At 34.2% G+C, this 72089-nt stretch overlaps 2 pseudogenes across 1 annotated transcript; both read right to left on the bottom strand.

The window, feature by feature from the left end:
• Nucleotides 1-19698: 19698 nt before the first annotated feature.
• On the bottom strand, nucleotides 19699-22448 carry LOC149577352 (uncharacterized; annotated as a pseudogene). The gene is made up of 5 exons (XR_016364867.1): nucleotides 22060-22448; nucleotides 21764-21949; nucleotides 21138-21378; nucleotides 20687-20745; nucleotides 19699-20583 (listed from the first exon to the last, which is right to left on the bottom strand). The product of XR_016364867.1 is annotated as an uncharacterized LOC149577352 (transcript).
• Nucleotides 22449-27916: 5468 nt separating this feature from the next.
• LOC149577351 (disease resistance protein L6-like) lies at nucleotides 27917-38320 on the bottom strand (annotated as a pseudogene).
• Between the last annotated feature and the right edge of the window lie 33769 nt (nucleotides 38321-72089).

The following is a 72089-nucleotide window of genomic DNA, read 5'->3' as shown; positions in this document are numbered from 1 at the left end:
TGGTGCATTAGGAACTTTGGTAGAAACTTTGGGAGCTGTACTCATAAGAGGTCGAGATGGGACAACATAAGGATCACTTGCATCTTTCTCTCTAGAATCTTGCCTTTGCTGCTGTGAAGTACTTGTTTGTTCATTTGCTGCTTGTGTATGAGGTGTAGCACTTGAAGCTGAGGCCTGCTTAGGAGAAGGAGGGGCAGCATGTTCCATAGCTCTCCTCTTACTTCTTGTGTTATGAGCAATGGAATCTTGGTTTACATTATAGTGCTCCTCCATCTGATGATTCATAAAAGAGCAATCATTTTGCCTTTGAATATATGAGGGCTCCTTGGGATGATCCTCCTTGTAAGATTGCTTTGCTGCAGGTTCTTGGTCAGTTAGGGCCAAATAAGATTCTACCTTTTGGCACAGGCAATAGGTATAAGAGTAGTTGCAGGAAGGACATAAATCTTGATCTTGGGCCAAGTTATTTTGAGGGACTATAGCTTTATTCTGATTTGAGCTTGAAGCAGAAGCATGACTATTTTGCCTACCCTGATCAAAAGAGTTATTCCACTGATTAGGAAGCCTACCACCATTTGGAGCCTGATATTGCAATTGGGGAGGCTTGCCACCTTGAGCTTGTTGCCTTTCTAAGGCCACCACCTTGTTACTCATTTTTTGTATCAAAGAAAAACTATCCTCTAATCTCTTCCCTCGGTCCTTCAACTCCCTCCCTTGCTCTTGCAATTTTTTATCCAGGGTCCTCTCTCTCTTATCTGTATTCAACACTAGACCTTGGAGCATCTCTTTGAGTTCATCTATCCTATTTGAGGATGTGGAAGCTTGGGGACTTGGAGTAAGGGCTTGTGACATAGAAGTTGTAGGAAGAGGGGCCATTGCCAGTTGATGACTTGAGATATCAGGAAAGAAGAGTATAGGAGGCCTCGGAGCTAGTTTGCCTCCTTGTATCAGGATGTTCTCAACTTTTATGGCTATCTCATAAGCATTGGGGAAGGCATCTCCTCCCATAGTTTGGATTGTAGTGGAAATATCATTGTTAAAAGCTCTAAGGTAATGCAAGAAGGCATTACCAGGGGTAGGCTTCACCGAAGTAGGTATCCTATCCCATGTCTTTTGAAATCTATAATTAAAATCAGTCATACATTCATGGGGGGCTCTTTTTATTGTAGTCAGCTGCCCTAAAAGTGACAAATGGTCACTTTTATCTTCAAAATGTTTGTATAATCCTGCTCCTAGTCCATCCCAATCAGTTATGGAACCATGAGCTAAGCCTCTATACCACTGTAATGCTTTTCCTTTAAAAGATGAGGATAGAAGTCTGACAGCAACATCATCCTCTATAATACCATGAATACTATAGACATTTGATACTTCTTGGATATGCTCTAAAGGGGAGATGGAAGTTTCACCAGTTAACCATCAACCTGATCGGGCTGGCAAGACACGTGTCGACAAGACGCTATGTCCCCATCGTATACATCGTGCAACTTCTTCATAGCAATATAGCACCATCTATTGATCTCTGCAGAACTGATGGTCACAAAAGACTCACGTCTCCTGTGACCCTTTCCCTTGTAAATCACTGGTCCCACAACACATGTGGCACTAGCGCGTACACTTGGCACTCTCAAATTGGTTTGATGAAGCACCAACCAGCATCGTGGTATCGCTTAATTCTCACTGCCTCGCCACATGTCAACCAAGCACTATGTCGCTAACATAAATCTCATGCAGCTTCCCCATAGCACGATGGCACTTGCCGTTGATCTCTGTAGATCTGACGGTCACAAAAGACTCACCATGTTTCGTACTTGCTTTTAACTTTCGAGCTCGCAAAATATGTTGTTGGTACACCTAGCATCACCCCAGTGACTGCACCCTAGTGAGACCTGGCCCCACTGACATGTGGCAAAAAGGTGCTATGTCGCCATGGTAAAGATCGCATAACTTCACCATAGTGAGATAGTGTCTTCCGTCAATCTGCCTTGATCTGATGGCCATGAAAGATCTGCCCCTAGCTATATTGATAAATGGGAATCGACCACGTGCCAACCGTCTGTATTTCTTGCACCTTCAAATTTGGACCCACGAGGACACGTGTTGACTAGGCACCAACTCGCTATTGTAAATATCGTGCAACTTCTCCATAGCCCAATGGCGCCCACCATAGATTAAACTCAATCTGACGATCAAAACCACATCCTACTCTACACATCCTTCCCTCTGAAAACTGTTGGGCCCATGAAATGCTATGCTCTAACATGTGCACCTGGCATCTCCCTATTGGCCATTTGAAGCATTGACCTGGCAGATCCGAGACTTGACTCCACGGAGTGGCCATGTGTCTCCATTTGATTGGCTGCCATGGCACCAAGCTTCCTATTGTGCATGAGAAGTAACTGTTGGGACCCACCGTGCCTGATCGCTCTTGCCATGATCTGATCTTCCGTTTGGGTGCTATGTCACCAATGAAAAACTCGTGAGTTTTTCGTTGGTGCCATGGCGCCTTGCCACTTTTTTGAACTTCCGACCTGTCAGAACATGTTCGTCTGATGCCGCAAACCTTGCTCGCCGAACGCTGAGATTCACCGTCGAAACACCTTCGGTCAGTCGGGCGCTATGTCGTTAATGGAGAACTTATGGGTTTTTCATTGGTGCCATAGTGCCTTGTCGGCCTTTGAAACTTTTCAGCCTGCGAAACTATGTTTGCCCGACCCACCGTAAAACCGATCGCTCACCGTAAGACATTTTCGTCGGGCGCTATGTCGCTATGAAGATTTTCCAGCCAACACGTGATAGTGACATAGCGCGCACGGCGCCGCAAATTTTTTTTGACCCACCCCATCCTCTACCTTACAAGCTGGACCCACTGGACATGCATCAACCAGGCACTATGTCACCATTGTAAACTTGCGCAGCTTCCCCATAGCGTGATGGCACCATCCGTTGATCTCTGCAGATCTGACGGTAGAGAACTTGTGGGCCACAAACATATCATAAGGTTTAAAACTTAGTATTTTTAAAAATATTTCCGCAAGTATTTGACTATGGATATTTCAAAGGCGAGAAGGGCAATATGAAATACAAATTTTTGTGAGAAGTTTAAAATACAACAGGTTGGTTTTTGACCATTTTTTGGTGATTTGAGATAGTGCGTACTCACTATCTCAAAACACATCACTCCCCATCCTCCCTACTCTCTCTCCCATCCCCTCCCTCTCTCTCTTCTGACTCTCTCCCATCCTTTACTCTCTCTCACTCTCCCTCTCCCACCACTACTCTCTCTACCTCTCTCACCCACTCTCCTCTCCCATCCCTGGCTCTTTAGATCTCTCACACACACTCTTATCCCCCCTATCTCTCTCCCTCTCCCTCTCCTACCACCTAATTTCTCTCCCCCATCCCCTACTCTCTCTCTTCTCTTCCATCCCCTACTTTGTCTCTCTTACGCACATTCCCATTCCCCCTCTCTCTCCCTCTCCCACCGCCTACTTTCTCTCCCCCATCATCATACTCTCTCTACCACCCCCTACTCTCTCACACACTCACACTACTACTACCTACTATCTCTCTCTCTCCCATCTTGTACAAGCTCTCTCTGCATCTCCCACTCTCTCTCCCACCGCCTACTTTCTCTCCCCCATCCCTTGCTCTCTCTCTCGTCTCCCATCCCCTACTCTCTCACACTCTCACACTCTCCCCCATCCCCTAATCTCTCTCTGTCCTCTCCCATCCCCTACTCTCTCACACTCTCACTCTCTCCCATCCCCTACTCTATCTCTCTTACACATACACCCCCATCCGTCCTCTCTCTTTCCCTCTCCCACCGCCTACTTTCTCTCCCCCATCGTCGTACTCTCTCTCTCTCTCTCTGCCACCCCCTACTCTCACACTCTCACACTCTCTCCCCATCCCTTGCTCTATCTCTCTTACACACACTCTCATCCCCCCTCTCTCTTTTCCTCTCTCACCACCTACTTTCTCTCCCCCATTGTTGTACTCTCTCTCTGCCACCCTCTACTTTCTCAAAACACATGACTCCCCATCCTCCCTACTCTGTATCCTCCCTACTCTCTCTCCCATCCCCTCCCTCTCTCTCTTCCTACCCTCTCCCATCCTTTAATCTCTCTCACTCTCACTCTCCCACCACCTACTCTCTCTACCTCTCACCCCCTCTCCTCTCCCATCCACGGCTCTTTAGATCTCTCACACACACTCTTATCCCCCCTATCTCTCTCCCTCTCCCTCTCCTACCACCTAATTTCTCTCTACCATCCCCTACTCTCTCTCTTCTCTTCCATCCCTTACTTTGTCTCTCTTACACACATTCCCATTCCCTCTCTCTCTCTCCCTCTCCCATTGCCTACTTTCTCTCCCCCATCGTCATACTCTCTCTATCACCCCCTACTCTCTCTCACTCACACAACTACTACCTACTATCTCTCTCTCTCAAGTTCTCTCTCTCCCTCTGTACTCTCTCTATCCCATCTTGTACAAGCACTCTCTGCCTCTCCCACTCTCTCTCCCACTGCCTACTTTCTCTCCCCCATCCCCTGCTCTCTCTCTCGTCTCTCATCTCCTACTCTCTCACACTCTCATACTCTCCCCCATCCCCTACTCTCTCTCTCTCTCTCTCTCTCTCTCTCTCTCTCTCTCCTCTCCCATCCCCTACTCTCTCACACTCTCACTCTCTCCCATTCCCTACTCTATCTCTCTTACACATACACCCCCATCCCCCCTCTCTCTTTCCCTCTCCCACTGCCTACTTTCTCTCCCCCATCGTCGTACTCTCTCTCTCTCTCTGCCACCCCCTACTCTCACACTCTCACACTCTCTCCCATCCCTTGCTCTATCTGTCTTACACACACACTCCCATCCCCCCTCTCTCTTTTCCTCTCCCACCGCCTACTTTCTCCCCCATTTTCGTACTCTCTCTCTCTGCCACCCCCTACTTTCACACTTTCACACTCTCTCCCATCCCCTACTCTCTCACTTTCATAGATACACACACTCTTATCCCCCCACTCTTCTTCTTCTCTCCCATCCCCTACTCTCTACATCTATCACACACACTCCCATCCCTCCTATTTCTCTCCCTCTCCCTCTCCCTCTCCCACTCCCTCTCCTACCACCTGCTATCTCTCTCTCTCTCTCAAGTGTTCTCTCTCTCTCTCTCTCTCTCTCTCTCTCTCTCTCTCTCTCTCTCTCTCTCTCTCTCTCTCTCCCATCCCCTACTACTTTCTCTCAAACTCTCACACTCTCTCCCATCCTTTACTCTATCTCTCTTATAAATAAATACACATTCCCATTCCCCCCACCTCTCTCTCTCTCTCTCTCTCTCTCTCACAGTCCTTGTCCCAATGCCTACTCTCTCCCATCCCCTACTCTATCTCTCTTAAATGCTTCCATTCCACCTCTCTCTCACTCCCACTCCCTCTCCCACCGCCTTCTCTCTCTCTCTCTCTCTCTCTCTCTCTCTCTCTCTCTCTCTCTCTCTCTCTCTCTCTCTCCCTCCCTCCCTCTCTCCCATCCCTCTACCATTGCCTACTGTCTCTATCTCTCTCTCCCCTCTGTCATTCTTGACTCTCTCTCTTTCACACACACACACCGATCCCCCCTCTCTCCTCTTCCATCCCCTACTTTTTCTCTCACTTGCTCTCCCTCTCTCGATCCCTCTCCCACTGCCTACTCTCTCTCTCTCTCTCTCTCTCTCTCTATCTCTTACCCACATTTCTATTCCCCCCTCTCTCCCCCTCTCCCACTCCCTCTCCCATCGCCTACTCTCTCTTCCATCCCCTACTCTCTCTTGAGTTACTTTGTCTTCCCCCTCTCCTATTCCATACTCTCTCTCTTTCACACACATGCACTCCCATCCTCCTCTCTCTCAAGTTCTTCCTCTCCCACTCCATCTCCCATCGCCTACTCTCTCTCTCCCCCATCCCCTACTCTTAATCTCTCTCTCCCAACTTGTACTCTCTCTCACACTTCCTCTCTCTCCCATCCCCTACTTTAAATCTCTTTCCCCCATCCCACACTCTCTCTTTCCATCCCTACTCTCTCTCACACTTCCTCTCTTTGCCTCCCCTACTCTCTCTCTCTCTCTCTCATCCTATACTCTCTTTTCCACCCCTACTCTTTCTCACTTTCTCTCTCCCATCCTGTACTCTCTCCCCTCTCCTATCCCCTACTTTCTCTCTATCTCTTTCATGCACACACATAGCCATTCTCCTATCCCCCCCACCTAGTTCTCTTTTGCAACTTAGATCTTAATAGTGTGTGTGCACTATAGTGCATGTGCCCTATAGTGCGCACACGCTATTTAGAACTGAGGTTTAAATAGCGCATGCACGCTATAAGGCACACACGCTATTTAAAACTTAATCAAACCCAACCCTAAGGCTTGGTTATGCCTTGGAGATCCAACCCAAAGGTTTGGATTTGATGAACAGGCCTAAGATGTGTTTTCCAGCAAACATACAAAAAATGATTATTTTTTCTTTTGTGCTCCCCTTCAAGATTTCTCATGGTTGGGTATCGATAAGATCAAGTTACATAGCATTATAGATCTCTATGTTAGCTATCTAACCATATAATTTATTTTTAATTTGAACTATTTCAAGCCTTTCATCTATAATTTCTTTTGAATGTATGTTCATTTTTTGTCAAAAACCACCATGTACTAATTGGGCTATAGATTTTAGCTTGTTCATCGAATTTTGTAACAACTTAGTTTTTTAGAAACTAGACTCCATTCTACACACTTTGAAAAAAAAAGTTTTTATTTTAGATTAGTTTTCAATTATTTCTAGGGGGAGCACACAGATATTTCACGTTTTTGGGATGTGTCTAGTTAAAAAATTCATTAAAAAGAAAATACACATTATAAATTACTCGAAAAATCTGGGATAAATTACATAGTGTTAAGTAACTTTTGACCAGAGTGATTAAATTTTTTGTTTTAAAAAGTTAAAATTTCAGGGGGGGCACACTTTGTACTGTGTTATGCTTTTTTGGAATAAACAGTACCACTTTTTGTGGCCCCCTTTTTTGAGGACCTAAAACTATACCATTTTGAAAAAAAATTAGTAGTTTAGAAACTAGATTCAAAGGACTACGACTTATTTTTTTGTCATATTTGAAAATTTTGAGCGTAACTATCTTCAAATTCTTGTTGAAGTTCAAAATTTGCAGATTTCAAGAAAAAGGTGTCCACTTATACCCCCCTTTTGGCACCACAACTTTGTGCACTTACCCCCATATAAAATCCTTACGTCAAATTGTGCGAATGAGTTTTTTGTATTTCATGCTTACATTTCTATAAAATTAATTTGACCTAGGAGAGTTGCATATTAAGTTAAGCTATTGGATGTTCTAATGAATGCATGCACAATATGATTTTATGGATATAGATCTATTAAGTACTAAGAAGATTTATTTGTACATTTGGACCTTGGATAATTGAGTCACCCTGCCTCTCAATTATTCTAAAATATTCCAATAGGAATTACCTGATCCACTAGATTGGGTGATCAAAAATTCATCATTTTCATCACTACCTCCTTCAAACAATTTCTTCTAGGTTTGATCAGTCTAGCTTCTCTCTTCTTCAACATTAATCATTGATTTCCATTATTCTCTTCATTACTGAATTCTAGCATTCAGTTCATATAGTCGCTTCTTAGGTGGCTGACCTTCTAACAATGAAAGCATATTAGAAGAAAGTTCTTCTAGTTTACTGACTTTCCTCTGAGATGTATTCTTGCACAATTTTTCGAAATGTTTCCATACTTTCCACATAATTTTTAAGTAACCAAAGTATTATAATATCAATTTATTGCATTACCTTATCGAGTTGCATTACCTTGACCTTTGGGTGTCCAAATGTGTTTTGCATTAGATCTACAATCTTTTTCCTTATGAATATTTTTTTGACATTTATAGTAATAACCTTCAAATCTAGGTGTATATGGTCTCTTATTGGTCTTTAATATACAATTGTGTGCTTGGTTTCCATGCTTGTTGTAATTAAAGCAATATCCATTGAATATTGTCTTAGGATTGGACTTACAATTTTTTCTTCTATAGATATTTCCTATATGACCTAGTTTTCCATAGTGATAACATGTAGACTTCTTCTTCTTTGGTTTTACATTCCTTTGTTCTCCATGCTTTGATGACACTTTATTCTTAGCAGGTGATATGAACTTGGCATATCCTAATCTAGTAGTATCATGAGGTCTTATTTGTGATCTTAACAGTTCATCAAGTTGTCTCATGGCCTCTCCAAATCTATTCATTCTTTCAATGAATTTTTTTTCATCTCTCAATTCACTTTTCAATTGATTATTTTGTAATCTTATGTCTACAATCTCTTCCACCTTTCTAGAAATTTAATTATAAACGTACTTAATAACTAGTTGACCATGTCAAATTGATTGTGTTTCGGCCTTTGTACTTGATTAATAATTTTTTCATGTCTTGTAGCTATTTGCCTCTTTTCTTCATCAACAATTACCTTATCTTCTTCATCTACTTTTTTGTTCAGTGACTTCACATAGCCTTATTGATTATATTTCATGTTCTCTATTTAACTCTGTTACTTCTTCATTTAGAATGATGTTCTTCTCTAGTAGAGTTGTTATCCCTACATTAGTTTCACTAGATATGCCTTCATCACATAAGCCCTCAATACTATTTTCCTGTTATTGTGCAGTATTTTGTTCCTTCCTTCTTTTTTCAAGGATTTCATCAATTCCTCCTTTGTAGCCTTAATGTGTTCCAATGCGATATGAAAATTAAGCTTGTAATTCTCAATCACCTTTCCCAGTTTGTAGGCTTCCATCTCCAAGATCTTTGACTCTCAAGTGGTTAGACTTATTGATTAGAGAACTCATATCTAATACCAATTGTTAGAAATCTAATAGAAGAGTAAGATGTTCAAGGAGGGGGGTGCTGTGAATCAGGATCTTGAAAACCTTTACCACATCAAATATAAACCATATAAAACTTCAAAATTGAGTAACATAGAAACTCTCCAAGGTGAAGGTAAAATTGTGGTGGGGATGGCACCAAAAAAACTTCACTAATGTAGGAATAAATTTTCTATTAGGTATACGATTTGATCAATTTTGATGATCTACCCTATGATAGATCTACTCTATCAAAATCTAATAAGACTAGTAATTCTTCATAAAGTCCACCAAGATAACTAAGAGGGGGGGAGGGGGCTGAATCACTTATCTAAATATTTTTATTTTTTATCAACCTTATTAATCCTTTACCATGTGAGAAATATAATTAGAAACTATAAGATGATACACATACAGTATAACACCAGATATGTTAACTAGGGAAAACCTTGACCAGAGGGAAAAACCTAGTGGGGATGGTACCCACAAAATGATGTGCTAATATAAAAGTTGTTTGTAAGAGGATGAACTCTGTTAGGAGCCAATGAAATACATTTGGTACATATCAGTCCCAGTTAGGAGATTTTGAGTCCCTGTTAGGAAATTCCAAGCTTGATAGGAGCTTTGCCAACCCTATGAGGAGTTGTAGAAGGTAGAAGGACCCAGTGTCCAAATAGCTTCAAGGGAAAGACCATCAAACTCTTTATCCAACATGCCTCTATATTATTCTTCAAAAAATAATAGAAATAAAATAACCTCATATCCTTCTCTATCCTCTCTATTTAATCAAACTTTTAATGATCTCAATACTAGATTGCGAACCTCATATCCAATAATTCCTTGCACTGCTTGCTTGCATTTACCAAATACTTCACATATGACACATGAACACATATTTTATTACATGTCACACTTCACCACAAGGAAAATAACCTTTTTTATATACCATATCCTCCAAATAATTCCTTGATACGGCCTTGAGACTTTCCCAATTAACTATAATATGACCTTATTAAGATATTAGAAAACATTACATCTTTTTGGAATTACAAATCACTATTGGATCATAATCTTTACAACTTTTTACACGTGTGATATTTGACCTTGTGCATTCACTGACGTCATCATTAGGTTGTCTTTTTTCACTTTCTAATTTTTCTCATTATGATTCTATCTCTTTTAAGAGATCCAATCCAAAAATTTAAAACCACTTATCAGGTACTTTGTCCGCACATTATCCTCTATAATTCTTAAATAACTTTCACATTCTTTAACTCTCTATATGCCCACTTGTCCACTTCATCAAGACACAATGCCAATTATGTTCTCAACTATGCATGACCTAATCATCAATATGCAATCCGTACAACCTCATTCTCTGATTGCTACTCTACCAATCTTCACAAAAAAATACTATGTTGACATCAATGAGAAGCACAGTTATGAATGCGACATGTCAATCATGGATCCATCTATCTAATGTTTAGGACACTTACCCAAAGGAATACCATCAACATTCATGCTAACAATCTCCCACTTTGACATTCATGAAAATATTCATAAAAATATATAAGTTCCAAGAATACCAAATCAAACATTTTTTTTGCTCTCTTCTTTTCAAATACTCTTTATCAATCAAATCTAAAACTTATAGGAATATTGTTATGTCTATGCTTCTTAATTCTTAGGATCACCATCAATTGCTGACATTTCTCCCCCATCAATATAACTCAATTTTTTTCCCCATTGACATAAATCTACTCATTTACAATTTTTACATATACATACATCTCCAACATACTACCACCAAATGTTTTTCATCTGATCATCTCCTTCGTTGACATCAATGAAAAGGGCTTCATTATGTCAATCATCTCCTTAAAGTCTTCAACTGGCTCAAGTGTCTAGAGACACTATTCTATACCAACTACCAAAAGTCTTTTATGACTCTTCTCATCACGGATACTCCCCCATATATGAAGCATCAACACTCAGTGCAAATAAACAATAGTTCTTTGACGCAATTGTTAGAAATGGAGAATTTTGAGAGTGGGGGAATGAACCAATATTCTACTTTCTTTAGCCGAAAACTAGATATTATTGATTAACTTATAACTTGCATATGAAAGTAAACTAATTATGTTGAACAATAAACATAACCATGCAATAAGACAACTCATAGCACCATATCTTTTATTTTGTAAAGTGTGTGAAAGCTTGAAGGTTGAATGGACTATTTTTTTAATTTGTAAAGGTATATAATAAAATATAAAATGTGAACATAAGTGTGCTTCTAAGGAAGACTATGTGAACTATATGTGATGCAAATTATGATGTATTATTAGAGGAATGTGGATATTGTGATGAGGAGAAAATGAAATATCAAATATTGAAAATATCAACAATAGTGAAAGAGATTTTGTATTTATCTCTTTGTACCAAGAAACTACATTGTATATTGCATGTTTTGATAGTGGGGTCTTCTTGCGTACATTTTGCATTCATGTATAGTAACTCCTAACAAGGCTAAGGCTTCTAACAAAGTCTAAGTCCTCTAATAGGACTGAGATACTATACAAATGTAATATACTTGTAGCAGGGTCAATATCTTTAACTAGATACTTTTCATTAATTAGTCATTTTGTGGGTACTATCCCCATTGGGGTTTTCCCTTGGCCAATGTTTCCCTAGTTAACAACATATGGTGTTATGAGTTCTCTTATTGCATGGTTATGTTTACCATTTGACATAATTAGTTTACTTTCATATGCAAGTTATAACGTAATTAATAATAACCAGTTTTGTACTAAAGTTTTTAGAACACTTATTCACCCCTCTTCTCCCCAAGTATTCCCTATTTGTAACAAATCTACCTTTACAAAATGATTTAAACATAAAAATTAAGTGAGCACTCTATTAGGATATTTATAATAGGCCTACTAGGACCACTCTGTTAAGAGATTCCCCTAATACATTTTTTAGATTGTAATAGTGTCTTGATCCTTCAGTTTTCACTAAGAATTTGGTAACAAATATTCTCTATCAAAACTATAATTTCCTCTTTCTGACTGATTTGCAAAATCTCCTTACTACATTTCCCAGTCATCTTAGTCCTTCACAACTTTTTAGTTCTCCTTTAGTTTTGCATTCACACATTCCTCTTACTCATAACAATAAATTTTTGCTTAAAAGCCTTCCTTTATAGACATCTAACAAAGCTTCTAGATCATAATCAATGATCCACATTCATTCTCTTTTGCCACTTAAGCTTTTCAATTTTTTGATGTGTCCATCACATTGCATAGGGATTAATGATGTGTAATTACATGTGTAATTATCTCCTTTAAATGTTCACCTTATACTTAGAAACATGATTTGTGCTTTAAAAAATGGTTTATGTAAGTGTTTGTGCCATTCCAAATTGTATAACTTGGCACATATACTTTCTTGATGCTTGACCATGCTTGATTCTTCATGACATCCCTCAGCATGAACTACGCTTGGCTTGAACCATGTTATCCTCTAAACTGATCAACTAATGTATCACTCAACAAAAATTGGAAGGCTCGACAACTTCTGATGTTCTTGGAAACTCTATCTTCCTCAATAGGTACTAAACTTATATAATTCTTCTTAATGTAGTTCAGCCATCATTTTGGCTTAGTTGTAGTGTTGATTGATCAACTTTACCTTGTAAATGATAAAGTTTTTTCTACTATTAAATAATACTATGATTGCCTTTAGGTTCAATAGTTTTATAGCTTACTACAAATCAGTAATTACTAAGATAACACTACATATAAATTGGAATTTTACTATGAGTTAGTAATGTAAGGAACAATGATTTGAAAGTATGGATTAAAGTATTTCACTGAATTTATTAATGTGTACATTAAGTGATTGCTGTTGATGTTTGTGATGTTTTATTGGTACTGAAATGTTTGAAAGAAACTGTATTATAACTAAACATAACTGATTCACCCCTCCTCTCAATTATTTAACATTTATCTACTAAACTTAAATATTTTGTTTGAATATTTTCAAAGTCTGTTGTAAGTTTTTGCAATATATATTTTTTAATCTTACACAAACTTTAATATGCAATGTATAATACATACCATTTTAAATATGAAACATATTTAACTCTCTCAAAAATAAACTCTTCCACACCTAGTTGAACATATTAACAAACTTTTGGAAACTCCTTTTCTTTTTCTACCTATTAAATATTTTCTTATAATTAAATATTTTCTTATTAGTTGATTAGATGTATGCACTTGTACCACTCTATCTAAAAACTCTTGAGACCAAAAATAAAATTTTCATCCTTAATTCATATCTATCATAATTCTTATCGTTAAAAAATATAAACTTGGAATGTAGAGAGTTGATATTAGATACCTTATGTGTACCTTGTAAGTTAGGTTTTGGTGGAAGAAAGAGAAGAAGAAAAGCGAAATGCTTGGGTGGTGACCCCACATTAGAGAGGAAGTTGAACAGTAGGGAAGTAGCATAGGAGCCAAAAATAGATGAGGGTAGAATTATGGGGGTACTTTTAATGTATATAAACAAGTTTTAAAATCTAATAGAATCAATAATTTTCCTTTGTGATCATGTTCATGTTCGTGTTAACTATTTGTGCTTGTTGAATTCTAAGTTATTTTGTAACATGTTGGTGTTTTGAAAATTAGATGGGTTTCAAATTATCCCAATGAGAACAAGACACATATAGGGGCAGCTAACTCCATCCTTAACATATCCTTTCTGAAACTGGGTCAACTATAAGGCTAGATCCTTCTTCCACTTCAACCTCTGCAAAACCTAGGCAGGTAGACCTTAGCTTCAATTTATATGGTACTAGTGCTAAACATATTCTTGAATCTATTAACAGTAGATGAAAAACCCTTGATCTCCTACATTTATGCAATAACAAAGATGTACGGTAGCAAATTGAGACTCTATGAAATTCACAAGTTGAGTGAGGATTAGACTTTGAATAACTTTCAACATAAAGGGAAATGATGATTTAATATGTTGATAACAGAAAGACCTAGGTATGAGCAACCGAACTGAATGATCCTACAACTGATCATTGCCTTATCTATTGGGAAATTACATGAATTACAACTATACATCTTTTGAAAATCTTTGACATAACTCCTAGATCAAGATCCCTGATCTATCTTTCACCTTGTGACTAGACATCTACATCAAAATGAATCTCATACTTGAACTATCCCATGATGAAGTCTGCAAACCCTATGATAAATATCAAGCAATTATATGGCTTTTTGTTGCATAAGAAAGATACTTCAAGCACATGCATTTTTAAACAAATGCAACCTAATTTATGATGTTTGTTCACAAATAAGAAGAAATTACAAACCCATGAGAAGGAGACAAGATTGAAAATGAATGTAAACCCTTTGCTGTGTTTTATTTATTTTCCTTGAAAACAAATACATGAAAGATGTAGAGAAATGACTCACAAATCATCTAAAAAATAAGAAATATTTATATAAAAATAATGCTACTCACAAGAGAAACTGTTGAAGGAAATGGTATCATAGTAGTGAGTAGTTTTTCTCAAAAATTGGAGCCAACCGGTTTCAGAGTGACAAACTGGGACCTCTACAAAGAATGAGAAAAAAAAAATGATATAGAGGAGAGTGAATCCCCAGATTTGTTGTGCATTTGACATGTGTCCACTTGGAAAACATCTCCTACAAGTTAAAACCTTCTCTCTAATCTCTCTTTGTAACTGCAGATCAAATCCTTAACCATTTTGGCTTTCAAAAGCACAAAATATCTTAGATATTTGATTGAAAAAACATAACTAATTTTGATGCCAAATTTGAAATAAAGGAAAAGGTAAAAAATCAATTAAAAATGACTTCTAGAAGCCAAGAAAAATTTTCAGAATTTATTTAGGCCTCAACAAACTTCAATATTTTCCCTTCAACTAATTTTAATGCTCCATGATTAAATTTGCTTGTTCTGTTGAGAATGCCCTAGAAAATTCAAATTTGCCTATAGACTGAACCTATAAATATTTGTGAAAAAACTAACCCCATATTTGGAAAATTCATCTCCTCTTGATTCCAACGGTATATTGGAGTGCATATTTTGAACAAAAGATGCCCCTTTAGCAGCCATTTGAAATTTTAGGCTCCAACTATGTGTTTCACAACATTTTTTCAAAAATTTTGACTTTTTCTAAAGTTAAAAACCATATAATAATTTAAACTTTATTTAAAAGTTTGATCTACATGTTTAGAAGAGGAAATATTAAAATAATAATTTTTTATGCCTTTTGAAATTTCCCACCATTTTTCCTCCAGGTCAAACTTGGTTGACCGCCTTCACCATGTGGCATGTTCTGATTGATCGAATGCTACACAGTTGTCTGACATTCACCACGTGGCCACCACATGTCTGCCACATGTCACTTGCTGGTTGGGTCACCATTTCGCATGTTGAGTCAGCCTCGTGCCACGTCATTGTGGCATAGCAACCATGTGACATGTGTCACCTACTTCCACCTCAGCACCTAGTCACCAGTCCACCTTAGCTCGCCACGTTAGCACCATGTCATTAGTCCATGTCACTCCTAGCTCAGTAGGTCACTATGCCTCTATGGTTATTGATCATGCATCTTTGTTTGGTGACATGGCAATCGTCGTCGAATCTACCACGTGGCATGATCTAGTGCTTTTTAAAATCTAAACCGCCACGTTAGTTTTTGCTTCACCACATGCTACCACTTGTCGGATTATAATTTGTCGTCATCACTACCATCGGGTCCCACAACTTTTCTCATTGAATTTTTAGTTTTTTGGGAGGTCACCATGTCACTTGCCGAAAAAACTCCCATTTTTTGATAGCAACATAGCAACATAGCAACCATTTTTTGAAAACTCCCATTTTCTAGTGCTTTCTCCATCGGTGCATTTGGTCAAAATTTTCTTAGCTTTGGTGCCAGGTAGTTGTCTATAGGCTCCACCACAAGCCACGGCTTCCCAAAAGAGGGCTATCTTTAAGAAATATTGTTATGTTTGCGCGTTTGTATATAAAGATGAAGAAACACTTCCACTTTGGCAATGTCGGATAAATGTATTACTGTTTTTGCTTTGCTCATCCCGTGCAATCGCTTTATTCTTCTGCGTGGTCTTCTTTCAAATTCTTCAAGCTACTCTCTTGGTCGCCCTCCATTTCTTCCTTCAACAGCTTCTCTCTTGGCATACACTTGTCGCTCCACTGTGAACCACCAGGGTCTCCTCTTTACGCAAATGACTTCTATCTTAATCCAGCGTGGGCATTCAGTTACTTCTTTTACAAGTTCTTTCTTTGTTAATGGTGCTCCTTTGTGTCATAGAACCGTTATTCTTTCCACTCAAAATAATGTCTCCTATCAACTACAATACATTTCAACAATTTCAATCTTCTTTATCTCTATAGTTTGCTATAAAAAAAGTCCAACAATCCTTACTCTAATTTGGTGTCCAATCATTGCTGGTTTGGTAAGAATGTATCCATGACTTATTTCAGCTTGATTGTGATTTTTTGAGGCCGTTTTGTAACGACCTTGGTTTGTGGGAAATAAAGTTAGTATATTCTAGGCTTTTGACCTACTCTTGGCTTACTCTGTTCAATTTTTACCTCCCTTGCGGGTACCTTTTTATTCAAAAGTGACTCTTCTTGAAAGAGGCATATACATGCCTTCTAAATTAGTCTACATAATCACCAAGCTATTGCCTCCTCATGGTGTGAATGTTTTTCTAGAGATTAAATGCGCTTTGGCATTTTCCTATGAGTGGGGATTGAAAAGAAAAAGAGGGATGGGCCACTCCCCACCAGCCACAGTTGGTCAATCTCTCCTGAACAATCACCTTTTCCCTGTGTCTGCACTCGCCCAATGTCACTGCTTTGAATGCATGATCCTACTATTGTAAAGGCCGAAGCAACCTTCCATAACGTACTGTTTTAGATGATATGGCTCTTTCATAAATTTTGCAGATGGAAATGTGACCAGTTTCAGATATGCAAAGAAAACTCCTTCCACTTATGAGCCACAGGGCAGAAAGATCCTCATGTCTTCATACAACTACAAATTCCATTTAAAAAGGCTTATGGATTCACGACATCACCTGTGCTGTGATTTTGAAGTGATCTAAGCACAAAGAAAGGCTTTCGATCCATGAGATTGATCTCCATCTACTTTGGGAAAGCAATCTTCACTTGAGATAAAAGGATTCATGCATCCTCGTTGCAAGTTTATTGCAGATACAAGCCCCATCTCAAAGAAAAGGAAAGAGCATACTTAAAACCATTTTCAAATTGAAAATGACTCCCTCAAGTTTGCAATTTTGAAAACATTACAAAATGCAAAGGCAAAGTTTTAATAGATTTGTCCTGTTAAACTCTATGTGCCTTGCAGCCACCTAGAAGATAATGATTCCACTCCTATCCAAAAAAATGTGTCCCAATATCTATTATAAAATCTAACTCTTTAGTGTTTATCGTTTGAATTATGTATTTCGAGATGGCATGTTCCAAACCTTGCAAAGGTGTAAATCCCCTTCACCAATGTACTAAATTCTAGGATCGAAAATTATATGCATAATGGACATTGCATGTTGACTTGAACATAATTTACAAACTGCCATCTGATGTTGAAGAATCTATCTATTAATGAAGATAATCCCCTTTACTTCTCAGTATATGCATATTCCCACAATCCTTTGATCTGGAAAATTTATGTGAGATAAAAAAGTGTCATTTTAGAAATCAAAATCATATCCTCATTAGGTATAACCACTAACTATAGTGTCTAATCAGTCCAATAGAGTTAGTCGGACTCTAAGGTGGGTTTGGCTAAAAATAATAATTTTCAAATGACTGACTTTTCAAATTGATTCAATGAGCATCCGACCTTAATTAAACTCAAATTTAACCCATAATGTATTACTGAAAAATCAATTGAACTCATTTTACCATTTATTTGTAAACTGTTAACTTGGTGTCAAGAGTTCCTATGACTGGCTTTAAAAAATGATGAAAACCCCTGACCAGGTTCTAAAATCAACAATATTGATTCTCTGTTTTGCATACTTTTACTCTGTCGAATCCCATCTCGTTACAAATCCTCAGTCAAAAGATATCGACTGTTAAAGTTACCCTTTCAGAACTACTTGCAATAAAAAATATTAGAAAGCAATAAAACACATTTTGATTTGGCTCTGAAAACTAGATAAACGGATACTTGAGGAAATGAAAATTGGAGCATTGGTTCATTATCATGAAGACAACATAAATATGGGACTGAGGCCCATTATGAATAACTGGGCACAAATGGCAGGCAGTCAAAATGGGCTACTCAAATTTGCAAACTAGAAACACTGGTAGAATTATTTTTTTCCCAAGCAGAATAGACCTGGAAAAATGTGCAAATAGATTTGTCAGAACTTGCAAATTGGCACACTTAAAGTATTTTCAGAAGAGAATACAATGATACAATCTATTCAATTTCACCTATTACGGATCTCAAGTTATAACATCTCGAACAGAGGTACCAACCAATCTACACTTTATGACACCAATAAAAAGTTATAAATTGCATTTGGAGTTGTATTTAAAAACTTATCAAACGAATTCATCATAAGCTCAAAATTGAAACATATCAAGTCCATGAGTACTAAAATGTAATGCAAAAGGAATTTTCTCATTTCAGTCAACTGAGTCAAAGTTATAACAAGTCAAACAGGGCTTCTCAGAATTATGAACAATTTACATCAGCATGACAACAATAAATGACCAACTTTGAGAGATTTAGAACCTAGTCAAACAGATTCAAAACAACACAAAATGTAAAACATAGGCTCTTTGTTATGGACAAATAATCCCAAAGTGGTGAATCATAAAACATTACTCAGTGTGACATATTCAATTGCAAACACAACCTTTTGTCATTGTTTGACATTTAGGCAAAAATGCAGAATTGGAAATTGCTCAAAACAAGACTTCACAAAAATGGCTTGGAATGGAAACTTATCTTTATGAAACACATAAACGCACTACATGCAAGATGTTAGAAATATTAAACATCTTATGGGCCTCAAAAGAACAGTTGGTTACACATGCATCAAAAAGCGCTGATAGAACTTGATTTTTCAATGTTACTCAAAATCGAAGCTTCAATTTCAAGTCCCAACGTAACATACATTTGTTTTTGTGTGTAGAGCATTTCTTCTGTCTTGTTTTTACTTGCATCTTACATGTATTAGCTGCGAACCCTCTGTCTGATAGGATACAAGAGGGGATCTGGACTGCAGTATGTATATTTGTTGGGGTCGTCCCAGGAAGGTCCCAAGTTCAATTGCTAGTTAGTGTGAGAAATGTTTAATCAAAGATGGTCTGGTCATTTAATATTGTATAAAAAATGGTTTTTGAAAACTGACACACCTCTAAACATAATTGTTAACCGTAAAACATCCCAGAGACATTGAGAAGTTGTAGATTTGATTCGCAATTAATCTGTGAAAAGATTATATAAAATATCATTCTGAGCGACAGGCTGCAGAGCTCAAAAGGAATGAAACTGAATACCAAATCTGCTTGCTGGTATGAAAGTAAACCTGATGTACATGACTCTTGGAATACAATGATATTTTAACGGTCATTGATTCAGATGAGTCTATTGTGAAATGCAATTATCTTTTAGCTGCCACTGTGGACAGTAAGCAATAAAGTTGAAGACGAGAAAATAAATAGATTTTCATCATATAAAATATTTTCATAAACTCTATAAATCATGTTTCTATATTCCATTAACAAATCAAATTAAAGGAAAGAGTAATGAGTAGTTATTCCAAATGCCCAAGCAATTCAACAGATTTGATAATATCATAAAGATTGAAACATTTGAATAGAGTCAACTCTGTAAGCCGGCTCAGATGATTCGGAGATGATGGTAAACATGTAAACAGTTGGCTTCCTACATAGAGTTGTTCAAGATTTTCTAGTTGATCTAGATGCTCAGGTAATTGATGGAGACTAGTATGAAGCAAATTTAAATACCTTAGAGACTTTTCAGCTGTCTTTCCTCTAGGCAAATCCTTCAATAAGAAGCAGCCTTGAAGATCCAGGTACTCGAGTGTGGAGATTTTCCCCAAATCTTGGATAACAAGGCTCCTGCAGTCTCTCAAGGCTAAATATTGGAGTTGCAACAACTCAGTAAAAGAACGTGGCTGAACTTCCAGGTCACTGCAGCCAGATAGATCTATACGTCTCAGGGTTCCTGCCTCCTCAAATTTAATGGGCAGTGACACCAAAACCTTGATATTTTTCAAAGCTAGCTTTCCTAAAATTTTCAGCTCTTTCCTAACCATTCTTGAAAACTCTTAAGGCCTGGATCTGAAGTTGATTTGTTTTTCACGTTTACCTTTTCCACTTGCTCTTTCAATGAATCTAAGCTTTCTAGTGGTTTAATAAATTTAATCTGCAAATTTGACTTTCCCACCCGCTTTTCAGACAAGTCTTATTGTGCCAATACTTCATTCAACCCACTGCTAGAAGGGTGATAACTTGTACCTGCGAAAGGCGCACTTCTACGGAAGATTATGGTGTCGGAGATTTCTGTACAGCTAACTGTCAATTCACGTAGCTGAGAAGGATCCTGCAGTGCAAGTTATCTGTTAATTGTCAGGAATAAGATCTTCAGTAGTGGACAAAGTGGGCTTTTCGATATTGGCTGGATGAGCATTGAGAATTGCATCTACCACAAAATCATCAGATAATCTGTGTAAGCCTTCAAAACTAACACCAGTAAGTTCCAACGCTCTTAGGGTTCGTTTGGTTTCTGGAAGATTTTTCAAAACCCGGATTTGAAAATTTGTGCGTTTGTTTCAAAATTTGCAAAATGGAATTAGCATACAAGACTTCCAATTTTGTCTCAAAACCAGGATTTCCAACTTCTTAAAAAAAAAGGAATTGAAAATCAAAACTTGGTTTTGTTTTTTAAGGAGTGTAAAAACAATAGATTGAACTATCTTTTGAAATTTGCCTTCAACTCCAAGCTTATGCATAAAAATGTGTCTTCACACGCATCTTCCGAGTGAAACAAACGGTTTCAAGAAAATTCAAAAAATCAGAATGAAGATATACAAAACCTGAATTTGGCTAAACCAAAGTTTGTACAAATCCGGGTTTCTTAAATTCCACGAACCAAACGGACCCTTAGTTTTCTAAGTGAAAGTCCCCTGAAATTGAAGTCGCTGGAGTTAAATTTACCCAGGCGAAGCCATATCAAATCTCCTGATAGGCCTTTGAATTGCTGTAGAAGCCCCGAATCTGGAAGAGCTACAACTTTTAATCCACACATATCTTGACTCTATTAAAAGAGGGGCAATTGAAGCTTCTTATGATCTTCTTCACCTCGAATTCCTCGTATAGACTAGGGCTTTGACTGCATCTTCCCACAATAAAAAGTATAAACAGGGTAAGTTGAAATTTGATTCATATTTTTATAACCTTGTGAATGAAGTGGTTTGTGGTCTACTAATGAAACTAAATAGCATGATAGCTTACAATGAGTGCATATTGCATAATCCTCTGAAAAGGAAAGAATGAGGAAGGATAATTCCCCAGACAAAATTACCAGCCTAGAGGCCTATCAAACAAGAAACATGAAACTTAAATCATGGTCAAAATCAATTCGACAGCGACCGTTGAACCTAGTCTCTTAACTGATGGAGATGAATTATTTCATGCACCGTGTCGGCAGAATGTTAAACCTGAGATTCAAAGAACAGAGAAACAGCACACACTACAGTAGGTCAATACAAATTTCAAAATACCTGTGTGGAGATCATTCTATCGTTTGAACAGCAAAGGCGAAGGGGAAACTGTTGTCTGCCGATTGGTATTGCCAAGTCCTTGACCAAGTCTTTCATTCTTATTCTCCAGCTTCCCTTTGATCTCCTCCAGCATTCTATGTAGAAAGGCTCACGAATATAATTTTGCATGAATAAATACTCTAGCATCTGGAAACAAATTCATGGTTAGCACTGGGAATTATAAATCAGTTAAGAAATTGTACTAAGGTTATTGTTATGAGGAAAGCCAACTTCAAGATTAAGTAATTCTTACACACCACGTAGATTCTGTAGAATATGAACACCCAGACAATCTTATTTATAACAGCAAAGAAGACAAACAAACAATAAACAGGCCTTCAAATACAATCTGTATTCAGAAACAGAGTACGCTCTGGTTTTGAACAGAATCAAATGAATAACTTTTTATTATAGATTACACAGATTTTCCAGAATTCATCATATTTAATACCACTACTGGTATATTTATTTAGCAAAGAACTAATTAAAACTACTTCCTAAACTCGAGTTCTATACGGCAGCTTCAGCATGATTGCATGTATTATTAAGCATCAAATTTAGAAATTTATATGAGTATTGATAAACTTCTTAAAAAAACTGCCGATAACCATGCAATATAATAAGACTTTTATGTTAACTGTTATGAGCTGAAAGATCAGTGGTGGAACTGGAGTTTGCCATTTCCGAACAGCATCAATCTTGGCATTAATCTTCATACTCCCTTTCGATGCTAAGAGGACTAACAATTCGATCTCTGAGTATCAAAAACTGATCTTTTGCAACTGCCTTTGTGAAGATGTCTGCGATTTGCTTCTTTGTACTGATGTACTTCAACTCAACTACTTTACTTTGTACCAAATCTCTGATAAAATGTTGTTTCAGATCAAAGTGTTTGGTCCTGTTGTGATGAACCGGATTCTTGGCCAATTTAATGGCACTTATGTTGTCACAAAAAATCACAGTAGGCTGAACCTGTATCTCTCCAATTTCTTCAAGAAGCTTTCTAAGCCATAAAGCTTTGTTAGATTATAGTAATTGATCAGGAAAGTACTGTACATACTTCATAAATAGTGAAAAAAAAAAAAAAAAATTTGGGCCATGGCTGACATGGTAGCCGACATATGGCCGACATGTTGTAACCCTAAAATGAATAAAATACTTGTAAAAAAGGGTTTAGGGTTAGGTATTTTTCATTATGTTGAAATGCGAAATTGCTTCTTGCGGCGGTATTGAGTTGTAAGAGATTACGGATTGTAATCAGTTGTAATCACTGGATTGTAATAAGATCGGACTTGCTATTTGGTGGATGTAGCCTAGGGATTGGGTGAACTACATTAAATCTTGGTGCCTTGTGTTCATTTCTATGTGATCTATTATTTTCTGTTACTGATTATATTTGCATATAGTTTTTATTTCTGTCTGTGGTTTATCCTAACAAGCTTGTGTGCCAGCTGAAGTGATCGCAACATATTTCGCTTCTATAGAAGAGAGAGCAACCATACTTTGCTTCTTTGAACTCCATATAATTAAACCAGAACTCAAAGAAAAACAATTACCAGATGTAGATTTTTGGTCATCCAAGCTACCTCCCCAATCTGAATCACTCAAAATTCTCTTGGCTGCCTTCATATGTTTCTTTGATGGATTTGTCATATACCTTGAAACCAATGAAACTGAATAAGCAATATCAGGCTTTGTGTGAGTTAAAAACATCAAACTCCCCACAATCCTCCTGTATAATGTCTCATCAACAATTTCAGCACCATCATCTCTACATAATGTAACTCCATGAGCAATTGGAGTGGAAAGAGGTTTACAATCAACCATATCAAATTTCTTCAACATATCTTTTGTATACTTTTCTTGACAAATAAATTTTTTATCTTTACCTTGATAAACCTCCATGCCAAGAAAGTACTTCATGAGACCTAAATCTTTCATCTCAAAGTCATTCATCATAGCAACTTTAAATTCATCTTTCATCTTTGAACTACTGCCCATATATAACAAATCATCAACATACAAACTCACAATGAGAATATCATTACCTTCTTGTTTGTAGTAAAGGGTAGGTTCACTCTTACTTCTTTGAAAGCCATTCTGCTGAAAATATTCATCAATTCTTGCATACCACGCACGTGGTGCTTGCTTGAGGCCATACAAAGTCTTCTTCAACTAGTAGACATAATCTTCTTTGCTTTGAATCTCAAAACCTTGTGGCTGTCCCACATATACCTCTTCTTCTAAGTACCCATTCAAGAAGGTACTTTTCACATCCATGTGATGAATACTCCATTTCTTTTGAGCTGCAAGAGAGAATAGCATCCTAATAGTTTCTTGTCTTGCTACTGATGCAAAAGTTTTTTCATAATCAATGTCATATCTTTGAGTGAAACCTTTAGCAACCAATCTTGCCTTGTGTCTTTCAACACTCCCATCACTATTATACTTGGTCTTATAGACCCATTTTGTGCCAATCTTCTTCTTCTTATGTGGAAGATCTACAAACTCTCATGTTTCATTCTTATCAATGGAATCCATCTCTTCATTCATTGCTTGCATCCAAACCTCATTAGCACATGCATCTTCAAAACATGATGGCTCAAAATCAACTTTAGAAAGTAATGCAAAATTTACTGTTTCACCTATTGGATCTTCTTCATGTGCTTGATTTTGACACCTCTTATAGATATCACTCAATCTTTTTATCTTCCTTGGAGGACTTGAGGATGGACTTGCTCTTGGAATTGGTGAGGGGTTTCTTGGTGGGCTTAGTGATCTTGAAATAGAACCATTAGTTGGCTGCTCATTATCATTATCAGCAATATCATCATCATCCTAATAGTTTCTTGTCTTGCTACTGGTGCAAAAGTTTCTTCATAATCAATGCCATACTTTTGAGTGAAACCTTTAGCAACCAATCTTGCCTTGTGTCTTTCAATACTCCCATCACTATTATACTTGGTCTTATAGACCCATTTTGTGCCAATCTTCTTCTTCTTATGTGGAAGATCTACAAGCTTTCATGTTTCATTCCTATCAATGGAATCCATCTCTTCATTCATTGCTTGGATCCAAACCTCATTAACACATGCATCTTCAAAACATGATGGCTCAAAATCAGCTTTAACGAGTAATGCAAAATTTACTATCTCACCTATTGGATCTTCTTCATGTGCTTGATTTTGACACCTCTCATAGATATCACTCAATCTTCTTACCTTCCTCGGAGGACTTGAGGATGGACTTGCTCTTGGGATTGGTGAGGGGTTTCTTGGTGGACTTGGCGATTTTGAAATAGAACCATTAGCTGGCTACTCATTATCATTATCAGCAATATCATCATCATCCAAAACTGATTTTGGCTTTCCAACATGTTTTTGATGACCATAAACTCCCCCTTCATCAAAAATCACATCTCTTGAAACAACAATCTTATTAGTAATAGGATTGAATGATCTATAAGCTTTGCTTTCCTCACTATAACCCGCAAAAATACATGATCAACTTTTAGCATCTAGCTTTTGCCTATTCTGATCAGGGATGCGAACATAAGCCAAACAACCAAAAAATTTAAAATGATTTACGTTAGGCTTTTTCTCATACCATGCTTCATATGGAGTCATCTTGTGTAGGGCACTTGTAGGACTCCTGTTGAGAATATATACGGCTGTAGCAACTAAATCAGCCCAATAAGAATTGTTCAAACCCTTGGTTTGTAACATGCTCCTTGCCATTTCTACCACAGTATGGTTCTTCCTTTCAACCACTCCATTCTGTTGGGGTGTGTATGCAGCTGTGAGTTGTCTTTTGATGCCATTCATCTCACAAAAATTATGAAAATTGTTTGAACAAAACTCTCCTCCTCGATTTGTTCTCAAACATCTGATTGTGTTCCCTTTCTCATTCTCTACATGAGCTTTAAACCTTTTGAACGTATCAAAGGCTTCATCCTTAATCTTCAAAAAACATACCCAACACATGCATGAGTAATCATCAATAAAAGTAATGAAATATGATGACTTACCCAAGCTTTGTGTTTGCATTGGACCACAAATATATGAATGAATAAGCTAAAGTGGGTATTGGGCCCTCCATGCATTGCCTTTTGGAAATTATTCCCTTGAATGTTTCCCTTTTGCACACCCTTCACAAATTTGTTTATGCTCTTCAACCTTAGGCAATCCAAGAACTAATGCATTTGATGTTAGATTCTTCAAACTATTGAAATTCAAATGGCCATACCTGAAATGCCACAACCAACTTTTATCCTCATAAGCCATATTAACAAGTTGATTATCATTTTGACCAAAATTCAAAGGAAACATCCTATTCTTTGTCATAGGAACAATTGCAATCACTTTTTTTTTTTAATTCTTATCATAGATAGTACAGTGTATGTTCTCAAATACCACTCTATAATTCTTCTCACATAGCTACCCAACACTCAATAAATTATGCTTCAACTTGGGAGTATAATAAATATCTTGAACACTTTTCAACCTTCTTTTGTCTGAACACTCAAGGCTCCTTTGGCCGCAACATCCACAGTATTATTATTACCAAGGGTAATATTGGATCTGCAACTATCATCAAGCTTTGAAAATATTTCTCTGTTACCAGACATATGGTTAGAGCATCTAGAATCCAAATACCAAACATCATTCACATTACTTTCACCTTTCCCATAACACAAAAATAAATTACCCGAGGAAGGATCCTCATCTTGTTGGGCATAATTTGCATTATTGTTACCAAATTTCAGTCTACACTCTCTCTCCAAATGTCCATACTTATTGCAATGATAGCATTGGATGTCCCTTTTATCAAATCTGCCTCTACCTCTTCCTCCTTGAGCACGTCCTCTTCCTCTAGATCCTCTTGAAAAATTCTGATTTCGGCCCCTTCCCGAGCCTTTGTTGTTGTTACTACTGCTGCTAGCACCATCATTCTTTAAAATTTGCAATTGGGAAGCAAAAGCCTTCTCATTAACACTGGTAGATGTGTCCCTTATTCTATCCTCATGTGATATAAGAGATCCAACCAATTCATCATACTCCATAGTAGCTAAATTTTTTCTTTTTTCTATGGAAATTACTACAATATTCCATCTTGGGGTTAGAGATCTCAATACCTTTTGTATTATTTGCTCTTGAGCAATAGATTCACCCAAAGTGGCCATTTTATGAGTCACATCTTTCACTCTTACACAGAAATCTCCCACACTCTCTGTCTTCTTCATCTTCAATTTCTCATATTCTCTTTTCAAGGATTGTAGCTTTACAACCTTGATTTGATCATTGACATGGTAAGCATCTTTTAGAGTCTTCTAGGCCTCTTTTGCTATCTGTGCATCAACAATTCAAGGAAACAGGCTCTTATCAAGAGCCATCTGAATGTGAAACAATGCCATTGCATTCTTCTTCTCAGCTTCTTTCTTCAATCTTCTGTCATTAGGTTGGAGAGTATTCCAATCTAGAGGCTCTTCATATCCGGATTCAACGATCTCCCAAAAATCTTTTCCAATCAAAAAAGTCTTCATCTTGATTGACCAATATTGGTAATCAACTCCATCAAACTCTGGGATTTGCAAATTGTTTTCCATGCTGCTGTCTTCCAAACATCTTTAGCTCTGATACCAAATGTAGAATATGAACACCCAGACAATCTTATTTATAATGGAAAAGAAGACAAACAAACAAATAAACATGCCTTCAAATACAATTTTTATTCAAAAACAAAGTATGCTCTGGTTTTGAACAGAATCAAATGAATAACTTTTTATTACATATTACATAGATTTTCCAGAACTCATCATATTTAATACCACTGTTGGTATATTTATTTAGAAAAGAACTAATTAAAACTACTTTCTAGAGTTCTATACGACAGCTTCAACATGATTGCATGCATTATTAAGCATCAAATTCAAAAATTTATATGACTACTAATAAACTTCTTTAAAAAACTGCCGATAACCATGCAATATAATAAGACTTTTATGTTAACTGTTATGAGCTGAAAGATCAGCGGTGGAACTGGAGTTTGCCATTTCCAAATAGCATAAAGCTTGGCATTAATCTTCAAATTCTATGTTGGATGTTAATGTTGAAGTCAACCTTTTCCATTTCCAAGCACGTCTTTCACTACCAACAAGAGATTCTCTATTTTCTCTGTATTATCTACGTCATCTAAAACAATGAGAAGTTTGAACCCTCGGAGACGAACCCTAAGCAAGCTCCTCCCTCGACTGGCATTCTCAATAAGCAATCTTTTCTGCAATGATGGTAAATTCTTCTTATTCACCTCAGACAAGAAACTGTTGACCATATGGTGGCAAATTTTGTTTAATAGGATGCAAATTGTTTTAGGTGGCAAATTTGACATTAAAAAGGTGGCAAGTTTGTAAATTGGATTATGTGGCACAAACACAATGCAAAGGCAAGAAAGGCAAGTTTGAAACACGTGGCACAAGGTATATCGAATATTGTTCTAACATTAAAGCAAAGGTAAAAGTGGTGGCATAGTGAATAAGACTTTAAATAGCATGAGCATGGGCTGTAGATGGCAATTAAGAAGGGTCTACATGTAATACGAATCTTACCAAGTGTAAGATTTTTGTGGCAGATTTGAAACAAGGTTTAAACTTGATTCAGGTTGTGGGCATTTGTTTGAATTTTACTCTACGAATGAAATTTGGAATGTCTTTTTGCCTTACTCTATGAAAATGAAAAGTTGCTCAAATGTTTTGCTTCTACAACAAATGACATTGAAAGTTCGGTTCACTGCTCTATAAAAGAATATGGAATGGAAACGACATTGAAAGCTTAGTTCACTACTTTGTAAAAGAATATGGAAAGGTTTTGTTTGTTGCCAAACATTGATGAATTTCTTATTCTGTTCTCGTATGGATTCTCACCTATTTTGATTTCTCTGTGCATGCATGGATGACTGAGAAAAATAAAGAAAGAAGGTTCTTCGAAACTGTGAAAAAAGGTTTCATTAAAAAATAAAGAAAAATGGAGGTAAAGTCAGTTATAGGTATGATCGTTTTAGTTTTCTCAAATTTTTTTGAAAAGGAAGAATAAGGTAAATAGAGGCTGAAAGTTTTTGCAGTTAGCTGGATTCTTTTTAAAAGGAATGAAAAGGGGGAATAAAAGTTTTTGAATGTTTCAATCAGTTTGAATGTTTCGTTTATCTTGAGGATATGAGATTTTCATGTATAAAATCAAAAGGGTTTTTCTTCTGCGAATCCTTATGACATTTTTTTAAAAATAGAAGGTTTTTTATGAACCATAATGATATTTCTTAAAAGGGTTTCTTATGAACCCTAATGACATTATTTGGAAATGAAGTTTCAAAAACTAAGAAGAAAGAAATGAAGATTCTCTGGTTCAATTTGTTGGATTTTGCTATTTATAAGGCATATGCTAGTATTCAAAAGACACATGAAGAATTATGTGGTTCAATTGTTAACAGATTGTTTTAAACCACATATAATAAATGTATTTTTTGAAATGGCCCTAACTAGTTCAATTTGTTTTTTCATAACTGATTTTGTACGAATCTCATCTCTATTTAAAGAGATTAATGTAAAAATCTGAATGTATGAGTGTGATTCAGTGAAGAAAAGGAGACATAAATATATTGAAAACTTGTAAAAGTTGCATTCTGAAAGCTATATCTTGCAGTTACCTAGATGTATAGGTGTAACATATATAGTTGTATGTGTATGTAAAGTTGTAAACAAAAGGCAAAAGATATAGAGGGTTAAAAACCCTAAGTAGTTGTTGTTGCTGATTGTAAGGAGTTGAAGCTCAATAAAAATACAGGTTCATGGAGTGTTTTTTTCTCCTTATGACAAAACCATAAGGATTTTCGAGGGTTTTCCACTTCGCACAAATTTGTGTCTCTATTTTGTGAGTTGATATTTCTTTCTATTCATGGTGAATGTTTACTATTATGAGCAAAGTTTGAATGCATTCAGTTTATGAGTTGTTTAATGCAAAAATCTATAACTAGTTTTTGAATTAAATCTATAAGTTCTAATTCACACCTTCCCCCCCCTCATAACTTCAATACTTCCAATAAGTGGTATCATAGCGTAGGATTCCTTTTAGGAATTGTTCTAGTGATTTTTTTTTAGAAGTTATGGCACAGGATGAAGGAGCTTCCCTTAACAGGGCTCCACTATTTGATGGTAATGATTATGTCTTTTGGAAAGTAATGATGGACACATTTATACATTCTTTAGATGTTAGAATGTGGGATGTTGTTATGACAAAATATGGTGTCCCACCAATAGTCCCTCCTGATGTCAATGATAAATTGTCATATGAACTGGATAAGAAGGTAAGATATGCCCTTCTATCTGGTCTCACCAAAGATGTGTTTGCAAAAGTTATCTACTGCAAATCAGCATATGAAATTTGGGTGAAACTTGAAACCATTTATCAAGGAGATGAAAAAGTTAAAGAGTCCAAACTGTTAACTCTCAAAACATAGTTTGATAATTTGAAAATGAATAAAGATGAAAATATTTCAGCATATTTCTTAAGAACTGATGAAATAGTCAATGCTAGAAGAGGTCTAGATGAACAAATTGAAGAACATGACATAGTTTCAAAAGTCATTAGGTCAGTTCTGCCTAAATTTGAAACTAAAATTTCTACTTTAGAAGAAAAGAAAAGTTTTTCTAATTGACTCTACATCAATTACAAAGAACCCTAACTACATATGAAATGAGAATTATCAATTAAGCTAGTTCTACATCAAAAGAGACAATCTTTAAGGTTGAAAAACAAGAAAAGAGTGATTCAAACTAAACATACGCTCTAGAAGCATTATTAGTTAGGAGAATGAGAAAGAAATACAAAGAAAAACCAAAATGTTTTAGTTGTGGTTAGTTAGGACATTTTTCTGCAAAATATCCAAATGTAAAACTAGAAGACTATGATGAGAAAACTAAAAAGTTTTCAAAAAGGAAACCTTGGAATCAAAACAAAAGATTCAAGGATTTCAAAAAGAAAATTCTTCTATCAAAAGAAGACTCAAATGAAGAGTCAAGTGATGTTGATGAAGAAGGGGAAAGGTTGTTCATGGCTGAAATAGTTAACACCCCCAAACCTGAATCTAGTGAATCCGAATCTTCATATGATTCAAATGAAGAAATTGATCTTGAAGAAGAACTTCTCAAATATTTGCAAGAACTTAAAAGATTAAAGAAGTTAATTCCAAATCATGAGAATGAAAATATAAAACTTCAAGAAGAGTTAAAAGAAGCAAATCAAATTATAGAAAATCAAAAATCTTATTTGAAGAAAAGGATAAAAAATTGAATGCTTTGCAATGTTCATCTGAGGAGTTTTCTAAATAGAAAAATAAATTCTTCTTCAAAGGTTATTGTTTTAACTATAATGTCTTTGGGCATAAGGCAATTTTTTGTAAAAATAGTACCAGTCATGGTAAGAAAAGAATCATAAGATGTTTCAGATATTTCCAGTACATTTTATAAATCTTTGCAAACTAAATTTAAGACCTAAATAGATTTGGAAACAAGTTAAGACATCTAGAAAATCTTTAATTATTGAAACATCCCTATTTTCTCAAAAGCCTACAACATGGGTTTTGGATAGTGCCTACTCACGTGATATGACTGGATGTAAATGTAAAAGTAAGTTCAAAACCCTAGAAGATTTTGATGGAGGGTTTGTTTGCTTTGGCAATAATTTAGGAGCCTATATAATAGGAAGAGGCTCAATAATTTTAAACAAAGATACATCAATTCATGATGTATACTTTGCAGAAGGTTTGAAACATAATCTTTTAAGTGTTAGTTAGATTTGTGATAATGGGTATTCTATTTCCTTTAATGCTAAAGGATGCATTATCAAAAATGGAAGGGATAAAGTCATTGGTAGTGGCTTAAGGACAAGTGGAAATCTTTATAACCTGATTGATTCTATTGTTCAAGAAGCATCTTTGATTAACACTTGTCTTATGAGTCAGGTAGAAGAAAATTGGTTGTGGCACAAAAGATTGAGAGATCTTGGCTTTGAAAATCTTGCTAGAATTAGTAAGAATAAAAAGGCTAGAGGATTACCACAAATTAGTAAACCAGTGAATATTTGTGAAGAATGTGTGAAAGGAAAACAAATAAGAGTATCTTTTAAAATAAAAGAATACTTATCAAAGAGACCATTTGAACTTGTGCATACTAATCTATGTGGACCAACTAAAACTACATTAAATGGTGAGAAATATTTTATGTAATTCATAGATGACTATTCAAGAATGGTGTGGGTAATATTTCTGAAACACAAATCAAAAGCCTTTGATCGTTTCAATTTTTTTAGAAAAATGGTAGAAAGGGAAACTGATTTGAAGTTAAAATGTTTAAGGTCCGATAGGGGAGGAGAATTTACTTCTCAAGAATTCATTGAGTATTGTGAGAAACATGGCACTAAAAGACAATACTCTACTACTAGAACACTATAGCAAAATAATGTTGTGGAAAGGAAAAATAGAACAATTAAAGAAATAGCTAGAACTATGCTAAATGAAGCAAAGCTACCTAAATTTTTTTGGAAAGAAGTCATTCATATAGCTATCTACATTCTAAACCGAGCATAAATAAGAGTTAGAACAGCTCATACTCCATATGAATTATGGAATGGGAAAATAGCTAATGCTAAAAATTTCAAAAATTTTGGCTATAAATACTTCATCAAAAAGAATGATGATTCTTTAGAAAATTTCAATTCAAGATCTAATGAAGGGATTTTTCTTGGATACTCTACACATAGAAAATCCTTTAAATGCTATGAAAAAGGTTGAATAATATAGTGGAAGCCATACATGTTGTGTTTGATGAAAATTCTATATGCTACAATAATAAAGAGGATCCTGAAGAAGCATCATCTCAAAAACCAAAAACTTTGCATGATGAGAACCTTGAAAATGTTGAGTCTAAAATTGCTGATGAAACTGAACAAGAAAACAATTCAAGTCCCAAAGTAACAAATACTGGTTCAAAAATAAAAACTTCATCTAGGATAATTGCTAAGAGACATCTTGAGTCTCAAGTTATTGGAGATGTAGAAAAAGGAATCTTGACTAGAAGAAAGGCCAAAATAGATGAACAAGAAAATATTGCTGAACATTTTTATTTAATATCAGATTTCAAACCCAAAACTGTTACTAAATCCTTATCAGACTCCTATTGGCAAAATACTATGCAAGAAGAAATAAATCAAATTGAGAAAAATAAAACCTAGGAACTTGTTCCTAGAACTGATAAGAAAAATGTCATAGGTGGAAAATGGTGTTTCATAACAAATTGAACAAAGATGGCAAAATAATAAGGAATAAAGCTAGATTTGTATGCAAAGGATATGCTCAGCAAGAAGGAATTGATTTTGGTAAAATATTTACACTAGTTGCAAGGATGGAATCAATTAGAATCTTTCTTGCATATGCCAATTATAAAAGGTTTACTATTTACCAAATGGATATTAAAACCACATTCTTGAATTTGTATCTTGAAGAGGAAGTCTGTATGGAATAGTGAGAGGGTTTTGAATCTTTTGACAAACCTGATTATGTTTTTTGACTCAAAAATGCATTATATGGTTTAAAGCAAGCTCCTAGAGTTTGGTATTCCATGTCAGATAAACATCTAATTCTAAAAGGATTTTCTCATGGAAAAGAAGATAACACTTTGTATATCAAAGTCATAAATGATGACATTTTGGTAGTAGAAATCTACATGGATGATATTATTTTTGCGTCTACTAATGATGAATCGGCAATTTTTTTTCAAGAATTATGGAATTTGAGTTTGAAATGTCTTTATTGGGTGTGCTCACATTTTTTCTTGGACTGCAAGTCTCACAGTTTGAACATGCCTTTTTCTTTCTCAAACAAAATATGCAAAGGAAATGTTGAGGAAGTTTAATATGGTTGATTGTAAACTAGTAAGCACTCCTATGGAGAGAGACTACAAACTAATGAAGAATGATGGCTCACCTTCTATAAATCAAACTATATATAGATCTATGATTGGAAGTTTATTATATCTTACAGTATCTAGACCTGACATAATGCAAGCAGTGTGCATGATTTCAAGATTCCAGTTTGATCCAAAATAGTCTCATCTCAATGCAGTAAATCAAATACTAAAGTGCATTCAAGGTACACTTGATTCTGGTTTATGGTATCTCAGAGTAATGACTTTACACTTTCTGGTTATACTAAAGTAGATTGGGGTGGATCTGATGACAAAAAGAGTACTAGTGGTGTAGCTTTCTTCCTTGGTGATTGCTTAGTTGCCTGGCATAGCAAAAAATAAGATTGTGTTACATTGTTTACCTATGAATCTGAGTATGTTGCTGCTACTCCTTGTTGCAGTTAGCTAATTTGGATGGATTATCAATTGTTTTATTTAGGTATTCAAGTCTCAAAACCTATTTCTATCATATGTAACAATATGAGTGCTATTCAATTGAGTAAAAATCTAGTAATGCACTCATGCACAAAACATGTGGCTATTAAACTTCACTTCTTGTGTGATAAAGTTCTTAATAATGAATTCAAACTGATCTACGTACCCACTCAAGGATAGGTAGTAGACATTTTTACTAAAGCTCTACCTAGGGAATCCTTTGAACAACTAAAAACTCAATTAGGAGTTTTCTCTCAATCAATGCTGATATAGAGTTTTTGCACATATATATTCTATGTTAGGTTTCTGCTTCTATTCATAGAAATTTTCTTATATGAAAAGCAGATGGTCAAATTTTTTGATGCAAAATTTTTGGGGGAGATATTAGAGTTATGTTTGGTAGTCAGCATTCACATGTAGTAGTAATTAGCATTATCAACACATTGTGATAGTGATTAGCATCTGTGTTCAAATTTTGTGGTTTTTGTAATAGTGATCAACACATTTTTTGTTCAGTGACAGTGATCTACTTGTAATACTTGTTCTTTCGTCAGCATATTTGTTCTATACATTATGTTGTATATATTAGATGGTATATGAAAAGAAGCTTGCATTTCTTATATTTCATCTTGTATATATTAGATGGTGAAAGTTTTTTCCTCAAAAAATGGGGGAGATTGTTGACCATATGGTGGCAAATTGTTTTTAAAAGGTGGCAAAGTGTTTTAAGTGGCAAGTTTGACATTGAAAAGGTGGCAAGTTTGTAAATTGGATTACATGGCACAAACACAAAGAAAAGGCAAGTTTGAAATAGGTGGCACAAGGAATATCAAATATTTTTCTGGCATTAAAGAAAACATAAAAGTGGTGGCATAGTAAATAAGACTTTAAACAACCTGAGCACCACCTGTACATGGCAATTAAGAAGGGTCTACATGTAATACGAATCTTGCCAAGTGTAAGCTTTTTGTGATGGATTTGAAACAAGGTTTAAACTTGATTCAGGTTGTGGGCATTTGTTTGAATTTTAGTCTACAAATGAAATTTGGAATGTCTTTTTGCCTTACTCTATGAAAATGAAAATTTGTTTGAATGTTTTGCTTCTGTGACAAATGACATTGAATGTTTGGTTCACTGCTATGTAAAAGAATATGGAATGGAAATGACATTGAAAGCTTGGTTCACTACTCTATAAAAGAATATGGAAAGGTTTTGTTCGCTATCAAATGTTGATGAATTTCTTATTCTTTTCTTGTATGGATTCTCACCTATTTTGATTTCTCTAAGTAAGCATGGACGAGCAAGAAAAATAAAGAAATGAGGTTCTTTGAAACTATGAAAAAGTGTTTCATTGAAAAATAAAGAAAAATGGAGGTAAAGCTAGTTATAGGTATGATCATTTCAATTTGCTCAAAATTTTTTGAAAAGGAAGAATAAGGTAAATAGAGCCTAAAATTTTTTGTAGTCAGCTATATTTTTTTAAAAGGAATGAAAAAGGGGAATAAAAGTTTTTGAATGTTTTAGTCAGTTTGAATGTTTCATTTATCTTGAGGATATGAGATTTTCATGTATAAAATCAAAATGGTTTTTATTCTACGAACCCTTATTACATTTTTAAAAAATAGAAGGTTTTTTATGAACCTTGATGATATTTTAAAAAAGGGTTTCTTATGAACCCTAATGGCATTATTTTGAAATGAAGTTTCAAAAAATAAGAAGAAAGAAATAAAGATTCTCTAGTTTGATTTGTTGGATTTTTTTGTTTATAAGGCATATGTTGCTATTCAAAAGTCACATGAAAAATTTGGTGGTTTAACTATTAACATATTGTTTTAAAGCACATATAATAAGGGCATTTTTTGGAACGATTCTAAATAGTTCAGTTTGTTTTTTCATAACTGATTCTATATGAATCTCATCTATATTTAAAGAGATTATTGTAAAAATCTAAATGTATGAGTGTGATTCAATGGAGAAAAGGAGACACAAATACATTGAAAACTTGTAAAAGTTACATTCTGAAAGCTATATCTTACATTTACCTACATGTATAGGTGTAGCATATATAGTTATATGTGTATGTAAAGTTGTAAACCAAAAGCAAAAGATATAGAGGGTGTAAAATCCTGAGCAATTGTTGCTACTGATTTAAGGAGTTGAAGCTCAATAAAATTACAGGTTCATGGAGTGGTTTTTTCTCCCTATGATGAAACTATAAATATTTTTAAGGGTTTTCCACTTGGCACAAATTTGTCTCTCTATTTTGTGAGTTGATATTTCTTTCTGTTCATGGTGAATGTTTACTATGATGAGAAAATTTTGAATGCATTCAGTTTATGAGTTGTTTAATGCAAAAATCTATAGCTAGTTTTTGAATTAATTCTTTAAGTTCTGATTCACCCTCATCTCTCAGAACTTCAATACTTCTAACAGAAACAACATCTTCCAAATTGGGAACATTTTGTGTTGTAATTAGAATTGACTTCCTCAATCATAGAGAAATCAAAACAAAAGTGTTTGGCAAGATTATTCCTGTACACACTTATTCTATCTCAAAATCAATCCAGGACATAATGATACATTTCTAACTACAAAATAGACTAGACTATGAGACTAGAAAAAAAGTATCTTTTTATTTCCATCTACATCATATCCAAGCAAAAAATTGATACTGATTCGTATGCAAAAATGGGGACCAAAAAGCCAGCCTGAGTGTCCACCTGAACATTCAAACAAAGTTGAATTTAATGAGTGGCCACTAGACAATAACTCCAAACCATTGGAAAAGGGTTGAAGTGATTGGGGATAGCTTTAGAAGCCATCTTCAATATTCTCTAGAAAGACACTCAAGCTATATGCCAATGAACAATGTACTGATGATCTACCAACAATATACAATTGATCTCACACATGAAAAACCTTCTAGAAAGAGGTTCAAATATCTAGAAAAAATTTGTGCAACCTATTTCAATAGTCTCCAAACAATTGTGTCAACATAAGCATGTGCATCAACTATTGTATTACTTTGATACACTGCAATCAACAACTATACAAAACCTTAAGATAAATTTGACATCAATGACAACAAGACATCTATGTGTGCAAAATAACCAAGAACCAACATCCCCAAGTCCCACAATCCCCACAACATAATCGAGTCCTACAATCCCTACAACAACAATATCACTCGATCTCATTTCATTCAAAACCTTATTCTAGAATTGCTCTACAGCTTGATGGAGCCCCACAGGGTGTATAGCTACATCTAGTGTTTCCATCATCACCTATTTCAATACATTGCCCACAATTCTATCTAAAAACTCACCAAGATAGATGAAATATAAAAAATAAATTGCTATAAACATTAGTTAACTATCAATACAGAAGAATGCAAAAAGTTGATTGCTATTGTTTTTGACTTTGACTGTATAACTTTTTTGCCAACAAATCACTTGATAACCATAAGAAATAAGAGAAATGGAAAATGTTTCAAATCACAGCATTCCCTTCATCAAAGAAGTAAGAGAAATGGGGAAAAAATAGACTAAAAGACAAATAAAATTAACAATCATCAGCATAAATTTGCAAGTGATAGAAAATGGGAATGCTTACTCTTTGACCTTGCTGAACAAAAGACCAAAAACACCTAATACTTTGTTTAGAGCACTCAACCATCTCTCCAATAGTGAAATTTCAATCCTACCCTTATCTTTGTGATTGCTAAAGGCTTTGGAATATGCTCCCTTTTGAATATAACGAAGGTTAGAAGGTTGGATGTCATAGAAGATTGGGATAAGTTTGGAACCATGGTAGTCCAACATCCACAAAACCTCATTCAAGCACCATAGAGATTCCATGTATTCTTAAGAGAAAATAGCAATATGAATGGTGGTATTACTAATGGCAGTTTCTATTATAGGGGTTAAAAAATTCCCTTGTTGTAGTTCGTCCTCATCAAGAAACACTCTTAGGAAAAACCTCTTAAGATTGCGGCAGATGAGGCTGCCCAATGTTTTTTTGACATTAGGTCTTTTTTTATTAATAGAAACATGATATCTTGGAAGCACTTCCTCCATAATGGAATGCAATCTTTCAAAGCTTAGACAATAGACTAGCTAAATGATTTGGCAAGTGAATCATTATAAAGAGGAGAAACATTAGGCTAGCATGAACCTCAAATTGATAGAGATCTAACTGTTGTCAAGAAGCGTTGTTTATGATTTGTGTCTGACTTGTTTGCAATGCAATAGTTTATGGCCATTTTTTTTATTATTGCTTTGACTTTTTGTTTCTAATGTAGTAGCTTAATGTCTACTTTGTAATAGTCTAACCTTCCATTTGTTTTGAAAGAGTTGATATTATATCTTATAACTAATTGTACTAATTTATCATTACATTTTTTAAAAAGACACAATGCATCTAGTCTAATTCCTATAGATAGTAGTTTAATAGTTTTGATTTGTGTTGAGGATGGTAGTTTTGATTTTTGTTGAGTTCAATAGAAAGAAATAATATTAATGTAAAGTGTTGTTTAACAATTAAAATAAATGTTAGAGATTTTTTTAGAAAAAATAAATATTTTTAGAAAGTCTCTAAAATAATTTGTTGCATTTTGTGTACAAAAAATTGCAAGCTCTATTGTAAAAAAAAAAAACCAATTAAATTGTCAATAAATATATTTTTGTTAATTATTTGAAATATAATATATATTAAAACTTTATAGTTTCAAAATGTAATTGAATAACAAATTGTTATGATTGCACTAACATATGAAAAAATTGCACTCCTTACTGTAGCTTATAATAGCCAATCAAAATGTCAATAAATATATTTTGTTGAATTATTTTTAATATAATAAATATTAAAACTTTATAGTTCAAAAAGTATTTGAATAATATATTGTTCTAATTGAAAAAACAAATTGAAAAGTTGAAGTGCATTGAATGCTATAGTTTCCTACCTACAACAAGAACTAATAATTCAAAAACCCCAATTGAGGTGGTAATTTATCCACAATGACTCCCTCTAATTTGGTGACAACCACTTTCATTAAAGCTTCTTCTAAAACACAATAATTCTTCATGTTGGGTGATTTCTTGTGTATTTTAAGTAAGAACTCTTGTAGAGTTAGACACCCTAGCTTACAAAGAAGGGCTGGGGATAATGAAAAGGGGTTACACTATAAATAGCAATAAAAATGGTTATAGTTCAATATATTTGTATGCAATAGGGATCAAATAGCATTTGCATGATCATTGTAACTTGTATTGTAGTTTTTGTCATTGTAGTGATAACAAAATCTCTATATTAAAACTTATCATATAATTATTAAATATATTTAGATTTTAAGAAACATTCAAAAAAAAATTTCAACTCATAAATTTATTTTAAGGTTTCAATTGATTATTTGAATATATATAAATATAATTGAAAATTTAAATCTTAAAAGTAACTTTAAATGATTACTTTTAAAAAAAACCAAAATATTACTTTTTGAATCCATTTTTTCAAAAAATAAATATATCAACTTATTAATTAATTTATTAAGTCCTTTAAAAAAAAAGTACTATATGCCATAAAGTAATTTGTAATTTCTGATTTTAGAGTATTTATTTTTCAACTATTCTGAATTAAAAGACCACTTGATCTTTTTCAAAAAATTATTTCACACTATGATTTGATTCATAATCCAGAAAACCCCACAAGGCTATAGATAAGGAAAATTGTCATACTTATGTTTATATTTTCAAACATTTGGACAACTTGCAAATAGTATGTATAAACCCTAGTAGTTTCTAGAGAATACTTCAGAAAAAAAATTATCTCTAGAGTGCATAGTTATAAAATACAGATTATATAATTTGAAAACTAGCATGAGTAGATAAAAAATAATCTTTCAAGGAGAGCTTTGCCAATGGCTTTTGGTCAATCTCAAAAAGATGAGGGAGCTGATTTTTTTGATGCGTAAATGGAAGGGAAAGAGAGAAAAAAAGCAACCCGTATCTCTAAAGAAAATAAAAACATAGTTCACAAACACCACATAAAATAGAAATTGCAACCATGAAAATTGAATTTCAAATATCCACAACAATCAAAATTTTCAATCACAATAATCACAATCATCTAATTTTAATTTTGAAGAAAGTATCTATAAATAGAAAGAAAAAATGCTTCAATAATTCTACAGAGACTTGGTAGGGGCCGGACTTAAAAATCCTACTTTAAAAGAAATAATCTCATCCACAAAATCTTGAAATCCTAATTGAAGCTCTAAAATGAAATCTCTAAGTGCTAACCTAATGTAATGTTTTCTTGCAGGGGAATAAGCTCCGTGATCTTTATCAAATGGTGTGAAGTGCAGTTTGAGTGAAGAAATTGTAGAAGATTGTGCCCTTGCGAAGTTGATCGAAAAATGCACCACCTTTTCATTTTCTTATTTTTTATTTTGTAAAGTATGGATAAGTATCCATGAAATTAATGAGGGCCAATGAGAAAATTACAATTATATACTATAATTGATTTTAAAAATTGAACCTTAAGAACTTTGAAATAAGGCATTAGTTTTTTCCATAAATAAATTAATAGGGGGGTTCTAACAAGAACATTATTTCTCTACCTTGTATAAGACGAGGACTAACAACTAAAATGAACCTACATGAAACTAGTGATCTCAAGGAAAACATCTTTAATTTTAACTTTATAAATAACTTTAGCATACCACAAAATCTATACTTGACATAGCATTTTCTTCTTCAAATAAAATATTCTAAAAATTGAAATAAAATATATTATTAAATATTATTACGAATTCATAGAAAATAAGCAAATAGTAAAAAATATAAAAATAAAAAATAAATCACTAAAGTTCAAAAGTAAACATCATTTCATTTACTTAAATCTATAGAACTCCACAATGTAGTAGTGACAGAGCATGGTGACCATCATATGTATGGAAATGAGGTGCATCCATGGTGCATAGGTCATGATAACCCATATGGTGAAAAGTTTGGCTATTTAGCTAGTGCTTGCATGCACCAGAAGATGGGACTAGCATACCAAGTACACAAGCGATAGATATCAATCAAATCAGGAGACTCGCCAATTTCACTATTATCATTTTACCTCTCAAATTTCTATTAACCATTGGGTCACGACATTTTATAAATCAAGACTAAGTTTAGAGATTTATCACTATGTTTTCTATTTTTTTTGGGAATCCATATTATTAGGATAAATAATAGATACTATAATATATACTATACTATATAGTACTCTATCAATTTTCAAACAGACCATATGTACTTTAAAAAAAATCAAATTTAATTATCATACATGATTATATATTTTTGAAGTATTAGATATTAGTCAAAAGGATGGGGGGCTAACCTCGAAGTACAAAAAGGATGAAGGATGATCCATCAGAGGATACCTCCCAATCATCTAACTAATACAAGTTTTATACTTCAAAAAAAAAAGTTCTAGAACATAATCATTGTTACCATCAATCCTATTACTAACCATCAAATAAATCATATACATGATTATATGTTACTTTGGGTTATGTGAATGATTTCTTTAGTAATAATGATTACTATACAAATTATCTATTTGGGAAAAAATCTATTTGTTAACATTAAATGATGTCTCCTACAAGTTTTTAAAGTCTATTTTCTAAGGTTTTAAAGATTTTTTTAAAAATGATGTTACATAGAGCAATTAGTCTTAAATCATCTATCTCTTCATAGTTATTTTTTCTTAGAGTCAATGTCAAGAAAGTGTTGTTAATCTCATATATAGTAGTACAGAGTTATGAGTACCTTTTATTGCCTCCTATTTGTTTACTCTTAAGTAATATTAAACAAAATTATATTAAAGCCTTTAGCCCTAGGGATTTATCCAAGTGCAATTGGAATACAACGTCTTTAATTTTTGTTAGTGATTTTTTTGATTTCCCTATTGGTTTCTTGTATGAGTTACTAGTTTAGCAATTTAGGATAGTAATGTTTCTTTACCTTTGACATTAGAGGCATCCAAATTATTTACCAAATTATAGTAAAAAATCATAAAGTCTTTTCTTAGTTCTTATGGATCTTCTACAATATTCCTAATGCATTCTTATCTTAATTATCATATCAATTGTTCTTTAATATTAAGTACTATTGCGAAAGAATTAATTTTTCTCTTCCTCAAGGAGTCATATTTTCCTTGACCTTTTTTTTCCTAAAAGGTATACTCTTTTTCTAAGAGATCTTCACATTTAGCCAATGACTCTTTTTGTTTGTACTGACTTTCTTCATTTATGTCATGCTTTATTACTTCTTTACTTACTTTTTAATGTCTCATTCAACATTTATTTTCTCATCAAATATCTTTTTTGACATGTTCCCTATTTTATCAAATTAGTATATTATTCTTAAGGAACTTAAGTTTAGAAGTAAATAAGAAATTTTTTTATTCTTTAAAAGTTTCCTCTCTACACTAATTTTTTTTAAAAAATTATAAAATAATATGTTGAAACCTCATATTTTAAAATTTAAAAAGGTTTTCGACTGGTTTGCTCAATTTAGAGTGATCAGATTCAACATTAGTTAAAATTTTAGATGCAAGTGTGTAGTTAAATGTACTTTTATACCTATTAAATAAAAATCTATACAATCTTTATGTTATTTGAATAAAACCAACCTTCTACCATTCCAACTGAATAATCCATTGCCTATATTTAATTCTATTATATTATTATTCATTGCCCATTGTAAAAATCTTCCACAGATTAAGAGATATAGTTGGAGCCTCCCTATTTTTTACTACAATCTAGGAACACGCTGAAATCTCCCCTTGAAATAAGTGGCCTTGGTTATTTTCATGAATGTATCTTTATAAATCTAACCATGCATCTTTTTAAATCTATTATGGGACCATAAATTTCTCTAGTCAAAAACTTCAAATGACTACTTATGCTCATAATAATACTAGCCATCCAATTTTATTTTGTGGATTTGGTTTTGTAATTTATGTTTTGATAGTCCCATGAAATGACAAGGCTGCCTAATCCACCATTGGACTATACTCAAATTGACTTCCATAGGCCCATAGTTTCTTATTCTCTTAGTTTAGTTTCTTGTAATAATATGATGTCTAAATTAAAAAGTTGTGAGCTATGTTTTAATAGTCTTTTTTTGTTAGTGATATTTATACTTCTAACATTACATGTAGTAATATTCATAAATCCATGGGAAGTTCATGTTGACAATGTTAGCATAACACATTCTCAAGCCTAGAAAGCATACATGAATTGATATGTGTTACTAAAGTTCTTGATAATTTTAGATGTACTCATAAATGTTTTTGGGTCATAAAATGCTCTAAGGGTTAGTGCAAGAAGTTGGGTCTCACTTTTGGCCAAAAAGTGGAAGTTTTTTTCCTATTTTTGAAATATTTTATTACTTGATGTCAAAATTTGAGGCATTTAGAGATTAAATATTAAAAAATTTCAGAAATAAAAATTGTATTACCTGGGATCTTCATTTTGAATATGTAATTTATTTGTATACCCGTATGATAGATTTTTTTTGGTATGGATATTTAAAAACCACTTTTTCAAGATGCCTGTTTCAAGACCATACCACGCTCGTGTACGGACACCATAATTTGACACAACTAATTGAATTTTTGCGAATCCTTTTAAACTAAGTTACCTAACACACCAAAGATTGATGAGAATATTTTTCTTGAATTTTTTAATGATTTTTTTAAATTAATTTTCAATTAATGATTAAGCTAATTTCTAAAATGCTCGTGTATATATGCCATAATTCAATCAAAATTTATTTATTTATAATTTTTTTTAACTTTAAAAGAATTCTATGAGGATTGATGACATCTAAATTAATTTTCAAAATATGAAAAATTAAAAAAGTCATTAAAGTTTTTGAATGTCACTATTTAACATTTAAGAGATACTTTTGAATAATAAATAATGGAAAAATAGCAAATGAACTCATACCACTATAAAATTTACATTTTTGAAACCAAAACAATAAGACCTATAATGGGTTTTTGTTTCATCAAAAAAGTCAATGGGGATGACCATATAAAAATTACAACAATCCCTAAAATTGTTGATTAAATGTCTTAGAAAAAAATGGTTCATGAAGGCATGGCTTGGTGGGACCAAGCCTACCCCAAGAAAATTAGCAGCCATTCCAAATTTCCACCTATGTCAACTAGAATTGGGCACCTAATTTGTAATTTACAAATTGGGTACTCGATTGTTTTAAAATTGGTTACCCAATCCTTATATACCCATTGGGCCCCAAAAGATGCCCCACAAATAACTTTTCAATATTTGCAATAATTGAATAATAGTTTCGATCTGCAATAGTGAATTATGTCATAGTTATTCTATTTTCTTGTCTTCTTCTGCAATTTGCAAGCTATTGATTTGAATTCAACACTAGTGCAAACATGGGATCAAAACAATGAAGAAAGAAGAAATTAAAATTTTTGACAAATGAGGAGATTGCAACAAATAAAGAGCGTAAAGAATAATGTCAATGAGAGAGAAGACAAAGAATTAGAGAATTGAGTAATATTTCAAAGGAGAAAGGCATTGAGGATACCACAATGGATGAAGAGGCTAAAGAAGAGAACCAATTACAAGAAGATTCATGTGCACATTCTAATAAAATATTCAATATAGGTATGTCTCCAAACTATCAATTTTTTTCTCATGATGAAATTGGTGATTTTTTAGAAGTAGGTTATGATTTAACGATTTAGATTTTCTTCATGAGAATAGATTGTCAAATGATCATGCTCAACAAACTCCAATAGAAATGCATGCCCTAAAATAGATACCAAGAAAAATTGAAAATGAGATTCAAATCCCAAATAACAAGAAAAGAAAATAACAATTGTATGAATGTAGACATATAAACACCAATTACTGAACAAACATGTCAGAATGATGCTAAATTTCTTGAGCATAATTTTTATTTTCCTAATGATGTGCTAGATAATCTTGAGGGATTGGTTTCATGGAGACAAATTAGGACACGTGCTAATAGATTATATAAACACTTTTTTTATAATAAGAAATCTGGATTTCAATGTCAGTTGATATTGCAACTAACTATAATGTCTAAAATGTGAAAAGTAATGAAAAGGTTAGGAATGTATACCAAACCCCAAGAATAAAAATGAGTCTTTAAAAAAAGTTGTATCCACTGTTGCTAGTGCCTTTCATGTTATCAGAAAGAAAATTCGCTCTAAAGATAAGAATACATCACGATAAGCAATAACAACACCTTTAGTTAACAAATCAACAACTGAAAAAAGATTGATTAGCAACATAAGTGGATACCTTAATGTAAATCATAAGACTTTAGAAAGAGCTATAAAGAGAAGGGTTAACTTTGAATGTGATCCAACAAATATTTTATGGACTTCTAGTGGTAGACTCCCGAGATGTGATATGAAACTTACTAGTGAAATAAAAAGTTTGGTTGAAAATTTTTGGCATGATAATACAAGAGTATCACCTAATTCAAGAGATGTTCTTAAATTGAGAGTTGGGTCAAAAATACATGATCCACATCCTGGACTCCTTTTGGACATGACTCAAACTAAATTGTTTAGAAAATTTGTAGATGGTAAGGTGTTTACTATTACCATTAGTCAATGATCTTTTGAAAAGTGTAAACCATGGTACGTAAGGATTAGCTTGAGGAAAGAATCACATGTTGTTACAAAACTCATATTTAATTTCATAACCATTATGATGTATTTTGATCTATATGTGGTACCATGCATAGTAAAGAAATGTTGTAGGAATGTGGTATAAAAATACCACTCGAAACTATAAAGGATTTCATATCAGGTTTGTTTTGTAAGATTCTTAATGATTAATACTTTCTTTTCAATGCATGTCTTTTTCTTACATGTGATATGTGTAGCAATCTTTCTTTGTTAGATGAATGTTTGCATGAAAAATCTTTGACTACTTTTGGACAATAATTAGTTGAGGTTAAAAGATTTAAAACTATTGAATATCCATTAAAAGATGGGAAGATTGAAAGAAGGTGTGATCTAGTTACAAATAAAGTTAGTTATCATGCATTTATGGATGAGCTTAAGAGTGTGATCATACCAAAATATGTTAAACATTCACAATATGCTAGATGGCTTGATGGACAATTTTGCATATGTAAGAATAATTTCCAATTGGTACTATACTTTCAGTTGTTGACTTTGTAGAGAACTACACACTTGCACCACAAGATGAGGTACAACCACAACATTAAAATTCAATGCAAGTAACAATTTATGTTCATATAGTTTATAGGCATGCACCTGATAACAAAAAGGAGGATTGAAAAATATTGAGAGAGTACCATTTTCATATGAGTGATACTAAACTCCACTCATCTGAGTTTTTTTCAATATTAATTCAAGGTCTTTTATGATAATTTAAAAAAGAGACAAATTCGAATGACACAACATTGGATATGGTCAGATAATTGTACAAGACAATTCAAGAATGCTAGAATGTTCTATTGGTTGAGTAGGACACATAGGCTGACTAACATCCAACATGTGTGGAGTTTTTTTGAGGTTGGACATGGTAAAGGAGAACATGATGGTGTTGGTGCATGCATGAGGAGAGCCCTTAGTAGACAGCAATTAAAATTTGAGGAAAAATTCAAATTCAAAAATGCACATAAGATTGTTAAATGGTGTAACAAATATTTATACACAGGATCAAGTGAGAACTCTACAATCAAATGTTTCTTCTACCTAGTTGAAAAGAAGAATATCCTTTCAAGATATGATTGTGATACAATTAGTGGGTTAGCTAAATGGCATTCATTTAGGAGTTCAAATTCTAACACTTGGACTATATGGACTAGGGAGCTTGCTTGTTTTTGTCAATTTTGTCTTGTAGGTGAATGGGAAGAATGCGAGAATATAGAATGGTTTGAAGATTGGTAACAAAAATCATTAGCACCTACTAACACACATTTTCAAGATGATATAGTAAATGAAGGCCAAAATGTTACTTTTGTATCAGAAGAGTATGATCATATTTTAGACCTCATAGAACCTAGTATGCACAATTTAATTAGATTTTGTGGTGATCATGCTTCAATTTATATTACTTATTTATGTACGTGTCATTAATATAATTAAAGTACATACATGTCCTTAACATATTATTTATATATGTACACATGTGATTAAAGTGTTTATGTACTTTATCTTATCTTATAGGACATGTTTATGTTGTTATTGCACCTAATGATAATGATGAATAGATTGAGTATTGGCTAGCTAGATATGTGGAACCTAAGAAAAAATTGATATGTCATCAAGTAGATGATGATGGTTTTGAGTATCTAATTGGGACTGTCATTGTAGTTGGCACCTAGCTACATAGATAACTAACAAGAAGAAATGGTTTATCAACATTTGAAGACTACTAATCTGAAAAGAAGTTTTTACACTATTCTCATTTGGCTGTGGAAATGAATATCAAATTAAAAAGATACAAAGGGAGACCTACCAATAAGGTATAATGGACGATTTCAATGGATGAGCACGAGACAATCATAGATGCATTGCAAAAGAGAGAGCATGTAGATGGTATAGTGGGATGACTACATTTAAATCAAACACATGAAAGCTTTTTCTTTATTGTGTTATTTTTATATATGTCCTTAGTATATTTAATGACATGTATGTATGTGTTGTCAATAGAAAATTAGAGAACTTATATATACCTCTTATTTAGGTCTCAATTACAATTTATGCAAATTTAAATGTTAAGGTGAATCGAACATCAACATCTTGTGCAATTACACATAATAAGCACATACAAATTACACATATTTAAATAGTTCAGATCAATTTATGCTTTTATTAACATGTTTTTTTGTTTTACAATTTTATTTTACAAGACCTCATTTGAAGAAATGTGTGGAAGCGGTTTTATATTTTTAGTTCACTTCTATAAATATGTCATTGACATTATCTTACATGTATTGTAGAACATGTTGTAAACATTTAAAAATAGGAGTTTACTATTAGAATTCTTTTAGAATAACTGAGAGGGGGCAGGGGGGTGAGACAGTTATTCAAGGTCCAATAATGTCCAATGCAAAATTTTTAAATAAAATGAGGGTGAATAAGAAGTACTAGCCTTTTTACTTTCTTGTCAAATCTTTAATGGCATATAATTGAAATTATCATGCATGCAATTAAACATTAAACAATCATGAAAAGTAAGCATGCATCACCTCATAACACAAAGGATTTTGGTGACCCAGAGACCCTCCAAGAATAAGAAGGTAAAATTGGGGTGGGGATGACACCCACAAAATTACTGTGCAATTGATTTCAACCACTTCTGATGGTTTACCCTATTAAAGGCCTGCCTCGTTAAAGGCTTTACACACTATCAGATGTGACCTTGTTAAAGGATTTCTACACCTTGTTAGGAGTGTGCCCTGTTAGAGAACTTAAGAACATTCAACTTAGAATGCCACCCTATTAAAGGATTTACATAGAGCTATTAGGCCCACCGAAGTCCTTGGGATTTATAGTCACCTTCTCAAAAGAATCTTTTATCCCTCTCTAAGGATCTCATATCCCTCTCCTAAGGATCTCTTATCCTTCTCTTGAGGATATTCTATCCTTTTCTTAAGGCTTATCCACCTAGCTGTTAAGCTAACCTATCAATGTAGGATTTCAATGTCTAATAAAATAGTAAGAAAGTATTAGAAAAGTTTGACCTGATAATTGCAACTCTAACCTTGCAGATTTTAGATCACTCTTCAGTTCTTTTCTTTGCTTGGCTTTTCTTCCTTGCACTGCTAACAGCTTGTCCACCCTTCAAGATCTATTTTCTTGAGTTCTTCCACTTGTTATGCCAATGCACTCTATGGTCATTTGATCAATTCAAAGTCTTGATGCTCTGTGCTTACTCCTCACTGTGTCCTCTTCTTGACACTTCACACTAGCCTTCTCTTGGCTTCTTCACATGACCTCACTTATGACCAACTCTCTCTCTCTCTATCTTGATCTCTGACTTGTAACTCCTTATAAAGAAGTTTTGTTCTTCATTTTCTGCTCAAGTCTTCCCGCTTATCAATTTGAATTGATTTTTGGAATTATTTTCCCTCCAAACTATTTCTTCTAGAAAATTCATTAGTATTCACCTTGAATTGGTATGCATGGTTTACATAAAATTTTGTGACATCTACTCATCATCCTTATCATCTAACTGATTCACAAAATTCAATGTAACAAACTTATCGTTACTAATCTGGCAATTCTTTTGACTTAACAAATAATGCAGCAACTTGGCATCATTGGTTTACTAATGCTCAGCATTAATTGGGTTACTCAACTTCTATTGCTATTTATTGATGCTCGACACTATCTCGTTTTGGATTGGTTGGCATCCTTTGTAGTTTTTGCTTTACTCGGCACCTGAAGCTTTCCTGTATTGCTCGACTTCTAATATTTTCTTGAATCACTCAGCTTCTATCTATTCTATAGTGCTCAGCTCCTATTGGATCCTAAGTTACTCGACACATGTTGAATTTTGTATAGCTTGACATATATAGTTTTCTAGATCACTTAAGCAATTGTCATTCTTGTAGTTAGCAAGTTTGACATCAATGACAAAATAATGATTGAAAGCATTCTTTACCAATTCTAACATTCTTCATTCAAAGATCTTTTCAATCATTTCCAACAATCTCCTTCTTTGGCATTGATGGCAAACCAAACTAATCAATTGATCAACTTAGTTACCACCAAAATTAGATACCAAATAGAAAACTTTTGTCATTACATATCTTCCTTTTTGTATCATTTCTCCCTCTTTTTTTGATACAAACTGAATCCTTTGTTTTGCTTCTCCCTCTTGACTGTTGCATCCTTACTCTATATTTTGGATCCTTCATAGCTACTTGCTGATCAGTTTCTTATCACTTCTGAATCTCACTCTTTAATCTCTCTTCTTCTTTTTTTGGTCTACTAATGATCTCATACATTCTCATACATCTCCCTCTTACCTTTTATTCATAACTTTCTCATAAATTTCCCTCTTTGGCATAAATGCCAAAGGTGTAGCATCTTCAACATGCTTGGTGTAGGCTTTGTATATTATGTCTTTTTCCTTTGTCACCATGCTTGTGAGTGATCTAGAATTTTTGTTCCTGTTGTCATCCTTTGCATCATTCTTTTGATATTTCAATGATCTACTCCTATTGATGTAGGGCAACTTCTTTGTTGCGTTAGACTGCTTGAGTTAGGGGCTTTACCCCCAACTTGCCTCTAAGATATTCATAAGCATCCTTGGGAAATGGTTTGGTGAAGACATCTGCAATTTGTTCTTTTGTGTGAATGTACTCTATCTTCACTTGTTTGTCTTCAACCAATTCTCTGACATAGCGATACTTGATTGCAATATGCTTGGTTTTTGCATGCATTACTGGATTCTTGGATATGTTTATAGCACTTGTATTATCACAATATAGTATCACAGGTTTGGTTACCTCTTCTTTCATTTCTTTCAATAGATGTTTGAGCCACATAATGTTTGTGCAGTTGATTATTGCTGCTAAATATTCTACTTCTGCAGTGGACTGAGATGTGCATGTTTGTTTCTTGCTAGTCCAAGTAACTAGCCTTTTACTTAAGAATAATTCTCCTCCACTTGTGCTTTTCCTGTCATCAATGTTGCCTCCCCAATCTGCATCTGTGTATGCATTGAGCTCAAACTTCTCATTCTTTTTGTAGTATAGGCCAAAATCATTAGTTCCTTTGAGATACCTCATTATCCTTTTTACTGCCATGAGATGATTTTTCTCTAGGATTAGCAGAGAATCTAACCACTATTCCAACTGCTAATGCTATGTTTGGTCTACTATGTACAACATATTTTAGTTTTCCAATCATGGATCTGTACATTGTTTGATTGACTTCAGCTGATTCATCATTTTTGGATAGCTTATGTCCTGTTGCCATTGGTGTGCTGACAGGTTTGAAGTCTTCCAATCCAAACATCTTGAGTATCTCTTTGATGTACTTTGATTGTGTCATGAATATACCATGTTTTAGTTGATGTACTTGCAATCCAACAAAGAACTTGATTTCTCCAAACATAAACATCTCAAACTCATGTTTCATTTTGTCAGCAAAACTTTTGCAAAGTGCTTCCTTTCCTCTAAAAGTTATGTCATCCACAAAGATTTTAGATACAAGGATATCCTTACCTTCTTTTGATTTGATGTACATGTTGTTGTTATCATCAGTTCTTTCAAATCCTACTTGCACTAGATACTTGTGAAGTCTCTCATACTAAGCTCTAGGGGCTTGCTTTAATCCATATAGAGCCTTATGCGATTTGAATACCTTGTTTTTGTTATTTTCATCAACAAATCCTTCTGGTTGCTCTATGTAGACTTCCTCTTCAAGTATACCATTCAGCAATGCAAACTAAACATCCATTTGATAGACTTTAAATCCTTTGAAGGTTGCATATGCCAGTAAGGACCTTACTCCCATTTTGGCAACTGGAGCAAAAGTTTCTCCATGGTCTAGTTCTTCTTCTTGTGCATACCCTTTACAGACTAGTCTTGCCTTGTTCCTTGTGATTTCACCATTCTCATCTAACTTGTTTCTAAACACCCACTTGGTTCCAATTATATTCTTGTCAGCTGGTCTTGATACTAAGGTCCATGTCTTGTCCTTTTCAATTTGTTCTAATTCTTCTTTCATAGCGTTGTACCAGTCATCATCTTTTATGGCTTCACTTGCTATTTTTGGTTCCATTTTGCTAAGCAGACATGTCTCACTTCTGAGTCTATTTCTTGTCATTGGTCCTACCTTTTTGTTTCCAATAATTTGATCTACAGGATGATGTCTTCTTACATACTTTTCCAATACTGGTTCTTTCCTTGTTTGCATGTTGTCTCTTTTAGAATCTAAATCTTCATGTGTATTTTTATCGAATATTTTTTCATTTCCTTCATATTGACAGTTCTCAAAATCTAAATAAACATTCTCTGTATTCTACAGCTCGGCTTCTGAATGTGTCTACTGCTGGGCATTCACTGTTTGTAACTTGGCAGATGCTAGATTTTGTTGTTGATTATCATTCTAAGTTGCAACTTCACCATTATTAGGTATACCTTCATAAAAGCATACAAAGGTCTTGTATTCTTTAGTTTTCTTGGTGTTCTCAACACTTTGAACTTCTGCAAGCTCATCAAATATCACATTTGTGCTTTTTACTACTTTGTTAGTGTCAACATTCAAGCACTTATAAGCTTTGCTTCTAGTAGAATAACCAAGAAATGTGCCTTCATCACTCTTTGCATCAAACTTTCCATTTCTAGATTCTTTATATATATTTATAGAATTTGCATCCAAATATTTTGAAATGCTTTACATTAGGAGAATGCCCATACCATAATTCAAAAGGTGTTGCATTTGTACCTTTCTTGACTTAAAGTATGTTGAGTGTGTAGACTGCAGTACTTACAACTTCTCTCCAATACTTGAGTGCAACATTTTTCTCCATCATTAAGGTCCTGGCACAGTCAATAACTGATCTATTCCTTCTTTCTGCTATACCATTTTGAGGTGGAGTCCTAGGTGTTGATGTCTACCTTTTGATTCCTCTTTCATTGTAGAATTCTTCAAATTCTCTTGATGTGAATTCACCTCCTCTATCAGATCTGAGACATTTTAGGCTCATCCTAATCTCTTTCTCAACTCTAGCCAAGTACCATCTAAACATTTGGAATGCATCTAATTTTTGTTTTAGGAACATGATTGTCATTATCCTTGAATATTAATCTACAAATAGCATTATGTATTTGTCACAGTTGTAGCTTTTCACTTCAATAGGACCACACAAGTTAGTATGAACTAGCTCTAATACTTCATTAGAAGTATAAACCTTGCTTTCGAAAGTTGACTTGGTTATCTTCCCTAGTTGAAATTGTTTGCACATGGTGTTATCAGGCTTCTTCAACTTTGGTAGACCTCTAAATTTCTTCATTTTCTTGATGCTTATTAGATTGTCAAAATTTACATGACATAGCCTCTTGTGCCATAACCATACATTATTAGTTTGAAAAATGAGACAAGAAGCATCTTCCATGTCTAGGTAGAACAAATTACTCCTAGTCTAGTCATATTTTCCTATTAGACTTCCTTGAGAATCATAGATCTTGGCAACTTCATTTTCAAATTCAACCTTGCATCCTATGTTGCCTAACTGTGAGACACTTAACAAGTTATAATTCAGGCCTTCAACATAGTATGCATTATCACAAGATATCTTTTCAATAAGCTTGATACTACCTTTCCCTTTGATCTGACATGGTGCATTGTTACCAAATCTAACAATATTTCCTTCATATTGAACAAATGTAATGAACTTACTTTTATCTCTAGTCATGTGATGAGAGCATCTGTTGTCTATGATCCATTTGTTATTCTTGTTCATGTAGGTTACCAAGGCAGTTGCTCCTTCTTCATCTAATTCATCTTTCATAGCCACATAGACTACTTCATCATCATTCTTGTTAGAGTCTTCTTCAACAATGTAGCACCTTTTGCCTTTACCTCTATAGTCCTTGTTGTCCTCTTTCTTGTTCTTGAGGTTGCCTCCATCCTTGTAATTTTTCTTTTGTGTGAATCTAGCTACAATGTGACCAACTTCATTACAATTGAAACAAATGATTGGTAGCTTACCTTTGAATTTTCCTCTTCCTCTGTGAAATCTTCTTGCTAGTAATGCCTCCAAATGGTCTACATCATCTTCATCAGTGTTGCTATCACTAGATACATACTTTCCTTTTTCACTCTTTTTCTTTGTTTACACCTCCTCATTTTCTTTTATTGTTGTCTTGGCTTTGAATGCAGATTAAAAAATTTCTGGCTTATAGTTGTCAAAGTTGGATAGCTCAAAGGTAGTGTGTATTCCAATTATTCCTTCAAATGACAATGTGTTTCCTGGTACACACCTTAGCTCTTGAATGACTGATACTCTTATAGCATAGATAGGAAGCAAAGTTCTCAAGTATTTGCCACATGTTGTCCTTCTAGGCTTCTTATGGCACTTACCAATTCTTTCATCCTTGCACTGTATTGAGCAACATTCTCTCCTTCTTCCATTTTCATGTCATCATACTTTCCTATTAGGCTCTCTCTTTTGGCTATCTTGACATCATCATCTCCTCCATAGATGTTTGACAATGTTTTCCACATCTGATGTGTAGTACCACATTCATTGATGTCATCATACTCGACCTAGCTTAGTGTTGAAGAAATTTCTAACATCACTTGATTGTGCTCCTTCTTCTTGTTCATGTCTTCTGTAGCGAGGGCTCCTGCAGGGTCTACATGATCAGTTGTGATTAAGGTTTGTGCATAGTCACCTATTAATCCAAGGTGCAACTTCATTAGACTTTGCCATGCAACAAAGCTGTCTTTGTTTAGCTTGGGAACTTCTCTCTTGGACATCTTGATCTTCCTGCTGCTAGTACATTGAAACAAATCAGCAGTGGGCTCTAATATCAATTGTTAGAATCCTTTTAGAATAACTAAAAAGGGGGAGTGAATCAGTTATTCAAGGTCTACTAATGTCCAATGCAAAATTTTTAAATGAAACGGGGGTGAATCAGAAGTACTAGCCTTTTTACTTTCTTGTTAAATAGAAAACCTATGCCTTCGACAAAAAAATTGTGCTGCTAGTGGGTCTTACACTACTACCTTAAGTACTGGTGCTAGGGTGAATAATAGTTGGGGTGCTTGCTTTTCTGCTTGCTTCTACTTGCTCGGAAGCTGCTCTTCATCTCTGCTACTAAAGAAAATCCTTAATGGCATATAATTGAAATTATCATGCATGCAATTAAACATTAAACAATCATGAAAAAGTAAACATGCATCTCCTCATAACACAAAGGATTTTGGTGACCCAGAAACCCTCCAGGAATAAGAAGGTAAAATTGGGGTGGGGATGACACCCACAAAATTATTGCGCAATTGATTTCAACAACTTTTGATGGTTTCCTTGTTAAAGGCTTTACACACCGTCAGATGTGACCTTGTTAAAGAATTTCTAAACCCTGTTAGGAGTGTTCCCTGTTAAAGGACTTAAGAACGTTCAACTTAGAATGCCACCCTGTTAAAGGATTTACATAGATTTGTTAGGCCCACCCAAGTCCATGGGATTTATAGTCACCTTCTCAAAAGAATCTTTTGTCCCTCTCTAAGGATCTCCTATCCTTCTCTTGAGGATCTCTTATCCTTCTCCTGGGAATCTTCTATCCTTTTCTTGAGGCTTATCCACCTAGTTGTTAAGCTAATCTATCAATGTAGGATTTTAATGTCTAATACAATGGTAAGAAAGTATTAGAAAGGTTTGACCTGATAAAGATTGCAACTCTATCCTTGTAGATTTTAGATCACTCTTTAGTTCTTTTCTTTGCTTGGCTTTTCTCCCTTCCAGTGTTGATAGCTTGTCCACCCTTCAAGATCTATCTCCTTGAGTTCTTCCACTCATTATGCCAATGCACTCTATTGTCATTTGATCAACTCAGAGTCTTGATTCTCTATGCTTACTCCTCACTATGTCCTCTTCTTGACACTTCACACTAACCTTCTCTTGGCTTCTTCATGACCACACTTATGACCAAATCACTCTCTCTATCTTGATCTCTGACCTGTAACTCCTTATAAAGAAGTTTTGTTCTTTATTTTCTACTCAATTCTTCTCGCTTATTAATTTGAATTGATTTTTGAAATTGTTTTCCCTACAAACTGTTTCTTCTAGAAAATCCATTAGTATTCACCTTGAATTGATTTGCATGGTTTACATAAAATTCTATGACATCTACTCATCATTCTTATCATCCAACTAATTCACAAAATTCAATGTAACAAACTTATCGTTACTGATCTGGCAATTCTTTTGACTTAACAAATAATGTAACAACTCGGCATCATTGGTTTACTGATGCTCGGCATTAACTGGGTTACTCAACTTCTATTGCTATTTACTGATGCTCAACACTATCTAGTTCTAGATTGCTCAGCATCCTCTATAGTTTTTACTTTACTCGGCACCTGAAGCTTTTCTGTATTGCTTAGCTTTTACTATTTTCTTGAATCACTCGGCTTTTATTTACTCCGTAGTGCTTGGCTCCTATTGGATCTTGAGTTACTTGACACATGTTGAATTCTATATAGCTCGACATATGAGCATCTCTGTTACTCATCATAGACAATTTTTTTGGATCACTTAAGCAATTATCATTCCTGTAGTTAGCAAGTTTTTCATCAATGAAAAAACAATGATTGAAAGCATTCTTTACCAATTCCATCATTCTTCATTCAAAGATCTTTTCAATCATTTCCAACATTTATTTCTATTTGGAAGTTAAAGGTGTGCACTTGATATTATAAATTAATTGTCAATTCAAGTAATGACCTCGTAATTGTTTCCATTACTTTTACATTCAAACATGTTTAAATTAATGTTTGTATATATAAATAGTTAAAATTATTGTTAAATTACCATATACTTAAAAAATGTGTCATAACATGAATAAAATATGTCACAATAAAGAAAATAGTTTGAATACTTATAGCATGATCTAACATAATAATATATACTACATACACTCACATGATAAGAAGTCGTAAAAAAATAGTGCATGGTCTTACATGTCAGAACATGATCTATGAAATCAAAAAATACATATAATACATTTAACTGTCCTAATAAAAAGTGTATCAAAATAAACAATGTGTCATAAAAAAACAATCTAAAGGTGCCAAAAAGACTTAATCTATTTGATCTATAGTCATCTTTAGTCCATGCGAAGAGGACTTAGATGGATCATCATGTGTAACATGAGTTGTCTCATCATGTGGGACACCCTGTGAGGCAAATGGATCATCCTATATTATATGAGGTGTCTCATCATTTACATGCTTAATTGAAATGAGTTTCAAAATATAGCTTGCAAATAAATTAAATAATCATTACATAATAAAAATAATACCACATGAGATAGATGTCCCTCTATAACAGGAGGAGGTGCACTATGAAAGTTACCAAATGTAGTAGTCGTGAGGTCTTTTAATTTGCAATACATACATTTTTAAAATTTGATAAAGAGCATAATGAACTATGTATATGTACATAAATCACAATACTGACCTCAAAGGATGATCTAGGTACCTCCATCTAGCTTAGTCTTGTGCTCTCAGCAACACTCATGGTGACATTGTCCTCAAATTATGGATATATAAATGTTGAGTCAAGGTTATATATACATGAATTACTAAAGTAGGTAAACTAAAAAGTACATAATTTGTACACTACATTTTTTATACTATATATATATATATCATACCTGATTAGTAGCCAATGTCACAGATGTGCTAAAAATGTGCTAGCATGATGATCAAAAGATGGACTCAAAAATAAACTATATCAAGGCCTATATGGATAAGTATGATCCATCCCCTATTTATAAAATTAAAACACATAAAATATATATACATGAGTCAAAATTGTTCAGATTATAAGTTAATAACAATGTACATGCATAAAAATAGTACAAATTATTTATCTTCAGTCAAAAGTTCATACCATATGTATTTGAGGTTGTACCTCAGTGTTGAAACGATCAGGACCTATATTGATGTTGAACTATGTAGCAGCCAACAATCCCTACAAAATTAGATAAAAAGAACATATGAGTACATGTTACTAAATTTGAGTTTGAATGTATAATTTTATAGTATAATTCAAAGTGCATATCATATGAGGGATGCCAATGTCTGTAGGTCTCAAAAAAAAAATATACTATCTCCTAGGAGAAACAATATCATTCATCCTCTGTTATTTCAAAATCAACATGTACATAAATATGGTTAATATAATTACACATGTAGAAAGTAAATACTTATGTACGTTATATTTAAATTTTAATTAAAATTTTACCTACTTCTCTTGACTATGTCCAGGCTCTCCCTGCATGAGGTCAAAAAATGATGACACATGATGTAAGAGTATCCAGAGGTATAAGGGCAATCCTATGTCACCAAAAAAATAAAAATACCTAGACATAGTTTCTGTTTCGTGTGTTTTCATTTTTGGATACCCATTTGGGTCAAATAAAGGTTCCAACTCTCAAAGTTCCACTATTAGTGTTCTAGGTTAGAGTTTTTAAGCACCTAGGGATACGTGTAAATGTCCAAAAAATAGGACTATGTAATTGAGCCATAATTATGGTTAGTTAGAATGTGTAAATTGGTGGGATGATTATAATTGTAATTTAGAACATTCCAAAAAAAGAATCAGGTCAAAAAGGTCCCATGATTTGAAAGTTATTGTAGTTTTTTTATTTTTGAAGGTCTCCTAAAAATGCTTCAAAGTCAAGTTAGGGGCATTAAATAACCTTGTAGAGATCCAAAAAATGGGGGATGAATAAGTTGGTCCATAGGGCTATAGAGAACTCTAAGAGCTTTTTAGAAATGTAAACTGTACACCAATCGGAGCTACGGTTCAAAAGTTATGCCTCTTGGAAGTTCGGCTACCACTTTTGGATTCTTCTAATTTTGTGCCGACTTTTAATGCAACTTTTGGAGCCTTCTATTTGGGCGGTGGATGCCAACGGGAACTTTCTAGAATATATTCCTAATATTTAACCCTTTGGGGTCTATTTAAGAACATTTCTAGCATTGTAAAAGGCAGTTCGGGGTGGAGTTTGAGAGGAGGTATTGGAAGGAGAAATTATCTCGAGATTTATACTATTGTAAGCCCGTAGGGCATGTTTTGAAGTATGTTTTCTCTGTACCGAGTGTAATAGCATATTTTCATAGCTAATAAATTTTTTCCTTTCCTGTTGTGTCCATTTTGTTATTGTGTTGACCACATCAAGTGGTATCAGAGCAAGGTTTTCTTGAGTGTGTAGATAGAGCACTGATTGTGAGGCATTTTTTACTAGGACTGTGTGGTTGTGGGTTTGAGTTAATAATATGCCTCCACAAAGAGAGAATGGTGGAAGGGCCAAAGCTATTAATCTTGAGGAGGTTAGAGCCCTCCAAAGGCAGAAGATGCCTCCACAAAGAGAGCATGGTGGAAGGGCCAAAGCTATTAATCCTAAGGAGGTTAGAGCCCTCCAAAGGTAGGAGGAGCTCTGTAGAGGAACAAATGTTGCCGTAGGCGATGAAAGTGAGGACAATAATGAAGAAGAAGAAATTGGATAGGAAGGGGAAGGGGAAGTTCTTAATCAGGAAGAGGAGAGGCTTTTCAAGGCCATTACTAAGTTTGGAAAAAGACTTACAATTGATGTGGGTGTATTTTCAGGAAAACTAAAACCAAATGAGTTGATCGACTGGATCAATGAACTGGAGGAGTAATTTGAGTATGAGGATATCAGAGACCTAGATAGGGTTAAGTTTGCAAAGGCCAAACTGAAAGGCCATGCCAAAATTTGGTGGCAAGACGTTCAATTAGAAATAAATAGGAGGGGAAAGGAGAAGATTACAAGGTGAGATCGCATGGTGGACAAACTAAAGAAGTAGTTCATTCCTATTGACTATGAGCTTGATTTGTTTAAGAAGATGCATGTGTTAAAGCAAGATGAAAAATCAGTCTAGGAATATACAGAGGAGTTTTACTAACTTCTTATTAGAGTAAGGCATGCAAAAGAAAAGAAGGAGAAGGTTGCTGATTATATCTCTGGGTTGCAACCTGGCATCTAGAAGGAATTAAGTCTGGTGAGAATGACCAACGTTGAGGAGGCATACCAGTTTTCCTTGCGAGATGAAGAGAAGCTAAATAAAAGGTTTGAAGCGAGATAAAGAGGGTGCGATCAAGGAGGAAGGCGTAGTGGTAGGTCATCTCGAGGCCAAATAGAGACCCAAAAGAAAAATGAAGATGTGGGTACTAGTCAGAGGAACGAGGGTTTCAACTGCTCCCATGATCAAGACTTTGGAGATCAGAGAGGAAGAGGTAGATGACGTGGACAAGGTTTAGGAAGAGGAAATTTTTGTGGTACCTATTTGCATTGCAATGAAGAAGGTCATCGTGCCTTTGAATGCCTTCACCGACAAGGAAGCACAGATAGGAGAGCTGAGGGTCAAGCTAGGGTTGTTCATGTGGATGAGGATGCACAGTCATCACATTCAGAGGATGCAAAAAGAGGAGAGACTTTAGTAAATGAAAGGGTCCTACTAAGTGGTGAGATTGAACTAGGACAAAGGAGGAGTCTATTTCATACCACGTGCAAGTGTGAGGATAAATGTTGCGATGTGATCATTGATGGTGGTAGCACTGACAACTTGGTGTCAGAGGAGATGGTCTCTAAGTTGAAGCTCAAGAGGGCAAAACACCCCTAGCCCTATCAGATCACTTGGGTGAAGGATGATCATAAGGTCCTGGTAAGTGAACAATGTTTAGTTAAGTTCAAAATTGGGAGTTACCATGATGAAGTTCTTTGTGATGTTATTCCAATTGATGTCTACCATCTATTGTTGGGAAGACCATGCAGTTTGATAGGCATACAATACATGATGGTCATGCAAACAAAGACTCTTTGACAAAGCATGGAGTTTGCCACAAACTAAAGCCCATGATAAAAGAAGGAGAAAAGGTATGCAATAGTGCTAGGATTTTTCTTGTTGATGGAAGAAATTTTTTAGATGGCATAAAACATTAGCGTATGTGTTATGCTTTGATTCCTAGAAAAGATAATGAAGGTTGTAGTGAAATACCACTTGAAGTTTCAGATTATTTAAGTGAGTTTGGAGATATCATCTCTAATAATGTTCTAGAAGCATTGCCACTAGTAAGGAAAATTAATCATCAGATAGATTTAATCCCTGGAGCTAGTTTGCCTAACAAGGCTGCTCACAAGATGAATCCTATTGAAACTGAGGAACTAAACAAATAGGTTCATGAGCTATTGAGGAAGAGTTTGATTTGAGAGAGCCTAAGTCCATGTGCAGTACCTGCAGTACTAGAACCAAAGAAGGATGGAGAGTGGAGAATGTGTATAGACTCTCAAGCTATAAACAGGATAACCATCAAGTATTGGTTTCCTTTGCCATGAATGGATGATCTTATGGACTGCTTGAGTCAAGCTCAGTACTTCACAAAGATAGATCTCAAGAATGGTTATCACTAGATATGGATATGAGAAGGAGATGAGTTGAAAACTTCCTTCAAGACCAAGGAGGGTCTTTATGAGTGGCTAGTCATGCCCTTTGGATTGACCAATGCCCCAAGCACCTTCATGCGGCTTATGAATGGGGTACTTAAGAAGTTCTTGGGAAAATTTGTTATTGTTTATTTGGATGATATTTTAATTGTTAGCAAGACTTTAGAAGAACATTTATTGCATATTCATAGTGTTCTTGAAAGGTTGAGGGAAGAGAAACTGTTAATTAATCTGAAGAAGTGTAGCTTTGCTAAAAAGGAGTTAGTCTACTTGGGGTTTGTTGTATCACCTTAAGGTCTCAAAATGGATCCAGAGAAGGTAAAAGCCATCTTGGAATGGCCTACTCCAAGGTCTGCTATTGAGATAAGATCATTTCATGGTCTAGTTAGTTTTTATAGGAAGTTCATTAGAATTTCAGTGGCATTTGTGCACCCCTAATTGACACAATAAGAGGGGATGGAAAAGAGTTCAAATGGATTGTAGTAGCTGTGAGAAGTTTTGAAATGCTAAAGAAGAAGGTGACATAACAACCTATGTTGGCACTTCCTAATTTTAGTAAGGTGTTCCAGGTGGATTGTGATGCTAGCAGTAGTGCTATTGGGGCTGTATTGAGCCAAGAAGGTAAGCCTATTGGATATTTTAGTAAAAAATTGAATGATGTGAAGAAGAAGTATTATGTTTATGATCAAGAGTTTTATGCAATAGTTCATGCCCTAAAGAAATGGAGATATGATTTATTGCCAAAGGAATTTATTTTGTATACTGATCACCAGTCATTGTAGTACCTAAATAGCCAAGGTAAATTGAACCCGAGGCATATAAAGTGGGTAGAGTTCTTGTAGAGCTATACATTTGTGTTCAAGCATAGAAGTGGAAAGTCTAATAGGGTTGCAGATGCATTGAGTAGGAGGTAGTTGTTGCTTACAGTAATGCAGATTGAAGTAGTTGGGTTTGATAAACTCAAGAATCTATACGCTAAGGATCCTAATTTTGATGAAGTGTGGAAAGCTTGTAAAGAGCCAGTTGTTGTAGACAAAACCAAGTGGCTAGAATATTTGATTCAGGATGGTATGTTGCTCGAGGGTAGTCAATTGTGCATTCCAAGGAGTTCCATGGGGGATAATCTGATTAAGGAGAAACACATTGGAGGGATGGTAGGACATTTTTGTCAAGATAAGACCATTTCCATTCTTAGAGACCATTACTTTTGGCCTCAATTGTCACAGGATGTGAAGAAGTTTGTACAGAGTTGCTAGGTTTGTCAAGCGGCCAAGGGATTTAGTCACAATACTAGACTATATCAGCCATTGCCTATTCTATCAAAGCCATGGGAAGACATAAGTATGGATTTTGTTCTTGGATTGCCAAGGACACAAAGGGGTAATGACTACATATTTTTGGTGGTTGATAAGTTTTCCAAAATGGCACATTTCATCCCATGCCACAAAACTCATGATGCTGTCCATATTGTAGACTTGTTTTTTAGAGAGGTGGTAAGACTACATGGTCTCCCAAGGAGTATAGTTTCTGATAGAGATACTAAATTTGTAGGGTATTTCTAGAGAACATTGTGGAAGAAGTTGAGAATGGCTTGAAGTTTAGTTCTACACATCACCCACAGATTGATGGACAGACTAAAGTGGTAAAAAGAAGCCTGGGCAATTTGCTAAGATGTTTAGTTGGGGATAAGCCAAGGAATGGGATTTGATTCTACCACAACCAGAATTTTCTTACAATAACTCTATAAAAAGGATTACTAGTAAATCACCATTCCAAATTGTATATGGATATAGACCAAGGACTACACCAGAATTAAGAAGGATGGAGTAAGGGGAGAGGACAAGTGCTGAAGTAGAAGAATTTTTTGAACATATCAAGCATCTACATGAGGAGGTCCAGGCACACATTACCAAGATGAACCAACAGTACAAAGCTAGGGCTGATCAAAGGAGAAGATATAAAGATTTCCATGTAGGGGATCTAGTCATGGTACACTTAAGAAAAGAAAGATTTCTAGTAGGTACTTACAACAAGCTGAAGATGAGGAAATTTGGCCCCTACAAAATTCTAAACAAACATGACTTAGGAAATGCATATGAGGTGGAGTTGCTAGACGGAATTCACATTTTTCCTATCTTCAATATTACAGACTTAACAAAGTATCATGATGATAGTGCAGATGAGGGTTTGATGCTGGAGCCATGTCCAATTCCTATTTCTAAGAAGGAGGAGATAGAAGAGATTTTGGATAGTCGTGTGGGCAGGAGTACTAGAAATAGAAGGTATGAAGAGTACTTGGTTAAGTGGAAAGGATAGCCAATAGAGGACTCAACTTGGATATCAATAGCTGAGGTTTTCCATTTGGGATTTCCTCTACCATCCCTTAAGTGACAGGGTCACTTTTCAATCTACCTTGGGTGTTTGATGCAGGAGCATCCAGAGGTATAAGGGTAATCCTATGTCACCAAAAAAAATAATACCTAGACATAGTTTTTGTTTCATCTGTTTTCATTTTTGGATACCCATTTGGGTCAAATATATGTTCCAACTCTCACAGTTCCACTATTAGTATTCTACGTTAGAGTTTTTAAGCACCTTGGGATATGTGTAAATGCCAAAAAAATAGGACTATGTAATTGAGCCATAATTATGTTTAGTTAGAAGGTGTAAATTGGTGGGATGATTATAATTGTAATTTAGAACATTCCAAAAAAAGAATCAGGTCAAAAAGGCCCCACAATTTAAAAGTTATTGCAATTTTATCATTTCTGGAGGTCTCTTAAGAATGCTTCAAAGTTAGGTTAGGGGCATTAAATGACCTTGTACAGGGCCAAAAAATGGGGCACTAGTGAATTTGGTCCATAGGGCTATAGAGCACTCTGAGAGCTTTTTGAAAATGTAAACAGTTCATTAATCAGAGCTACGGTTCAAAAGTTATGCCTCCCAGAAGTTCGGCTACCATTTCTAGATTCTTCTAATTTTGTCGCGACTTGTAATGCAACTTTTGGAGCCTTCTATTTGGGAAATGGATGCCAACAGGCACTTTCTAGAATGTATTTCTAGTCCTTAACCCTTTGGGGTCTATTTAAGAACATTTCTAGCATTGCAAGGGGCAGTTCAAAGTGGAGTTTGAGAGGAGGTACTAGAAGGAGAAAATATCTCTAGATTTAAACTATTATAAGCCCATGGGGCATGTTTTGAAGTCTATTTTCTCTGTACTGAGTGTAATAGCATATTTTCATAGTTAATAAAGTTTTCCCTTTTCTGTTGTGTCCATTCTGTTATTGTGCTTGACCCCATCAACACATCATTGTCATCACTACCATCATCATGGGCAGCATATGCATCATCATTAAAATCAGCATCCTCAGCATAATGGTCATCATGCACTGCATCAACATCGCTCTAAGGGCCTCTATATTATGCCTCCATAGCTAGTAAAAATGTGTCCAACTCAACAAATATGTCTTGACTACATCCATTGCTTTGCTAAATTGCCCGAAAAGTTACTGAAAGAGGTAAGAGAAAATGAAACTGCTCGATGATGGTGTGGCATTGGTACAACTGGCATGGGAAGAGGTACAAGAGGCTGAGGTCACCTATAGTTTCTTGTTCTATCACTTAGCTTTTCCCCAAGCCTATCTAGAGACATCCCTCCACCAACCCCCTAAAATAATTTCATATCAAAATAATTAGGTTTCAAACCCAATTCAAACTCAACCCATAGTTTCCTAAGGAAGTACATGGGCAACTCATGATTAGCGTGTGTTTAATGGTCAAATACCATCCACCTCTACTCTCAAAAGTGTGTGAATATATGTGGATGTGTGCACCATCTAATAGAAATACGAGGCTTCTTCTCATTAATCTCCTCACCCATCCTAGGGTTTACAAAATATCTTGTAAAATCTAATTTACGTGTTTTGAGGTTATGGACCTCTCTATATGATAATCCATCAGAATAGTAGGCACACATGTTTTTCCTCCATAATCTAAATGAATCAATATTGAAATCCAAATGTTGTATAGAGTGAACAATGCCTTGCATGCTATCTGCAAGGTGTAGTAGGTGAGGAGGGTGGTGAGCCTCATACCTAATAGCCTCAATATCTCACATGACATCATTAATATTATGCCTCATGCTCTCTCGTTGATCATCTATGGTAGGTGGTGGAGGAGGACTAGGTAGTCATGGAGGTAGGGGTGGAGGTGGAGGTGGAGATGGAGGAGGCAGTGGTAGGGGTAGGGGAGGGGGAAGGGGTGGCAGTGGGTCCATCAAATATAATCTACTTATATGTTTAAACAACATAAAAAATCACAAAATTACTATTTAATAATATAAATCTAAAATATCAATTATATAAGCGTAGATCTTGAAAACTATATCAATTAAATAAATCAAGTTAAACACTAAAATAAACTTTAATGTTAAGGCTAATTGAACATTATACCAAATTTAAGTCTAATCATAAAATAATACTCAAAAAAACTATATGAATAAATCAACTATAAATCTAGTTTTAACATTAGATATGAATTTGTTTTGTCTATGCAAGTTCAAGGGAACATGTTTTTGATATTAAGGAAAAGGATGTGAAACTGCTCAATAGTTTAACCAAATTGTTTTGTTAAATTATGATCTAGATCCTAAATGGAATTACTTTATGAAATATCGTAGTGATTTTTTTATTATTAATATTTGATATTGAATGTTAGATTAGTTATAGTCCTATTCTATTTAGTATTTAAAGTCTTGTTGAGATAAAAATGAGGATAATATAAGGATAAGATGAATTAAAAATGAGGATAATTAAGATTATGGAAGGAAAGTATGAAGAAATTGGTGGGGGGCTAAGAACAGAACTTCTATTGTGTTGATGGAAATAGATTATAAGGGCACATAAGTACCATAGTCTATGGGTGTAACAATTAAGGATGATTTAGACAAACCATGTGTGATTAAGGATAGAAAAAAGAAATCAAGGACTCACTTCTAGGTAATTTCATCAATAATGAGAAAAGAAGAAGAGAAGGAACCAAATAAAGTTAAGGATTACAAATGTTGTAGAAGATATTATGACTAAGAAAGAGAATAGAAAGGTAATTAATGAAGGGTAAGACTTCAATGATTTGCCTTAAAATCTTGTGAATGTGAGTGAACAATCTTTGCAATAAGAGAAGGTGATAGATAAAATGGAAAATATTATCTAGAATGACATTCCTTGTAGTGGTGAGAAATTAGGCATAAGTTTATTGTTGGCATGTGATTTTGGTAAGACATTAGCAAAATTTGGAAAGGAATAAGACTTAGAGACATATGGTGAGGATCAACTCATGAAACAATTACTAATCCTTTGTGAAGGAAAATGAGAGGTTAGAGAATAAAATAGAAGAATATTGTTGTAAAGTGTATTCCATGTGACCATATAGATTTTATGATTTCTAGAAACATATCTCTCGGGTATGATTAGTAGTCATGATGAGTCAAATAAGAATGGCATGTCTATCTCTAGGAAGGACTCACAATGTTTCTTGATCCTAATAAAGGGATCTTTAGTGATGTCCTAACCAATCATTTGGTTTCCCAAAGAAACCTTAGCAACTAGATTTAAAGCCACAAAACCCTCCTCCGACAAAAAATGCACTTTTGGTAAAACCTATACAAGTGCCAACACAACTAGTAACTAATCCCAATAGAAAACCCTTGAAGCATTAATTTTATTCTCTCATATCTAAATCAAAAAAAAAAAAAATACACCATAAGGATTAATGATATCAATCTTAGATCAGAAACTTCTCTTCCAACCTAACCATCTAATCCTATAACCATAGAGATACCTTTAGAGAAAATGGCCTAAGAGTCCTGAATCTATTGATCCACTTGTTAAAACAACTTCAATACAATGACACTTCAATCTAGTTCATATATTTGAAGTGGTTCCTATGAAAAATATACTTAGTTCTCCATCCAAGAATGAGAAAAAAAAAGATAGAGACAAATGACCCCATTGATGTATTAGGTGCTTAGTGGACCTCATAATTGTTTCTTAGAATAGGCCCATGATTTTGAGATTCAATTATCTTTTTTTAGTTCTCCTTATTTGACTCTTATGTGATGATGAATCAATTGTGTAATATTTTTTGGTGCTAACCAGGTGAGGTGTTGAGTACTCATATGTGTATCTCAAGATAGAAAGCTTCATGGTTTTTATTTGTGCATGCTATTTTTATTTAGACATAGATATCTCTATTTGATGTTCATGATGAACAGTGTAGAGTTTCATTTGGATTATGAGATAGAGATGTTTTTTTTTGTTGATGTGGTATTTCAAAATACTTATTTGTGTTTCTTAATTGTATCATGTTATTAATATGGGAAAACAATGAGATTTTTTATTGGATTCAAAAGGTCTCTTGGAGTGTGTTGATGTATTACTTCTTGACTCAATTAGTTGTCATGTTGCATTAGATCATGAGTGTGATTGATAGATTGTGGCATACTAGAGATTATATATGTGGGTCCTAAATATGTCTTAGTTAACATATCTTGGATAAAAATGATTATTGTGGTTCATTTTTGTAATTAATATGATGGTTAAGATCAACCTTTTTAATGTTAATTGCATGTATATAAAGATGAAATTATTTTTTAATGTTACAAGAAAATGGTGATGTTATGAGTGTATGAGATATAAAGGTGTGTAAGAATGTCATACTAAAGATTGATCTAAGAGGTATAACTAGAATATATTGAAATAAAGAGTTGATAGTTCTTATTTAGAGTTGTATTAACATATCATAGATGCTATCAGTCAGTCCATAAGTCAATGGATTTTTGTCCATAATGGATTTTTGTTTGTTCTAGGGTTGTTTCCCTCAAAATTGTTTCCCTTTTGTATATTCAAGTAGCTAGATCAATTTTTATGTATACTTATTTTGTGAGATTGGGGGATTGTATTCTCATTATGGATTATGTGTTCATATTAGGATCAAACAAAGTTTAGTAACATTACCTTTGTTGGCTTGAAATCTTAGTAATGAATGGGTTAAAAAGGTTATAAAATCTAATAGAATCATACATACTCATAGCTAGAGTTTTAATGAATATAGACTTCATCACAAGTTGAATGAGTAATGGACAATTATAAAATATACTTAATTTAATAGTTTGATAGAGGAAGTTTATAGTTGGTATAGTTTTAGTGTCTCAAAATGTATCAATGTACCAAGATCTAGTATTTAAATTAAGACAATTATATCTATTAAATAGTTCTACATTAATAAGTGAATTTTTATACACAATCCATTTCATTATTTAGAACTAATTATTAATAACATATATTCTCAAAATAATATTATTTATATGGTATTTCTTCAACCTAATTTAAAATCATTAAATATAGTTTTCAAACTTAGGATTAAGATTACTTTCCATTATACCTACTGTTATGGTTACTTGGCTAGGGATCAAGTGTTAGATTTAAGATTTGAAGTTACAATTAGAATTAGGATTTAACATTTAGGATTAAGTTTATTTACATGATTAGGGTTAGTCTTATAATTAAGTTTATTGAATTTAATTACATAATTTGGTTAAAATTTTAATCAATGTTAGGGTTAGGTTAGAATTATGGTGAGAGTGAGATTTTACATCAAGGTTAATGTACTATGTTTACGATTAGTGTGCAGTTTTATTTAAAAAGATATGGTTTTAAGGTAAGGGAGAAAATTATGTAATGCCCAGCCAAGGGATCCAAAGATCTAACCTAAAGTTTTACTAAGAAATAAAATGAACATTGATTTACATTAAAAACATAAGAGATTACATTTCTTAACAGTCCCAGACTTTGAGTCACATTTCATTTTTAAATAATTATACTAGAAGTAAAATAAATAACACCATCCACATGAAAGAATGACTACAAATTCAATCTATTTAAATAATATACATTTGTTCTGAATGCCAGTTGGCATTAATTCAAAATGCACAATCATCCGCCACATATGAAAGGTTGAAAGAATATACATTTATAAAATAGTTTACATCATCCCTTTTTGATCCAAGAAACAAAGTACAATACAATAAGTAAAATCATTAAATACTAAGTTTTGTGTTTGGATCCCTTGCCAGGGTGTTACATGATTAATACCTAGTTTTATGTTTAGGGTTTTATTGTATAGTGATGGTTAGGTCGAGGTTAAAGACTTACGGATATAGTTAGTTTTGCTTTCTTTGTCATATTGTTTACAAACTGATCTATAATTAATCACTATTTATTTGAAATAAATATAAAATATTGAATGTATTTACATGTTTAAACAATGAATTTACATCTATCTAATCATTCAACATTATAATTTACATATTAAATACATTTCAAAACATCCAAAATAATAGTTTTTAAATGAACATCTACTAAACTATTATTTAAATTAACAGATATAATGATCTAAAGATAATACTGTTAACAATGGAAATTTACAATTTTATGTATATTAAAACTAAAAATAATAATAAATTGAGCGTATATAAATCATTAACTGAAAATAATTAAATAAAATAGTACAAAAATTTAAAATACTTGGTATGTTAGAAAATAACAGTAGGGGGGTCAATAGATGTTGAAAATGAGCTCCTGTATTGCTCTAAAATTGGGCTCACATTTTGCAAAGTATAAAAATGACACAAAAAATGCCAATAAGGGGGGGATTTGTAATTTTTCAAATTAGGTACCCGATATTTTTAGAATAGGGAACCTAATTTGTTCAAAATTGGGTGCCCTATTCTAAAAAGGTTCAGGTACCCAAACCGCATTTTAAAAATTAGGTGCTCAATTTTTGAAACATGGATCAGGTGCCCAAAGTGGGATTTTAGAATTGGGTACCTAATTCTAGGAAAATTGGGTATCCATTTTTGAGAGGTCTAATTCCACGAAATTGACTTCTATGGAATTGCAACCCAACTTTGTGCTCTTACCCCTAAATATTAAATATACCCCTTGGATTAGGTGACATTTCACAACTTGAAAGCCTAAAACAATTGAGAAATTTTTTTTTTGCATTTTTTGTCCTTTTGGAATCTATGGTAATCTCATACTTCTCCCAACATGTGCCAAAAATCACCCATAGAAAATCCCAAAAAAATGTACCATTAAAGTATGACAGCTCTACCTTCATATATGGAAAAGGTTTCACATGATCATGACCGTGACACCATTTAGGTGATAAAAAAATAATGGATAACCAAAAAAATAAAACATGTCTTCCATAAGAGAACGTGGAATATATAATATTTATTTTATTGTAATATAATGAGATTTCTTTAATATTGAGATATATACTATTTAATATCTTTTTGATTAAGGATAAAATGGGTTTTTTGGTGACTCAAAACCCCATATAAACTTACAAAGGATTTAATAATAAAGCCTCAAAAAGATACAAAGTTGGACAAAATTAGCATCCCACTTACAAAAACCCAACTACATATAGCCCACAACAACATTTATAGCTAGTTTTCAAAGGACCCCAAATCTATATACAAGAGAGTGGTAGATTAAATCAATAGAAGATTGAAGACATAGTTTTCCTCAAGGAAGAGAAAACTTGTATCCAACTTAAAGGGATTTAAACTAAGGTTTTCCTTTATCTCTCTTCTTCTAGGAGCATAACTTTATGTTGAACTGAGGGGTAGGATTCTTATGGTATATTCTAATAACTCAATTCTACCCCTCCTCAACCAAATAATTATCCTCCTATGAATCTAGAAAAAGAAATCTAGTTGCAACATACCTAACAACAAAAAGCTGACTAGAAATAGACCAAGCAACAGAGAAAATAATTGTGTTAGAATCAACATTGGCATAAACCTTGGCACCACCAACCTTTGCTAGGAAAGCAAAACCCATATAAGTAGACAATAAAATGAAGAAATCATCTGAAGATTGAAGATGATTTGTGGTAGTAGGGTATCTAAGAGATTTACCATGAGACCTTGGAGGAAAATAACCAACACCAAATCCAATAAAAACAAGATCCATACTAGCCACATCACTATACACACTATTACTAGCAGCATCCATAAGAGCAAGAACAATATGAGAGGCAACTTAAGTACCAACAAGCTCAAAATTGGGGAATTGTAAACATCAGCAGTTTACCAAGAAGAAGCCTTTTAGGGTTGACCCTCTATAAACCACTTTGAGCCTCCAAGTGTTTGGTAATATAGCATTTTCTACATCTAAAGTGAATACCTTCATAGTCCAAAGTTAGAATTCAACTACCATTTGATAACTCAAATTTTAACTTTTCACATAATCCCTTAGAGATGTCCACCTCCACAGGGATTCTCAAATGAGTAGAATTCCTAGTACATGATGTTTCATCATTGACCATTAAGACATCACTTATAGATTTTTCTATGGCTTCCAAAGGGGAATCAAACCTTAAGATGAATAGGTAGGTAAGGAAGCCTTAGCCAAATCAAAAACTTTGTAAAAGATTTAGAAGCAAAGGGAAATTAGGGTGCCATAATTAATTACCATTAGTGGGTGATGAGGATTGGACCAAGTGAAAGAAAAAGCAT

The sequence above is a fragment of the Cupressus sempervirens genome, chromosome 1, assembly GCF_028749045.1.
Source record: "Cupressus sempervirens isolate cs-2001-9-10 chromosome 1, ASM2874904v1, whole genome shotgun sequence".
NCBI lineage: Eukaryota > Viridiplantae > Streptophyta > Pinopsida > Cupressales > Cupressaceae > Cupressus > Cupressus sempervirens.
This window is presented reverse-complemented; position numbering and strand designations above follow the sequence as displayed.